The 64816-nt window shown below is 48.1% G+C and overlaps 1 protein-coding gene across 1 annotated transcript; it reads left to right on the top strand.

Moving 5' to 3' along the window:
- Positions 1-4842: 4842 nt before the first annotated feature.
- Positions 4843-33980, top strand: LOC309597899 (uncharacterized protein; the record flags this gene model as incomplete). The annotated part of the gene is made up of 20 exons (XM_082327890.1): positions 4843-4926; positions 14109-14165; positions 14885-14967; positions 16020-16185; positions 16917-16963; positions 16994-17023; positions 18065-18292; positions 19359-19503; positions 20954-21147; positions 23385-23512; positions 23718-23887; positions 24682-24861; positions 25143-25277; positions 25612-25755; positions 26192-26323; positions 27436-29925; positions 30690-30845; positions 31270-31377; positions 31545-31595; positions 33772-33980. 20 exons carry the CDS (start codon positions 4843-4845, stop codon positions 33949-33951), a joined length of 4908 nt encoding a protein of 1635 aa, XP_082184016.1. The 3' UTR covers positions 33952-33980.
- Positions 33981-64816: the final 30836 nt, after the last annotated feature.

The raw sequence follows: 64816 nt of genomic DNA, 5'->3' as shown, positions 1-64816 counted from the left end.
GCACAAATAATATACATCCTCTTCTCCAAGAAATACAAAGAAAGACAGTGACACAAGCCTGCACTGGAAATAAGTGTCTAGTCAATGCCTCTAAGTAACAATCTCTGTGACATCCTGATGGACGGTGAAGGGACGGACACAAAAATTAGCTCAGGGAATGAAGTAAGTAAGAGGCACAGAGAGGCAGAGACCCAAGAGTTCCGGAGGGTATATTTTTATGTACCTTAATGTACCCAATGCTTTCTGAGTTAAGACTTGTCTGATGTTCGGCCTTGCATGTTGCGATGCAGAAGCCCAGACACTTTACGCTGCATCTCTCATGACTTCATCCTATCTCCCGTCAGCTGTGGAGAGATTAAAACAGAACAGACCTCAGCGAAACCCAAATCCAACTGCAAAACCCATCTGAGAAAGGGAGGTGAGATCACCTCCCTTACACAACCATCCCCTGGTCCCAAAGCTTTGAGAAACCCCATCTCTTCTCCTGAACTAGCAGGGAAGGAAGCCCACTCCTTCCTGACAGCTCCTGCCCTATATTTGCACCCCGAACCCCCCCATGTCAGCTGCTCCTCAGGAGCTGCTCTTCCAAGCTGTGCCCTGTGTTCTGTGAGCACCCCTTATCTTTCATCTTCCTGCAGACTCCAGGCTCTGCTACAGACCCACAAACTAAGTGAAGTCCTCATGCTTGTGATCTATGAGGGGCCTGCTGCAATCTGCAAAGTTTCTAGGGGCAACACAGTACCCTGTTGGTGATTGAGAACGCTGATGAATCATTCCACACCCTGAAAGACACTATACCTTATGTCCCTGCTACTTTCTTGAAAAATGCTAAAACTCCATATACAGATGGATACAAGATGCCCACCTTAACCCCTGCTAGATCATCTCACTATGAATCCTATTAAGAGATGGTGTCAACAACTTGCATGGCAAAACTAGTGAAGAAAACAAGGTTTTATCTTCAACAGAACCAGGAATTCCAAAAAAATACAATGCACTTAGAATAAAAAAAAGAAAATCCAAACTCAGACTATTAACCCATCTTACCATCCTGAATGCCCAATACAATATTGAGGACCAGGGGGGAAAAAAAAAAAAAAAAAGAGAAAAAGCTGCACACAAGTGTACTTTTTACTATATATGCTGCTGAACCTTGACTAGTCCCAAAGCCCTTACCTCAAACAAACACTTCTACTTCTCTCAGTATCAAAACACACCTAGCCAAATAGCTGAGGCAGGTCAAAGTCTGCAGTCAACTGAAGGAACAACAGAGCACTGACACCAGAGAAGCCCAGGAGCAGAATGAGCTCCCTGAGGAGAAGCTGCGGCTCATATCCCCCGGGCCCCACCCACTGCCCTTCCCACAATCCCCTGGGAAAGGGGAGGGGCAAACCACCAGAAGGCATAAAGGCTGCCGGAGGAGCAGCAGGGAGTTTTCTCCTATGCCTTAGGTTTGCAACATGCAAAGCACTGAACAGAGAAAGCAACAGTAACTGGAAATGACAAGATCTGCTCTTTTACTACAACTACACTTATTGCATCAGCGACGTGACCAGGTAGGGAATTATACACAATTTTTCTGGGGCGCGGATAGAACAAGATAGACATCATATGAAGCTATGTAGGAAAATAGCTCATTAAATGCAATAGCAATATTATTACCAAAAATTATGTTCTTTACTTTCCTCTAAAAAAACCCCAAAAATACATGGGATTACACTTCATTTCCAGCAAGACCATGCATGCCACCTAACTTCTACCGAAAGTACGTTCCAGATAGGACTGAATGACAAAGCACAATTAGATCCCATAAGAATCCCTTCTCAAGAATATCTCCGGGTGTAAAGTAAATTATTCACTATAAATCACTGATGATTCAGAGTCACCTCAACAGTCTCTCTGACAGACTCCCTTAATAGAACTAGATGACTCCCAAAAGACACAAAACACAAAAAACCCATAGAAATACAAGAAGTGTCTCGGAGACTGTATGAAGCAGCCTAATGAACACCTAAGTAGCTAGAACAAATATAAATGGCAAAACACAACAGAAACCACCACAGGAGATGTGTCGATAAAAATAGATGAAAGCTATCGCCTTCTCTGAAAAACTCAGGAGGAGATCTGAGCCAATGATAGACATCTTTGGGGTACCAGCTACCAAATAGAAATGTAGTATAAGACAAAAAAACCAAACAGACTGCAGTGGAGCACAAAGATGGCTTTGGAAGAGGTTCTGACAGAACAAGAGGCACAGTCACAGGGATTAGAGAGGTTCTGAAAGGGCCAGAGAGACCAAAGAAGTCTCGAGGGTGCAATGAGCTCAAAAGGGAATTGAACAAAGTACGTATGTCCTCGGGGACCAGGGACTGAACGGAGGTGTACCGAATGGGAGAGAGGACAGAAAGACTGACCGGGGTAACAGAGGCAGACTCAGGAAGGGTTCAGAGGGGGAGAGGTGTGCAAAGTGCCCTGCTGAACTAAAACAGGGCTCTAGGGCATAGGGGATGTCTTATGAGAGCTTGACAAAGGGAGTGGAGGAGTCCTGAGGGGGCCTGAGAAACCAAAGAAGCCTCAGAGATAACAATGAAGAACTCTGAGGGGGATTTCAACACAGTAGAGATGTCGTCAGGGGACCAGGGGCTGAATGAAAGCATCCTAAACGGCAAAGAGTAAGATAAGAGCGCTCTGAAGTGCACAAAAAAAAAAAAATTAAATGGAGCTAAAGTGTTACAAGAGTGCTGTGGAGTACAAGAAAGGACTCAGGAGGAATCGTTATAGAGAGTAGGGGAATTATGAGGGGGCAGGGTAGGAAAAAAAGTCAGGGAGACACAGTGAGAGCCTTGGAGTCTCAGGAGAACATCTAGGCAAATTACAGATGACTAAGTGGAAGAGGAACCAAACAAAGACGCCCTCGATGGCAGAGAGACAAAAGAGCGCTGCGTAGCAAAGAAAGATGGGAGGTTCCGACTGAATGAGAGAGATGGAAAAGGGCAATACTGCACTATGAGGTGCCGTAGAGAATGAAGAAGGTCTCGGGAGGTGTCGTGACTGTGAGGAGAGGGGAGTTAAGGGGGGCTGACGGACAAGAGGTGGCTTAGGATGACAAAGAGGAACTCAGGGGATCATCTGAGCAGAGTACAGATGGTCTTGGGTGGCCGGGGACTGAACATGGCAATCCTAGATAGCACAGAGGAACAAATGACTGCTGTACAGCTCAAAGCACTACGAGAATGAGGTGGAGCACAAGGAAAGGTCTCTGGAGGCATTGTGAGCAGGAGAAAAAAATGTCCTGAGGGAGCAGAGAAACAGAAAAAGGATTGGGGACACGACGATTAAATCCAGAGGGGATCTGAACCAACTAAACTCGTCATCGGACAGCCGGGGAACGAATAGAGGCACGGCTAGAGGGAAGAGAGGCCGGGATAACCAGGCTGGTCACAGATATGGACTCGGGAGGTCTTCCAAGGGAACAAGAGGGGTGTGAGGTCCACTACGAAGCTAAAGGCATGCTAAGGGTGACCTCGAAGGCATAGGTAGGCATCATGACACCATTAGAGGGGTCCCGAATGGGCCAGAGAGACCGAAGAAGGCTTGGGACACGAGGAAGACATCTGGAGGGGATGGGAACTTTAGCTAGAAAATCAGGTTAAAAGACTGCTGTGGCAATTAATCACGGACTCCGCATATGAGTTCAGGTGAAGATACGTTATTTTACAATCTATCCCTTTTATAATACGATCTAGTGTCCACGAGCAAGCAAAGCTTATCTCATTGGTTATTGCCTTGTGTCCACGCGCCTCTTCAGCGTTGCTTATTGGTTCTTCAAGTTGCTGCATGCAAATTCTTCTTTCAGGTACGTATCCAATCTCATCCTTATTTTTCTGCCTCTAAGTTTCACAAACCTGTTTGTAACAAGCCTCAAGGGCACAGCTGCATCTCGGCAAAGTAAAACACAATCTCATTTATTCCCACAGATTGGGTTAAAAAAACCCCAGAACCTAAAAACCTAAGCCAAAAATGGGAATATACTTTTTAAAAAACATTGTAGTTTTAAAATAACTTCATGCTGACATCGGTTTGTGCAAACTAAAAAAAACCTCATTCGTTTCTCTCTAACAAAAGACAAATCCCCCGAATATTTTCCTTTTAGCCCATTGTATCTGTAGACAATTTCAAAACTAACAGATGTAAAGGCAAGAGGGAAAAAGTTACAGCATCTGCACAACATTCTTTCTACAAACAGCTGCTGGAGGGAAAGTAAAATGTAAAAGGAATAAAAAAAGGAAGGTTCCATCCGAAATCTCGGATGTCCTTGGGAGGGCGGGGACCAAATGGAAGCACCCTAGATGGCAGACAGGACGATAAGAGCGCTCGGAGGCACAAACAAACCCGATTAAATATGCCATCGGGAAAGGTTCTCGGGGAGCAAGAAGGGCGCAAAGAGCACTACAGAGTGAAAAGAGGGCTGTGGGGCACGAGGACCGCCTCGGTAGGCACGATGATGGCAGAAGGGGGATGTTGAGAGTGAAAGAGAGACAGAAGAAGGCTCTGGGGCACAATGCGAAATGCAAGAAGGCATCCTAACAATGTACTTATGTATGTCCTCAGGGGATGAGCGACTGAACAGAGACATCCTAGATGGCAGTGAATAAGGTAAGAGAGCTCTGGGGCTCAGACAAAGCCTGAGAAAGGGTTCTGTCTGAATGACAGAGACACAGAGGGCTGCAGAGCTCAAAGGGTGCCGTGGGTCTCGGGGCATCGTGACGGGAACAGGATGGCTCCAGGAGATGGGGGAACACGGACATAGAGACAAATGAAGGATCACTGACACGATGAAGTATGCGGGAGAGGATCCGAACAGAGTACAGATGTCCTCGGGGGACCGGGGACCGAATGGAGACATCCGACGTGGCGGAGGGGAAGGTAAGAGCGCTCCGGGGCAAAATGAAAGCCTGAGGAGGAGTTATCTCTGAGTAAAGCAAACCTTTTAAAAGCGACAGCAGTTAAAGAAATAAGGCAAAAAAAAAAAAAAAAATAGAGACAGTGAACTAAACCAGAGAGGTAGAAAAACAATTTTAAAAGTGAGGGCATTCAGGAAAGACAAGAGATAATTAAAACATAAAGCCAACGAAACACAGACAGTGAATGGGATAAAAGACGACAGAAAATTTTAAAGGTGATGGTGATTAAAGAAATAAAACATTTAAAAGTAGCATCGGTAAACTAAAATGAAGATGTAGAAAGAAAATCTAAAAAGCAATGGCAAAGAAGCAAGAAAAAAACTAAAAAAAAGCCAGTGGAGAGAAAAAAAGGAGGCATAGAAAGAACATTTAAAAAGCGAAGTGGATTACAAAAATAAGGGAGGAAAAAAAACAATAGGGACAGGGACCTAAAACGGAGATGTAGAAAGAATATCTAAAAAGCGAGGAAACTAAGGAAAGATAGGAAATAATTGAAAAATAAAGGCAGTGAAATGAGGACAGTGAATGGGCTAAAAGGAGACAGACAAGTTTAAAGCAACATTGATTAAGGAGAAAATTTTGAAAAAGCTACAGCGAACTAAAACGGAGATGTAAGCAGAAAATGTAAAAAGCAAGGGTACTAAGAAAACACAAGATATAACTTAAAAAGAAAAAAGACAGCAAAATAAACACAAGAAACAGGATCAAAGCAGACAAACTGTTAAAAGTACAGCGATTGATGAAATAAGGAAAAAATTAATAAAATAGCGACAGGGAACTCCATCGGAGACAGAGAAAGAAAATTTAGAAAGCGAGGGCACTAAGGGAAGAGATTAAATAATTAAAACCAAATAGATCAAAGGGGGAAAAGTCAACATAGAACACTGAAAAAGCAACAGGGATTAGGGAAATGAGTGGGAAAATTAAAAAACAGGACAGCGAACTAAAGGGACGGAGAAGGAAAATTCAAAAAACGAGGGCCCTAAGTAAAAACAAAAAATAATTAAAACACAAATACAGGGAAATAAAGGCAACAAGAGGACAGAAGGAGACAGAAAAAATTAAAGGAAGTGGTGATTAAGGACATAAGGAAAAAATTAAAAAATAGCATCGGCAAACTAAAACAGAGATGGAGAAGAGAATTTAAAAAGAGACGGCAGTCAGGAAAAATGACAAAGGACAATTAAAACCTAACAGCCACAAACGAGATAAAAGTAGTACATTTTAAAAGCCAAAGGATTAAGAGAAGGAAGAACTGAAAACACACTGATGGTGTACTACAACACAGACATAACCAGCAATTTAAAAAAGGGACCGCACTAAGGGAAGACAAGAAACTATTAAAAAAATAAAGACGGTGAACAGGATAAAAGTAGGCCTAGAAAGCAAACGTTAAAAGTGGGGAGCGTTAGGGAAATCGAGGGGGGGAAACTAAAAAATAGGGACAGCCAACTAGAAGCAGAGAAAGAAAATTTAAAAAGGAAGGGTGCTAAGGAAAGACAAGATACAATTAAAAAATAGACAGCAAAATAAAGATGGGGAACGAGATAAAAGTAAAACACTTAAATAGTGACAGTGATTAGGGCAATAAAGACAAAAAATTTAAAAACAAGGTCAGCGAATTAAAAGAGAGACATAGGAAGAAAATTGAAAAAGCAGCGGTACTAATAGAGACAAGGAATAATTAAAAACTAGAAACGGCTAACGGAATAAAAGTAGACAGAAACTTTTGTTGTGGTTTTAACCCCAGCCAGCAGCTAAGCACCACACAGCCGCTCACTCCCTCCCCCCCGCCCCAGTGGGATGGGGGAGAAAATTGGAATGGTGAAAGTCAGAAAACTTGTGGGCTGACATAAAAACAATTTAACTATTGAAGTAAAATAAAATAGAATAGTAGTAATACTACTAGTAGTAATAATAATATAATAATACAATAATAATATACAAAGCAAGTTATACACTATACAATTGCTCACCACCTCCTGACCGATGCCAGTCATGTCCCTGAGCAGCGATTGCTGACCCCAGCCAGCTCCCCCCAGTTTATATACTGAGCGTAACATCATACGGTATGGAATAGCCCTTTGACCAGTCTGGGTCAGCTGACCTGGCTGTGCCCCCTCCCAGCTTCTTGCGCACCACGCAGAGCATGGGAAGCTAAAAAGTGCCTCACTAGTGTAAGCACTACTTAGCAACAACTAAAACATCAGTGTGTTATCATCAACATTATTCTCATACTAAATCCAAAATGCAGCACTATACCATTTACTAGGAAGAAAATGAACTCTATGCCAGCTGAAACCAGGACACTTTTAACAGCAACGGTGATTGAAGAAATAAGGAAAAAATTAATAAATAGCGAGAAGGAACTCGATCGGAGACAGAGAAAGAAAATTTAGAAAGCGAGTGCAGTAAAGGGAGGAGAAGAAATAATTAAAACCAAATAAATCAAAGGGGGAAAAGTCAACATAGAACACTGAAAAAGAATCGGGGATTAGGGAAATGAGTGGGAAAATTAAAAAACAGGACAGCAAACTAAAGGGACGGAGAAGGAAAATTCAAAAAATTAGGGCCCTAAGGAAAGACAAGAAATAATTAAAATGTAAATACAAGGAAATAAAGACAGCAAAGTGGACATAAGGAGACAGGGAAGTTTAAAGGAGGCAGAGATTAGGGAAATAACAAAATGATTTAAAAACCGCATCAGTGAACTAAAACAGAGACGGAAAAGAGAATGTATAAAGTGACAGCACTCAGGCACAACAAGAAAGGACAATTAAAAACTAACGACAGCAAATGAGATAAAAGTAGAACATTTTAAAAGCCAAAGGATTAAGAGAACAAAACTACTAAAAAAATACCAAAGGTGAACTACAACACAGACATAACCAGCAATTTAAAAAGCGACCGCATTAAGGAAAGACAAGAAATCATTACAAAATAAAGATGGTGAACAGGATAAAAGTAGGCCTAGAAAGAAAACTTTAAAAGCAGGGAGCATTTGGGAACTGAAGGGGGGAAACTAAAAAAATAGGGACAGCACACTAAAAGCAGAGAAAGAAAATTTTAAAAGGAAGGGCCCTAAGGAAAGACAAGATATAATTAAAACAAATATAGCAAAATAAAGACAGCGAATGGGATAAAAGGAGACAGTAAATTTTAAGCAAGAAAGCCCAGCTAGCAAAAATGGATGGGAAGAGAGCAGAGCTGCTCACACAGATGGGAACGACACCACAAAATAGGATGGTCCTGAAACCTCCGAGACGCCAGACCAATCCGCTTTGTAAGCTTGTAACGCCAGAAAAGAAGCACCCGATGGGTGCTATGCTGATGAGCACAGGCATTCGAGACACTAGGGATGGTGCCCGAGGGGTGTTCCGCCCTCCTTGGGCGCAAAGATGACATCGAGACCCGAGGAAGGTCTGACACACAGAAGACAGACCACACAAACTACACAACAACAGATACAACCTAGAACTGCCCTGCCTGGCACACACCGGCATCATGCTGAAGCGTAGCCTGCTCCCTTTACCCACCCAGAGGCAACTGTTCCCAGACAGCCCTCTTTGATGGCGTGCTCCCCCTGCCTGCCCCCCCCACTTGACCTTTTCCCATGGCCTGCTCAAGCAATAATCACCAGTGGCGGTTGTGACGGATGCATCCAGCTCAAAGTGGATTTGGGGGAGACAGATAACAATGCAATAGCCAAAGGCTAATGAATGGCAATGTGTCCACCTAACCGCAGTGCTGGTCAATGTCCGACTCGAGCCAAATTTGGAAGAAACTACCGTACACAGTCGGTATGTAACCGTCGGTATGTGACTCTCAGTTAATGATCTTACCCCCCATAAATAGCAAGCAGCCCAGGAACAGGAAGCCAGACCCGTTGTTAAAATGGAAAGAACTGCGGAACCTCGGGGCGGTTGTCCACGACATACTCTGCGAACCATCCCCCGGGGTCCGTTACAATTGACAAATTTGCGAGAGAGAGATAGCAGAAAACCAGGTGAAACAGAGACTGAATACTTGTGGCGAGTACGCCTAAGCGGTAGCGACCAAATATTGCCAAGTGAGGAGGAAGCAAATGGTTATTGTGTCTGGGAGTTTTCTTAAATTTAGGACCTGACCCAAAAAATACATCCCGTTCTATCACCAGCCGAGTCGCTTATTGGGCTGGAGGAATAGATACCATGGAGTGAGGTGAACCTTCTGTAATCCCAATTAAATCTCTAAGTGAGCTTTCTACAGCTGTCACAAAAGCTGCTCGCATACAAGCCAGGCATGAACGAGGACGACATGATGTCCCACTATCCGCTATGGTAGTTTTCGCAATGTTAAAACTACTGATTGGAGGAGCCCCTGCAATTCTTAAACCCTATCTAGTTGCAAAACGGGATGAGATTCAGAGAGATACTGAATATAATAGACAGGGCAATAATGCTCTAAAGCGACTCCCTACCTGGGCGGAATTAATGCATGGCATCATTAACTCCAGCTGTGAAACAGGCTGGGACAATGCACCAGCCGAAAAACAAAACCCGAAGCCCCGGGGAGGAGATTGCAAAGTAAGACCAGTTAAACAGGGAACAGAAACCAGATTTAAGGGAAACAAATTTAAAAACCCACAAACAGAATCTCAAGAACAAAGGAATGAATTATGGAGGAATGCATTAGCTCTAGGCATTCCCAGAGATGAGATTCAAGGTCAGTCTACTGGCATTATCTTGAGTCTAATTGAAGCGTTCCAGAAATGAGACGACGGTGAAAAAAAGGAGCGTATTTCAACTCCTCCAGCGCCGGTCCTCGGGAAGGGAGACAATGCCTTTGTCTCCCTTAGTGAGGAATCGCAGGACACAAAGTCAAAAAATGAGTAGTGTCCGGAAGGCAATTGGGCCTGCTTGTCCGGAAAGCGGAGGCTTATCAGTGGATAAGTGACCATAGCACATACATTTTAATTCCAGTCAGTCCTCAATGACAGTTCGTGAAGTTTTTAATAGATACGGGAGCACAAATTTCAATAGTAACGCAAGAAGTTGCCGAGAAGCCGGGCATGCGATCTGGACGGCAAAGAGCTAAGACTACCGGCATGAACGGAGGGAGCGTCGAGCGTCAAACTGGCAAGGTCAGTTTATGGCTCCCGGGCAAAAAAATGCATGATGACTACTCGCTTTGTGGTTCGAGATCATCGTGACAGTATTTTAGGTTTCACCGTTTTAAACAGATGAACCCGGTATCCGCCGAATGGCGGCGTGCAGTCATTCAGCTCAGATATTAATCCCAACCCCAGTAGAATTCGGGAGGCTCTGGTGCGGGCGCTTTGCGTGGCCCCTGTGCTCCCCATGTCAAAAATCGCCTACGTACCACAATATCCAATTTCTGCTGCGGCACGAAATGGAATTTCTGAAGTCATACCCGATCTAGAGAAACAACAAATTATCTCCGGAACCCACTCCCCCTATAACTCGCCTGTCTGGCCGGTTCGGAAAGTGGATGGGAGGTGGCATTTAACAGTCGATATGGTCCCACTAACAGCTGCTGTACTGAACATTGAGAACTTAACAGCTGCTTTGCAAGTAGCTGTGTGCCCAAGGACAGCGGCACTAGATGTAAAAGATATGTTCTTTATGGTTCCCTCGAAGGAGGAGGATAAAGAGAAGTTTGCTTTCACTTAGGAGGTAGTACAACAGACCTCTAACGGGCTCCTGCAGGGGTATGAACATTCACCCACGATTGCTCGTGCCGCACTCGTTAAACTTTTACAGATGGTCTCAAAACACAGAATTAGCGCACAATGGACTTTTCCTTCTTTTTACCGGGCTAACCTGTTTGGATTCTTGCCGCTGAAACAAGTCTCTCTTTTCTCTTACTGCACCCTGCAGGATGGCATCGTGAAAGTAATACTATCAAAGCCCGAGACGTTTGTCTTGACACCGAACAAAATGTTTGTCATTTTGAAATACATGCTGATGAATCCCCTGAAATTGTACTTGTATATGTTGGGAATGGATGCATTTGTAGGAGAACCCTTTGTGATTTTATATTCGTAGATACCACTACTGTAGATACACGTAATCACTCAAATATGTGTGTTTGTAACTTTACTAAAAATATGGGATGCGACTTTAATTATTCAGCTCCCGTTACATCTTATCAATTGCTACAATCTAATTATACCTTGAGTCAAGATTTATGGCCTGTTCCCATCGAAATGAATCTTACACTGGTGAAGAAACCGCTATGACACGATGAGCTGCGTCAACCACTAGAACGCATCCGAAACAATGGACACGAAACTCTAATCAATGCACATCGTGATACAGAAGATATGCACCATGTCTCAGAAAGAGTGAAGAAGGATGGAGAACACCATTGCTGAGAAACCCTCCTTGGATGGTCACCGACAGCAACGGCAACGTTTAATCTTATGCTTCACCCAGGTGTGATTTTACTAACTCTAATATGTCTATTACTTATTATTCTATTGTATATAAAGGTTTAGTACACGATAAAATAAATAACCCAACTTCAACCACCCAAAGCATACAAATTAACGTATTACAAATAGTGGTGCTTCACTGTCTGCTTACCACAGATCTACCGGCGCACAAACTATCAGTGTGCTATTTACGGCACAGAGGCAAGAGGTGACCGTACTGCCGCTCTGTGAAGGTAAGATGAATTGACTATAGTCACGGGGCGGAGTGTGGTGGTGTGCTCGCCCTGTCATCCCCCCGACCTCTTGACCTTTCCCCATAACCCTGCTCAAGCAATAATCACCAGTGGCGGTTGTGATGGATGCATCCAGCTCAAAATGAATTCAGGGGAGACAGATAACAATGCAATAGCCAAAGGCTAATGAATGGCAATCTGTCCACCTAACCGCACTGCTGGTCAATGTCCGACTCAAGCCAAATTTGGAGGAAACTAACATACGCAGTTGTTATGTAAATATGCCTATGAGCTAATCATCTTACCCCCATAAATAGCGAGCAGCCCAAGAGCCCTTTGAGCTCTCCTGCATGACAGCGGGCCTCACACCAGGATCTCCCCCTCAGTAGGGACGCCTCTCAAGGTTACTCCTTGAGGTTGAGACGTTCCTTGCTGCGACAGGTCCTCGGTAAGTGACTAATAGCATGCTAAACTTTGAAATCTTAGTGATATAAAAGATCGATTACGCATATATAATCCTTTAGACATAAACTGTTGACCGAGTCTGGGACTAGGGTTGGATCCAGCTGCAACTAGACTCCTCTCTGAGGAGGAGTTTAGAAGGCAAGGGGGTCTTCTCTGAACCTCGTGACTCAACGGGAGAGTCTCCCTGAGAGTCTTGTCTGACCCCATCCCCTATGCAGTAAATAATCAAGCATAGCTTGCTGTCGAATCTCCTTAAACCACTGTCGCATTTACTATCAAACTTTGTTATCAATAAACATATTGCTCTTACAGGTGCACTCTCATGCCATCCACAACACCATCTCCCCTGCACTACCTTTAAAACCCCTTCCTGCAATTGCCAACCTTGCACCCTCCCTCCCCCGACCCCTCTCTGGTGCTGCAAGTCCGAATCCATCCTCAACAAGGAAAACCACACTCAGCCTGCTGGATTCATCCTGCGGTTGAAGGGAATGAGACACGGACTCCGCATATGAGTTCAGGCGAAGACAAGTGAAGACCCTTTATTTTTACAATCTATTCCTTTTATAATATGATTTAGTGTTCACGAGCAAGCAAAGCCCATTTCATTGGCTACTGTCTTTTGTCCACGTGTCTCTTCAGCATTACTTATTGGTTCTTCAAGCTGGTGCATGTGAATTCCTCCTTCAGGGATGTATCCAATCTCATCCTTATTTTTCTGCCTCTGAGTTTCACAGACTTGTTTGTAACAAGCCTCAAGGCCACAGCTGCATTCCTGCGAACCTGTAACAAGCCTCAAGGGCACAGCTGCATCTCGTCAAAGTACAACACAATCTCACTTATTCCTACATGCGGTCACCTGGTTCCTCTCCACCATCTGCAAAACAAAACCAACCAATGCCATCAGTCAGCATCACGTGGGTCAACATGGGTCTTTTGCACAACAATCGCCACCTCAAATGCGCTGTGGCGTGCTGCTCACCCGCTCTGTGCCGATTCCACAGTGGGTTGTTGCTTCCAGCACCTAGGATACCAAGAGACACAATGTTACCTTTGCGCTTGCAAGAAATCACGAGCCCTGCGCTCCCTACTACCCAGCTCACCTCAAACACTCCTCCGCTTCCAAAGGCAGCCCCCACAGAACCTGCAAAACCAAAGAGAAACACTGCAAATCAGTGACCACACAATACAATGCCTCACCTTCCGGGACCGCTCCTCAATAGGTGGCATTGCCCCTCCAAGCCTAAGTGTGGCACCTCCAAAAACACAAGCAAAAAGGCACATGCTGAGGTACTGCTCAAAACCTCAGCCTGTCCACACTGATCCCCGTCTCACTCTCCTTTACCTTGACAGCCCACCCCACCTCCATCAATTTGGGTTGCCAATTTGAGGCTGACGCACCACCTGTAAAACGCGAACAACAGGGGTTGCTTGGAACTGGACCAGCCGCACGCAACACCTGAAAAATAACCACTCCTTCAGCCCACCAATCCCTGCTCACCTTGCCCAAGTCAGCTCTAGGGCCCACATCCCACATGAAAAAAAAAAAAAAAAAGTTAGAAACACCATAATATAGTGGTATAGCCACCAGTCACATCTTCCCCTTCATCCCTCAGCTACTGTGTCCAAGATGATGATACAACCTTTGCCTCAGCAGTCTAGCCATACCAGCACAGTAACCATAGACTCTTATCGCTATTCCACCTACCCCCTGATTCTACACCCCCCAGGCAGGGTGGCTCCAGGCCAAACACACACACCCCCCAACGCTCCACAGAGCACTATGAACAACATGCAAAGTGTTTGCAAAAAAGCAACCCTGTCTCAATTTCTTTAATATTAGATAAAGTGAAGCTTCCCTGTATCATAACAACTTCTTGTTGACTGCATCAGCAGCACTGTGAAATGCACTGTGCTTGGGCTGTGAAGACTTGGAGAAAAGCTAATGCAGGAGGAGCCAAGTCTGTTACAAGCTGCATTTGCTCATCTGCATTCTATGTATCCGTCTAGGTAGTGCAGTACCGGACTTGGTGTCGAGAGTTGGAGCACCACGTGGAAGCAGGAGGGGTGAGTGTGCAGGTTGCTAACTCAAGATAGTGTACGTAGCGTTCGTTAACACAGACAAAAAGCTCCCCAAAGCAATGGCAGAGGAAACCAAGATTTTGCCAGCTGAGGATTTAAAGAAGCACTGTAAGTTTGCCCATCAGTGTTTTGTCCAGTTGCCGTTCTTAGAGCAGCCAGTAGTCCCAGAAATGCCAGTCCAGAAAACCCTATCAAGAAGGATTTTAAGTTTGTGAAAGAGTGCTTTATTACTTGCTGGAGTAACATTTGTCCTAGGTCTCAGGAGAGGGCTATACTGCCTGTTACATTCTATGGCTGTCTCTGAAAAAGAATCAGTTGAAAGAGCGTTTTGGAAGGCAAGAATGCCGACGTTCAACGTACAGCGCTGGCTCTGTGCTTTTCTATCTGCTTCACGGCTAACGTAAACCGAGGAAATGAAGGGTAGGAGAGAAGGAGAGTATTCCCAGGCTTCAAGTCTAAGTGAGCACTCACGGTCATGAGCTGAGGATGCCCAGCTGTGAGAGTGCAACAGTGGGAGACTGAGGAGAGCTACTCACATTGAGTAACACCCTTCCCCTCCCTTCCTCCCCGTAGTCACGACACTGCTATGCCTGGAAGAAGCCACGAGCTCCTGAGATACCAAAGAAACAGAGGGGAAAGCGATTGACGCTAACAGCAGTGAAAGGAACACAAGAATTTGACTAAACATTTCCTTTCTTCTTAAGGGATCCCTTCCAGGCAGGTGGGAAGCCACAGAAGACCGCCGCCTGAAGAAAGCACTGTTTCAGTTGGAAGAGGAGCATCAAAGGTAAAATGGCTCTGTTTTGAGTGGGAGGTTGTTCCGGGTGACCTCCAAAGGTTGCTTTCCAGCTTAAATTATTCTATGATTCTGTAGGTGAGCTCCTCAGCAGAGCCCCATTTTAGGTTGAGAATCAAACCCTGGCAGCCTGAACATTTCATGGCGCAGGAGCTTTCCGGTTTGGTTTTACCTGAATAGCATATCCTGTGCGTGTATCCGAGTCCTCCAGTAGAGCACTTGGCACCACAGGCATCTTCTGCCACATTTCTTTCCCTGCTTTTCTTTCTTCCTCTGCCCAAGAGATAAATTGTGTGTGGTGTAAAAGTCATCTGTGTGGTGTGTTATGCATGTTGCAAGCTAAGGTGGGAGAAGCACAGCTCCCGTTTTGATCCGGAAGCTGAGTTTTGTGCTTGTTCACAGGGCAGCAGTTCTTGAAATTTTGTTCATGAAATGTTGCCTGGGTGGGATATTAGTCTGTGGCCCCAAAGTCATTAGCCTGCAGTGCTTGACTTTTCAGTTTTCGGTTGAAGGTTTCATGTAAAGCTGTTTCTCCTACATATGTGGTGCTGTCTTTGTGGTGGGAGGTTTACTGGATCAATAAGGTGGGGTCTTTGCTAGAAGTCTTACGCAGCGTATAGGACAAGGACAGGGAGAGGCTTAACAAGAAGGTGAGGGCAGCGGTGGGTACAACATTGCAAGGGAAAAGGCCATGGCAACTTGGAGTCCTTTCTGCAGAAGAGAGGTGGTCAGGACAACGATAGAGAAAGATGATGCATCCAGTGATTGGACAGCATGAAGGGGAGGCAAGACGTTAACTGCGGGCACCATCAAAGTTGAAGAGGAAGGGGGAACCGAAATTGTAGATGGAAACTGAAGGCTCAAAGCAAGGAGAAGCAACTGAGTTTGCCCTAACAGAGAGGTCTTACTTAATCCTAGAAAGCACTTTTACTACTTCTCCGTTTGACAACAAAGTCGGTGTTGAAGGAGCTGGAAAATCGGGGGGATGCTGCTTGTGGCTAGCAGTTGTTCAGTGACCTCATTGCTGTTTCTTTCTTTCCAAGATGTGAGAATCTGGCAGAAGTGAACACTCTCCTGTGGGAGCACCTAGATAAAGCAAATGAGGTTAATTCAGCCCTCAAAGAAGATGTTGGAAAACTGACGGCGGATTGGATGAAGGCCCGGGAGGAGCTGGAATTGAAGGAGGTTGAACGGTGCAATGAATGTGAGGTAAGGATAGGCTATGGGAATGTCAGGCGTGATGCCGGAGCGGAAGGTGAATGCATTTTATTTCTGGCATGGAGGACTTGCTGTGTGAAAGTTGTGGCTACACTGGGGCTGTATTGGTGTTGACTAGCAGAAGACGGGGGTGTGAGATGGAGGAGCGTCAGCAAATTGTGGTGATGGAAGATGCCCACCTGCTGTGACCATACTGCTCGGCCTTAAAGGCAAATGCTTGCTGTTGCTGGACACTGTAGGGCAGTCCCACATGAACGCTCGTCTTTTTAATAGTTCCTAAATCTCTGTCCACGTCAGTGGAGACCAGAGAGGTCTGTGTGTTTCCACATGCAGAGCAGCCAACAGAAGAACAAGACAGGCCTCCCCTACCAATAGCCTGTTGTAAGCCAACCTGACACTGGTCTTGGAGGGACTTGTTTTTGTCTTCCGCCACCAAGACTGCTAGACACCTCTGCAAGGCGAGATGATGAGTCATGAGTCATCAGTTTGCTTTGCTGCTATCCACTCCTGCAGGAGAAGTGGTGTGGATGTTCCCTTCTTTGAAGTCAGGTGGCAGGTCTACCGAGGATGCTTATGTGGTGCCTGTTCAATCCTTGATGCCCCTGTCGGAATTGTTATTAAAGGAGACCTGGTGATGGTGGTTGTACTCTCTCCTATCTGAAAGACTTGTACAGTGACGGCGAAGGCTGAATTGGCATTTCTTTTTGTCTTTGCATGTTTAGCGTTATGACAGCTACTTAAGAGGTGAACGTAACCGTCTACTCAGCCTGTAGCATCAGGTGGTAAACTTCCACTGTCATTTCCTGGAAATGAAGGCTGCCACTGACCGGTGAGGAGAAGTTAAGGCTAGATCTCTTGCAGAAGAAATGTAGCTTCCCTTCACACCTGCTTTTTGAGCCTTGATGTTACTTTAGTTGCAGCTAAAGATAGGGTTTCTCCTTTGGTAGTCTGAAGCAATGCCATTAAGCGTGCTTTAGGCTATTTTCAGAATCATTTTGTTTGGTGCTAATTTTCAGATAAAACTGGGGGGCTTGGGCTATAAGCAGTGCAGAGGCCCTGAACAGATCAACTGGACTATGTTGATGTTTGGGCATATTAACACAGACACAGGCATATGTGGACACGTTGGAAGAGACTCACCACAGATACGCGTGCAGCATGGAGAGCCGTCCCTTTTATGGAGCGATTAAAATCTGCCTTAAATCTCACCGGCTTTCTTTTCCCACTGCTCCTGATGGAAAGATCGTTCATGATTTTTTTTTTTTTTTCCTTCTCGGTTCCAGCTTACGTTTATTCTGGTCAGTTTGCATCTGGTTATTCCTGTACCAATGTTGCTGAGAGAAAGAATAGCTTCTCTACCCCATTATTGCATTTATTCAATTCATTTTGCTTAGTTTGATGCCTCCTTTTTGTGATTGTTTTCTTCTTGTTGGGCTCTGAGGTTCCTTTCTCACAGTTGCCTTCTATGCAAACAAAAATAGTGTTGCTGTAATGGTACATTCTTCTGGTGTCAGCATGCAATTTCAAACTCTGGGTTACCGTCAGCCATTTACCTTATTTGACTCTAAGCTTTCCTTAATGTGTGGCGTATGCCTGACCTGCTAGTTAATTCTTGAAGCCTTCTGGCTGTTCCATACATTTCTTCTTATCTCTGAGGAGAAAACAGACTCATTCCTCAGCCATCAAATAGGCCCATTGCTCAACTATCAAGATGTGTCCTGATCCCCAAGTGTGAGATGAATGATTCATCCCCAACGAAGATGTCGTCTTTCCTGCCAGCATTTACTGTTGCGCAATTACGTGCTTCAAAACGGAGTCAGCTGATAAAGATGGCGGTGTGAAGGTTCTCTCTTTCTTTATTCTTCTTCAGAGATTTGTCAGAGCTGAAGGCAGAGCACATGAGGCTTTCTGGATCTATACTTGTAAACTGCTCCCGCCTAAGCTCTGGCATACAGCTCTGGGAGTCCATCCCTCTGGGTAGACCTGTCCTAAAGGATCAGGCACAGCAGCAAGTGGAACAGGAAATAAGCCAGAAGACTTGGGAAGCGATGTGCTTACAAGTCAAGGGGGACATGGAGAAGAAGGAGCTTCAGAACAGGTAAATGTGTTTTAAACTTTGCTGTTACCAACATTATCTTTTGTGGCTGCTTCTTGGGTTCATAGATGGGCTGCGTCCACGTTCAAAACACACTCATTCTGCACAGCCTTGTTTCTGTCCCTAGTCAAACTATTGCCTTCAACAGAATGGATAGGAAAAACTGTCTGACTGACAGAAGCTCTTCTGAGTAAGACAAGACTGGAAAAGGTCTTGCACATTACAGTGTTTTTGCTGTTAAACTGATTCTTGGTGAGAAATTGAGACCAGCATAAAGAGAGGTCTGTCTCCTGTACAGCCCTTTTGCTACCCAGGGCTGTGCTAAAGGAATTGGGAGGAATTTGCACAGGACCGTCATAAGCAACCTAGCACCTCTGTACTGACATCTCCTTGCAAGACTGAGTACAGAAAGCCTTTGGGGCAAGAAGTGCCATTTTGGCAACATGAGTCATATTAACCTGAATCATCCTGTGATCCTATGATCATTGGATTGAAAATTCATACACATCTCCCCGAATAGATTGCAAGCTTTTTCATCAATTCACTGCTGAAGGCAAAAGTAATTGTGTGACTAGTAATCTGGACTTAAACATCTGCCTTACCGAAAGAAGACCTTTGGAAAGTCTTATATACAACGTATGAAAGAGGAGAGAGAGAACTAACAAGCAAGAAGCTGTTAGCTACCTGAAAGGAGGTTGTAGCGGGGTGGGTGTTGGTGTCTTCTCCCAAGGAACAAGTGATAGGATGAGAGGAAATGGTCTACGGTTGTGCCAGGGAAGGTTTAGATTGGATATTAGGAAAAATTTCTTCACCCAAAGCGTTATCAGGCATTGGAACAGGCTGCCCAGGGAAGCGGTTGAGTCACCATGCCTGGAGGTATTTAGAAGACGTGTGGACTGTGGTGCTTAGGGACGTGGTTTAGTGGTGGACGTGGCAGTGTTAGGCTTACGGTTGGCCTCGATGATCTTAAAGGTCTTTTCCGACCTAAATGATTCTGTGATTCTATACTCTTGGTTTTGGAAATAAGAATGTTTTTACATTAAAAACTTAGTCTTTCACCTTCTCATAGAGTGAAGGACTTAGATGCACTGGAAGGAAAACAGTCGCTATTACAGAGGGAGTTGGTAGTCATGAGAGAGACACTAGAGGAATCGCACCTTCAGAGGGATCTGCTGAAGCAAGAGAACCATGAGCTTACAATGGCACTGCAAAAGGTATGGCCACCTTATTCCTAGGCAGCACTTGTGGGAGAGGGAGCTGTGATAGCAAGACCACCACAGATGCTGTTTCTGTGGAAGCAGAAGGGACAGGGACAATGTTGTTGTTCTCCTTGGAAAATGGTGATCAGCCCACACGGGCTGAGGATACTGGCAGAGGAGAAGGCAGAAACCCAAGAGAAACTCAGTCAGGTGAGACCAAAAACCTGGTGCTTTCTGGGGGGGCTTTTGGCTGCTTGGCTCAGTTAAGCTGTATCTGTTGCATTCTGCAGTGCTTTTGTCAAGGGAGATGTTTTCCATTTGTTCGAGCCTAGAGGGCGGGACAAAGCTGCAAGTCAGTGTCTGCTATCTTGTACTGCTAAGAATGGGAATGACATCTTGATATTGTTGAAATTGTATTTTAAGACATACACGCAGCTTTGAATTGCTAGAGCCTCTCTAGGCTTTGAGGAAGAGGAGGAGAAATAGATGATGACACAAGACTGTTGACTCTGGACTAACTGATTTCGGTACAGTGGAAAAAGAGCTTGGGAGAATCGTTATCACTGGAGGAGACTAGGAACTTTGCCATCATTTAAGTGTCCATTTCATACTGTGCAATCTTGGGTATTATGGGATAACTTTGAGAGGAGAATTGTTTTGTTTCTGATGGTCTGTTCTCTGTTAGACAGTCTTAGTTTTGGAGTACGTGGTATGTTTGGCAAATACCCAGCAGAGGTGTTATACTGAAGAAAAAAGCTAAAAAATCACGGTTAATCTTCAAACTTGAATACCAGCAAGGTATATTAGACAACTTCTTTGTGTAAGACACGTAAACAGTATTGTTGACATGAACTGCTGCACAAATAGTGTCTACCATCTCTTTGGCCCCATTGGCCAGACTTCCATAAATCCCTAAAGGACACTGCTCACCACAAGGGCTGTTTCCCTGCCAAGCATCACCTCATTGCATCCAACTGCTTTACACACTAAAGTAGGTGACACTTTGATCTTCCTTTTTGTTTGGTTTTTGTTTTTTTTTTTCCCTAGAAGGAGGAACCATGTGTATTTTCACTTTCTTCAGTGAACAAAGTTGCTTTTGCTCAAACTTCCCTGAAAATTTCCAGCACTGGAATGGATTCTGATAGAATATTAGTTTGCAAGGTGGCAGTTCTGGAAAATGTAGTATTTTTGCATAAGAACGTGTAGTCTGGGGTATGTACGTTTGTTCTGAAGGAGCTCTCTGGTCCCAGGCAACCCAGCAGGGCCTTACACATCCCTTTCAAGTTAACAGTGCCAGTGTCTTTTGGCAGCCCAGGGTATGAGCATGGTATACAGCGGATGCTCTTAAACTTTCAGCCCAAAGTACAGGAGCTCTTTCTCCTCTAGCTGATTCAGAATTGGCACTGGCTGGCTCTGCACAGAACTCCAGAGAAAGGACTCTAACTGTATTTTGTCTCACTTTCAGGTTTGCTGCCAGCAAGAGTCAGCCAACAGTGGTCCGGAGCAGTTGCGCCAGGAGACCTCTTGCCAAGGACACGCACTGGCCAGGGTGTCCAAAGAGAAGGAATTGCTGGTGCATGAGAAGGCTGCCCTAGAGGTGCGACTGGCAGCCACAGAGTGGGACAGACAAGGCCTTTCCGAGCAGCTGGCAGAGGCCAGGTAAAGGCGGGGAGGAGACCCTAGGCAGGACATTACTTCATGTGTGTAATTATAAAGGTGGTAATCATTACACGGGGATTTATTGCATCCTGTACGCTTTTGAGATGTTTTCACCTTCCATGGACAGAAAACGGAAGAATCTCGGGGGGGGTGTGGGGGGGGAAACAACAAAAAACCCCAAAACCAGTATACCATAATTTGAATGTTATTTTTCTGACAGCTAAAGCTAACAAAGCTCTCCTGAGCCTTGGGCTCCTGTTTTTGCCCCCTTGCACATTCCTATGTGAAGTCCAAAGCAAGCCGACACAATTCCTCAGTATCTGGTACCTTGGCTCTGCACTGAGTAATAATTAAACCATGGAGACGTTTGCTGAAACCTGAAGCTTCTCTCTTGTTTTTGTTTCTTGTTCTGTGTATTTGAACATAGATCTTTCTTTGCTCATCAAGTAGTTTGACGTGGGATCTTTGGAATTCAAGGCTGTTATGTACGGACATTGTGAGTAGGACACTGCCATTTAGGGTGAAGCTAGAGGCTCATGCTGAACACCTTGAGGGCCTTCTGTTTCTAAGCTAACTTGTTACCTATGGTGCAGGACCTAGAGTTGGTTACACCAGCAGCAGGGAACTTTTGAATGCTCGCCAGTCTTTGGGACTTCTTGCCCATCATTGATGTCTGCGTCCTGTACTCCTCACCACATGCTGTTTAGAGACAGGTGTCATGGAGAAGTTATACAGGGAAGGAACAAGATTCTGCCCTTCTGCTGCATCAGGTTTCTAAGATCAAATGCGAGAAGTTCTCCTTTTCCAAAAAAAACCCCCAAAACCAACCCAACGTATGGAGATGTTTGTCCTCCTCCTAGGTCTATCTTAGAAGACTCCTGAACTTGCAGAGCTGTACAAATGATATTTTAGAGAGTGTTTTGCTTCTTGACTTTTACGCTTTACCACTCCAGAGTATGGTGTTAGCAAGGCTGATAAACACCATTTTGATGCAGTCTGTTTCTTGAGAGCTGCTGCTGCTTCTGAGCTCCAGCTTCTCTTATTTGATCCAGCTGAATTATGTTTTGTCAATTATTGGGCTGTAGCAACTATTCTTGCCAGATGTTGTTCTCAAGAGCCTTTTGTTGCCACAGTTTTGGACTCTATCATCTTTTCTGTTCTGTTTTAGAGACTGACCTTAAAAGGGAGCATATTTGCTTTGGACTGCCAGAGATTGGCGTAATCAGAGATATGTTCTTGTTCTCCTTCTTGAAGATACATCCTCCATTGTCCATCAAAGTAGCGAAATCCTACTGTTGTGGGTTTTATTGTCGTACCACTCGGGTGCCCCTTCACCCCAAAGGATGTTATCCTGATTGCATGCCTGTACTAGTGAGGCAGTGCTGTGTATTGTAGGAACGTGGCACACAGGACCCTGTGTGAGATCAGGGAGGTGTCTTCAGCTCCTGGTTCCAGAATCCTGTGTGTCAATCGCGGCAGTTGGTTGCAGTCTATGGATGTAACAATTTGCCTCTGCAGTACTATAACTTCCATTAGAAAGAGCGACAAGTCACGTGGGCTGCTGCCTACTTAGCAATGCTTAAAGAAAAGTAGCAAGTTTTTCTTTTGAACTTCCAACAGTTTAAACCGAAGGATACCCGTCTCTCCTTTCAGGTAGTCCTTGTTCAGCTAACATCTAGTTCAGGTTTCTTAAAAATGCTGCTACAAGCATGAGATTTTACTATATCATCTAATGTATTTCTTTAGTCCCTTTTACATACAGGGAGTCTGGAAAATTACCTGCCTATACCTATGCTATGAACAGCATTAAGAAGTCATGAGTCAGACAGGGAACGACTCTTATTCTGTCCCCCTGCAGAGCAACTTGGAAGTGCTGATGATATAAGGGCTGTGAGCCTGGGAAAAAAAGCTGGGCTTTTGCTTGCTGGCACAGAGTTTGTGGGCACAGCTACCCGTGTGTCATAGATTAGACAACAGCAATTTAAGATTCGGCTATTGAGATCAAATTCGGCTGGGCTTTCTGTGTTATGCTCGGTCGTAAGTAAAGCCTGGGCATTCCCTCAGAGGGGCCTGCATTGCTATTTTAAATGGCAGAAATATGCTTTCTGTCTCCAAGTTTCCATGCAACCCATTTTGTGTACTCAGGGGTAGGGATCTTGAACCACTTCTTACTGGAATAACTCCCTGTGGGTGTCAGGAGCCAGAAATTCATTTCTCTCCGTATTTGCAACTTGTAGGTCAGTGAAGGAGACCCTGGAATCCAGCCGGTTGGAGGCTCAGCAGCACTTAGCTGAGCTGGAGATCGCCAGGAGTCAGCTTGAAATCCGCCTTCACACAGTCACACAGGCCAAGGAGGTGATACAAGGTGAGAGCCTCACGTGCATTGTTTCTGGCGATCCCCCTGCCTCGGGAGGATGTTATAAAAATAGCTCTCTGTCTGCAGTGCTTCTGGGGAGTGAAGGAGCTGGAGACAGATCCCTCCTACACTGAAATTCAAATGCCTTAAGGTTAGTAAAGTCAGAACCACTGTTTGTGTAGGCACTGAATCTTGCCATTTGTCGTGTTTGCAGGGGAAGTGAAGTGCCTTCAACGGGAGCTGGAAGCAGAGAGATCTCTGATGAGGCAGGAACGGGAAAGCATGGCGCAACAGCTCTTGCGGACAGAACAGCAGTATGACAAAACCCTCAGGCGTCGGCAAACCGATCATGAAGTGGAAATAAGGAAGCTCCTGCAAGACATGGTAGGAAACAATATGCTTTTGAATTCTTCAAGCAAGCTTTGTGGGCTGGCTTTAGAAGAGCGTGTGAAACGGCAGCAATCACCTGTCATAGGCCACACATTGCTAGGCCAGGCAGCAGAGCCAATGGCTTGTACTTGAGGGCACGTGAAGATCCACAGGACTATGCTGGGACAGTAAATGCAGCCACAGATTCAGTGTGGGCCTAAGACGAGTTCAACAGAAGGTTGGGTGGTCCCCACCCAAAGCGTGGCAGCAAAGGGGGAGGATCTTACCAGATTCCTATCTACCATGAGGTCGACTCCTAGCATTCCTGCCAACTGCAGTCGCGGGAACTTTGTTCCTTTCTTTCTGTCCTTTCATGCTTGACAGAGGTAGTATCTTTGGGCTTAAAGCATATAGAACAGGCCCCTTGTTCCTGGTAGTTCAGTTCGTGGCCTGCCTTGTGACTAGGGCATCGGGGTACTGGCCTCTTTCTCACCCTGCAGTCCATCTGCATCTTTTCATTGATGAGAATGGAGTTGAGCTTTGAAAATAGAGACTCGGAGACTGGAGAGAAATGCAGAGGTGAGAGGTGCTAGCAAACAGGCAGCCATCCGAGAAGGGGAGGTAACATCTGCTTTTCTTCCACCTGCTGACCCTCCTTTTAAGTTCCTTGATAGGACGTGATTTATGGAGGGCCCAAAGCCACTACTGTGCCCTGTTGAGGTGGGGGTTTGTGGGAGGCAGGAAGCTTCACCTTTTTTTGAGGAGCTTGGCTGAGACTCCATCTTGAAGTCTTTTTCTCCTCTCATCAGGCAAGCGAGTGGGAATGGCACCATTCAGAGCTACAGGAGATGCTGGAGCAATGGGAAAAGGAGAAGGCAGAGACAGAAAGGGAGCACGAGAAGAAGCTGTTTGATATGAAGCAGAAAGTTGCTACCATGCAAGCTCAACAAGAAGAGGAACGAACTAGAGTTGAAAATGCCAAGCAAGAGGTAAAGACTGTGAAAGGAGAATGGGTGTGGTTTTTTTTACTCTTCTGGGCTCCTTATCGATCCTTCGATGACTAAGAGGTTGTTGAAGATTCAGTCACGGATGGACCATGTTTATACTGCCAATCTCACTTAGGAACCTGTGCCTCCAAGTGGGCAGATAATGACCTAGGAGGCCAGCAGCATAGTGCTTTGAGAATGGGTGAGCCCATCCGTCTTTGAGTCTTACCACACAAATTTTTTTATGGGAAGTTTAAACCCGTCTTCTCTTTATTTCTGTGCAGGTCCTGCTGGAAAAGGAGCGTGAGAAGAATGCTTTATTAGAGACACTGCTCCAAACTCAGGGAGAACTAACAGAAGCCTGCCAGCAGCTGGAGCAGCTCAGGCAGGAGGTGGAAGAGCAGCGAGAGACTGGGCAGGTAAGTCTGACTTGTAGGGTAGGTTGAAGGAACGGGCCGTTGGCAATTGGACGTAAGCCGAGAGAGCCGGGTAACGGAGTGAAGGGCAGTAACAAGGAAATAAAACATAAGTCCTGCAGCTGAGGAGGCAAGGACTACTGCAGGCACTGAAAGCACCGAGCCTGGTAAGCTCCAGAGATCAGCAACAGGAAGGAAGGGTTACAACGGCAGCAGAGCTGGGTAGAAAAGCAGAAAGAAGTGGCTGAATGAATGTGATTTTGGGACAGAAAGAGAAAAAAGCTGGGCCTGATGGCACGGCAGGTCTCAGTAGCTTGCTCTCCATTTGTGTTTACAGAACATCACAGAAAAACTGCAAGCAGAGCTGCAGGAAACTCAGAGTAAGATCAAAGCAGCGGAGAAGAGGCAGAGGGAGGAAAGCCAAACCATCAAAGAGGAAATGAATATCCTTCTTCAGCAGAGGGATGGTCTACAAAAACAGGTGACTGCAACAGCAGTAGCTCCTCCAGTCATCAAAGAGGTGGTCTCTCACTTGCCTTTCCATTGCAGAGCAGCAGGCTGATGGGATAATCCCTCTGACTGCCATCATACTGTGGTCTCCATCTCAGCTGGTCTGAAGGAGACTTACTGGCCAGCTGAATCTCACCTGCTGCCCTGGACAGATGGGCTAGTCCTTTTGCCTGTTTGCCAGTAATCATCAGAATGGATTTCTGCTGGTCTTGCTTTCTACGGTGGTTTTTCAGCTGAACGTGGTGACCCACTTAGATTTTTAAACAAGTCAGCTGTATCCATTGTGAATCTGGTACTCTTGTGACAGGGTGAAATGTAAAGTTGTTCTTTCCCTTTCCTCACAGTACGTGATACGGCTGACAGTGACAAGCTGTAGTCTTTGACCGCTTTGTTATGTTTTACTTGAGGTGGAAGAGTTGACATCGCAGCTAGCAGCCTCCGAGGAGTCTCTAAAGAAGGAGGCTATGACGCTGCGTCAAGAGGTGGTGTCTTTGGAAAGGAAACTCGAGAGCACTGAGAAGCAAAGAAAGGATGTCCTGGTGAGGCTGGCAGATGCCACAGAGGGCCATTTCTTACCTATTTTTTGGCCTTCTGTTAATACTTCTAAGGAGCAACTTTTTCCAGTGGAGAGCTGATTTTGGTTGGTCTTGTACAGGTTCAGTCCAAATCTGAGAAGATACAGAGTACGCAAATGCTGACCAAGTTTCCCTCATTTTCCCCTTCCTTCCGCTCATCGTTCCTTGTTTCCCAGACTTTTGCTTTCCTGCCACTTTTCACTTTTCCAATTGCATTCTTCTGAATAAACAGGAAAAGATGCTGTAGTCATAGAGAACTTGGTTATGATTCAGGGTGTTTGTTTTCCTCAATGCTGAAGGTTTCTGCCCTTGAAGCTTTAGTCAAAGTAATTTTCAAACTTGTCTCTATTTACATTGCATGGTTTGGGCAATTATTTTTGTTCAAATCCGTATTTAGATTTCCAAATGTCTGGCTCTGGAGAAAGGGGTGAGAAGATAAAGTTTGCTAATAATAGAAAGCCGTTCAACATTGCCCACCTGAGAGCAGACAGTGGGGAAAAAAAATAGAGGAATTTGAGAAACAAAAGTGCTGATCCAGATAAATATGTACGCCTGCAAGGGGAAAACTCGTCCTTATTTCAACCACAGAATGACAGACTGTGGTCTGACCATTACTCCTTCAAGAGGGGACAGTGGGGTTCTAGAGGATGGTACCATGAAAACTCTACAGAGTAGAGGTCCAAAAAAAGCCCCAACCAAACCCCAAAGTGGGAAATCAAATGTTGGGGTTGTTCTCTCTTCCCTTCCTCCCTAATAGAGAGAATATCATCATGCCACTGCCTAAATCATGCTTAGTCTGGACTTCAAATCCTGACTGCAGTTCTGGTGGCTCCTGCCCAAAAGAACACACTAGAGCCAGAAGAGGTTCAGAGAAGGGCCAAAAGGAAGATGGGACTGGCTGAGTAAGCTGGGAAAGATGCAACCTACAGGGTGGCACAGGAAAGGCTTCCAACATCCTGAGAGGCAGGGAGAGAGGGGGCAGCCCTTGACTGCCGCTGAAGCGGGAGTTCAAATCTAGTATGACAAGCAAACATATATCGACGGAACTATTGAATCTTTTTCTCACTGTTTTGCAGCATGAATGGGAGAGACTGCAAGCAGTTAAAGAAGAACTGGTGTGGGAGATAAACCTTCTTCAGGACTCAGTCACAGCCTCTGAAACGCGAGCAAATACAGCAACAGATATGAATCACTGCCTTGAACAAGAACTTCAAACTACATTGTCTATCTTAAAAACGAAAAATGAGGAAGTGGAAGCGCAGCGGGAGAAAATCCAGATGCTCCAGAAAGAGGCAGCCCAGGGAAAAGCTTTGCAGGAGACTGTCACTCATATGACTGCCCTCCTGTCAGAGAGGGAGGGAGAAATGAAGTTGTACCAGGAGCAGATGAGAATGCTGGAAAAGCAGAAAGAAATGCATAAAACTACTCTCGATGGGGTTATTAAGGACATAACAGAGAAAAAAGAGAAGATGGAATCCCAGCAAGAACAGATACGGGACCTGGAGAAGCAGCAGGAGAAACAAAGGATTGCTGTAAGCAAAATGAGCAAAGACTTGGAAGAGAGAGATCGGGAGATCAGATCCCAGCAAGAACAGATACGGGACCTGGAGAAGCAGCGAGAAATGCAGAGGACTGCTGTCAGCAAGATGAGCAAAGAGCTGGAGGAGAGAGACCAGGCGATCAAGTTCCAGGAGGGGAAAATAATGATTCTAGAACAACAGGGTGCATCACAAGTGAGAAACCTGCAGGCGGATCTTGATCATATGAAAGGAAACTTGAAGGAGAAAAACATAGAGCTTATGTCTCTGACTCGGCAGATCCAAGAACTGGAAATGGAGAGAGCACAGGTGAAACCTCTGCATGCAAGCCTTGAACACCTGAGGGCAGTTCTTAAGGACAGAGAGAGTGAGTGTGATTCTCAAAGGGATCAGTTAAGACTCTTGCAGCAGTACAAGGAAGAGCAAGAGGGGTACCTGCAAGAGCTTCGTGGTAAAGTAGAAAAGATGATGCTTTCTTTATCTAAAAAAGATCAAGAGCTTGAGTCACAACAAAAGCAAATCCAGGAAGCTGAAGGAGTCATGGAGATGCAGTTGAGGACTGTCCGTGACCAACTGGAGCAGACCTCAAAAGAAAAGGACAGACTCATAGACATCCAAAAGGAACAAGCAAGGAGCTGTGAGGAAAAAACAGAACAGATGAATGTCTTGCACCGAGACTTAGAACACACTAGGGCAATACTGAAAGAAAAGGATTTAATGATTGACTCTCAGAAGGAACTGATTGAGACCTTCCAAAAACAACAACAACAAGACTCTGAATGGCAGAAGGAAATTCTGCAGCACCTTCAAGTGGCACTAAAGGAAAAAGAGCAAGAAATTTTGTCCCTTAGAAAGCAACATGAGGCATGCAAGGAAAAGGAGGAAAAGCATGAAGCTGAGCAAACGAATCTTCAAGCAACAAAACTGACTGTGAAAGAAAGAGAAAAAAAGATAGAGGTTCTGGAGGAGGCTATCTCTAAGCTTCAACAGGAAAAGGAGGAGGCAGCAATGCAGACTAAAGGTATGCTGCAAAAACTAGAATATGCTGAATCTTCTCTAAAAGCTAGAGATCAAGAGATAGTGTCTTTGCAAGAGCATGTGCAGGAGCTTCGAGAGCAGAAGGAGTTAGAAGGCAAGCAGGCCAAGAGTCTAGAGCAGGACCTAGACAAAATGAGCCAAATATTGAAGGAGAACCACTTGGAGTTCCTCAAGCAGACAGAGCAAATTAACATGTTCCGGCTTCGTGGCGAAAGCATGGAAGTAGCACTAGCATCGTGCCAGAAGCAGGTGAATCTGCTTGAGGAAGTGGTGAGGAAGAGAGATGAAGACAATGAAACTCTTCTGCAAAAACTCCAGCACCAAGAAGAAGAACTGAAGACCTTGCAGAATTTGCAGCTTAGGCTAACCGAGCAGCATGAAGAGGTTAGACATCACCGAGAGCGAGAGAAGCTCCTGGAAGATGCCTTGCGTGAGAGGGAACGAGAGACCAAGGCTCAAGGTGAGGAAATAAGAGCTCTTCAGGAAGATCTCCAGCATGTTCAGCAGGCTCTGACAAAGAAGGATGAAGAGATCAAGTACCAGAGAGACAGAGTCAGGTATTTAGAGAAGACTCTGACAAGGAGAGAACAAGAGCTTAGGAGGCAGAGTGAACTGAAACAATTAACGTCAGCTTTGCGATGGAAAGATGGAGAGGACAGCCTGCAGAAACAAATCCAGAAACTCCAAAAATGGGAGGAAGAGGAAGCAGAGAAGAGGAGAGTTCTCCAGGAGAGAGAGCATGCCTTGCAAAGACAGAAGGAGCTAACCCAGCAACTGGAAGATGAGCAGAAAGCAAAGGGGGAAGAATTGAAGCGGGTGACCGCTCTTTTGAAGCAGACTGAAAGTGAAGAAGCCAAATGGAAAGAGAAGGCACAAGCACTGACTCTTGCCCTTACCAAGAGTGAAAAGGCCAATGGGACTTTGAGGGAAGAAATAGCCATCCTGCAGAGTAAGGTTACAGAGAGGGACACGGACCGGTTTCATCATCAGGTAGGCAGCGTGATTGATCATCAGTCAACTAAAATGTCTCTAAAGGATTCTAATGATGTTTCCCATAAAGATATGGGAATATATATTCCCATAAATATATGACCTGCTTGGCCAAAGAAACTAGGATTGCAGCCAGCAGGCTTGCCTGTCTGTGTAGCTCTGGCCAGAGACCATTCACCTGCTGGAATGTTTTCTGCCAAGCCCAGAACTACTGAAAGAACTATGGAGCTTGCTGCTAAAATTAACTCAAGTCCAAAAGTGGGGGATGGGTAATCGGTTCTCTCCTATCTAGGCAAGCTTAGCCAACGTGTTGTGGTTAGGATTTGGCGTGGAAAGGAAAGGGCACAGTTGACCAGACTAATATACTAAACTTAGCGGAACGATGGCTGAACAGCAGCTATGCTGATGGTGCTTAGAAGATGCTTTCAGAGATTTAGATTTCTGAGGTCCATCTTTTCCAGTCTATTGAAAATAATGGAATTGGTACCATTGCCTGATCAGGTTAAAGGCTTCATTGCGCATTCAGGATGTACTTGTGCCGCAGTCCAAAAAAACACGACGGCAAATTTGCCTCGGATTTCACCAACGTGATCTGGAGGAGGGCCCCTAGGAAGAGGGCATGTTGTTTTGGTCTGTGGACCAGGAGAAGAAGGGACTTAGCACTGTGCATTCCTGCGTCCGGTCACTCTCCCCGCCTTGTTGATTCTGGCTCTTCTAACCTTTATGTGGCACCAGCGCACATAATCTCCTCTCTGAATACCCAGCAGGCTGTTGCAGAAGGGGAGCAGCTATCATGGCTCTCAGAGAAGAGACTCCTGTTGCAGCGGCTGGAACGTCTGCAGCAAGCAGTTGCAAGGCTGGAGCTTGAGAAGACTGAGCTGAAGCAACTCAGTGCTGAGCTCAAGAGGACTCTTGAGCAGGTAAAACAGGCTTTCACTGCCTCTGCAAAGCCTCACGGTCCTCTGGAACACAACACATTGCCACAGACAGCACTTTGGGGTCCTCTGCTTGTTTCCTTCCCTCTCCCGATTCCCCCTGTGGACACACGCTTTTGTATTTTCTCTCTCTTCTGGCACCCCATTGCCTTCACAAATGCACATTCACTCTGGTACCACCCTTCTTGCCCCAGCGTCCCCATACACACACATTTGACCCTCTTGTGTCAGGAACTGTTTCCTCTTGGTCTTTCTCTTCCATAGTCTACTTTGAGTGCCTTTTGCCCCCAACACACTCTGGTGCAATGAACAGTCTGAGCAGAAACCTCCTTGCCGTGATGTCCAGAGGCCCTTTTGCTCCTTGTTTGGTGGCAGGTTTCTGTGACCCTTTCTCCTATCCAATGTGCAGGTGGAACGGGAACGGAGGAGACTGAAGAGAGATTGTCGAGGTCGGTCGTTGCGAGATGCAGGCGGATTTTCTCTCTCTGACCAGCTCCAGGTGCCTGCTCCTAGACAGGTGAGAACAGAATCTTACTTGGTGGGAGGAGGGTCTGGCCATACAGAGGAACGACGGCAAATCCCAGAGGCAGCAGCCCCCCGGTATAGACCTAATAGAAGTCAAGTATAGACCATGGCCCTGGCCAAACTGGAGACCAAAAAGAAATCCTTGTGTTTTCTTCACAGGAGGAGTCTCACAGGTGCTGCAGTTGTCGATTAGCTGAGTTGTGGAACCAGGTGAGGGGTAGGAAAGCTCTCCTCAAAAGCTGCTGTGGCTGTACTGATGGGCACAACTTTGCCCGATGCTACAGCCCGAGTATTGCTTAGCTGTCAGGAAGGGAGTACACCAGGCAGTGGAAATGCCCAGTCAAACACATCTGTTGGCCGTGGCCAAACAACATCATTCACCCATTCAAACCCATTGCTTCTGCAAATGGAGGCACTGTTGCTCCTCTTGCCTCTCCTCTTGCCTCGCCTCCAGGGACGTGAGGCAGTGCCAGAGCTTCTAGCCTTCAGGCAATCGTTAGTCTCGTATTGCTGTTCTGTGCTAATCATGATCCCAATATCGGACTGAGTCAGAGACCTAAGCGCTGCATGGACATCTGTTTGGTCAGTGTAAGAATGTACATTCCAGCTGCTGAACCCTACTGCGTCCTTTGACAGTGGTATCAGCAGTAGCAGCAGTCACCAGACTTCTCTTCCATGTACTTTTATGGGTCTGGTACACCCTGGTCTCCCTGAGGATGTGAATCTTCACCGGTGTTCAGGGCAAAATGCATGTAAGATTTATGCGAGTAAAGTATATGATGCTTAGCTCTGGCAAGTGAGCCAAGAATGCTGCTGAAGCCATCGGGTTACAGCCTAAGGATGTTTTTACCTGGAAGTCTCGGTATCTGAAGTTCTGTTGCTACGGATAACTAACTGAACCGCCTTCCCCTTGTGACTGTTGTGTCTGCCTGCCCCGTGGACCTACTTCAGCAGTTCAGCAGGAAAACGAAGGCGCTCTGCTCAAAGAATAGTCCTCAGCTGGCTAGTTAGGGCACTCCTCTGGGTCTGGGAAACAGCGGAACTGGAACTTGATCTCACGCTTCCTGGGAGATGCTCTTAGCAGCAGATGGCCGCTTCTCCCACTCATACCTCTGGGTTACCTACCAAATCGTGGGAGGGTTTTTCAGGCTTCCAAGCCAGCCTTCCCAAAGGTGCCCTTGTTATTTCAGAGAGAAGGTCAGACCTGACCCTCTCTTCAGTGGTGGCGTTCCCTAGCCTACGCATATTGTTTGCTGTGAAGTCCCTTTGCCGTCTTACTTTCCGTGCACACAACTGGCTTCTAATTCAGCACCACGCATTCCCCTTCCGGAGCTGGCTGCCTGAGTTTCACATCTAGTCTGCTCTAGATGCTTAGCAGGTTAGGGTCCCACTTTTTATCGCCTTTGGCTTTATGTTGACAGACCTTGGTATCGTAATTCAAACGTAGCAGGTTCCATAAGCCATAAAACTCCTTTGGGAATTGCTTCTGTTATTCGAGTTCACTCGCCAAGAAAGAATATTCTCATATTCCTAGCTTGAGGTTGGGGATTGCATTGCCATGTGGAACACAGCCCTTGGCAAAGCGCACGTCACTTTGAAAACAGAGGAAAACCTCTGACCTGAGCCGTTTTCCCCAAAACAGCAAAGCACTGAGCACTGCTCCCAGTGCTGGCATCTCCTCCACTCCAAAGCAGGCAGAGGGGAACGTGCCAGAGCTGCTGTGGCTGAGCTGCACTGCAAACCTAACAGGAGGTGAGAGCAGCTGGGTCTCTCCCGCCAAAAAGCCCAGCAGGCACAACCCTGCGTTGCCAGGAAATTATAATAGAGTTTGAGGACTTTCAAGGCCTCAGCAGTCCTTTAAGGCTCATTTTCCCCCCTGGGCTTTGTTCATCAAATTATGCTCTGCTCATTTGTGAAATGCTCTAACGTTAGGAAAAATGAGCGTTTGTTCCCTTTTCACGTGCTAGCTGTCAAGTTTTCAAACTAGGTCATAACAGAATGGTTCCTCGCTACCTTGTGTAACCAGTAGTCCTCCTGCTGAGGAAAAAGCATGTGGAACTCGGGTGTCAGTAGCCCAAATCTCTTTTTTGGAAAAAAGAGTTGGGTTACTAAATCCTGTAGGGAACCTCTGTCTTTAGTATACGTGTAATGTGTCAGTGCTGTAGGTGTGAGTTGCCGTTGCCAGAAAGAAACTTGAATTGTTGATGATAATCTGAAGTTCAGTTCGGGGTGACTCTGGGAACCTGTTACTTCCCATTCCACAAGGACCAAGTGTTTGTCAGGGCTGGAGTTAGAGGGCGTGTCTTCCCTGACAGCCGGTACTGTGGAGCTACGGATGGTCCTAACAGCATGGGCCTGTCTGAGCTCGGCCTTTTGCCTCTTTCAGGTGTCCCTTCTGCAGACGCAGCTGGCACAAGACTGCTGTGCAAAGACCAGCCGGAAGCTGCCAGAGATTTGCCAAGAGCTGGATTCCTCCTCAGCAGCTGTGGCCAGGGAGCCCAAAGCTGCTGTTCTGGAAGCAGAGACTCGGAAGCTGGGTCAGTCTCTGAACCGTCCTGTGCCCTAGAGGACCAGCTGCAGCATCGTGGGGTTCCGGTCTTGTGCCCTTCCCAGAAATGTATTATATTTTGCTGTGGGAAATGGGGGTGCATTTGTTCTGCTTGCGTTTGGAAGCATCTCCGAGTGAAAGTGATTTTTTTAATTTTTTTTTTTAAATAAAAGAAACTTTGCAGGACTGTCCTTTCTCAGTAGCAAAAAGCAAGTGGTCGGTAAATACGTGGCTTAGGAAAAGACTATACTAGTTTTTGACCTGCACGAGTAAGCTATTACAAGCTGTTGTCTGGTTTAACCTCTTGAGTTCACAGCGGTTCCCTGTGAGGAGAGAGGGAAAGGGAGGTGTTATCAAAATGAAGGGGTGGAGAGTACACGCCAGGGATTGAAGGTGGGGCAGGAGAGTGGGGTTTCTCCCTTCCTTTCATGCTTCAGCACAAAAAGCGCTGGCACGCTCCCGAGATGATCTACTTTCCGCTTTGTGGCTGCGACAGCCAGCCCGAGGGACAGCTGTGACGTGCGGAAACAGGTTGTAAAGTAGGTATGTTTATTCAGCGCTGGGAAGCACGGGGGGTGTGTGTGTGTGTGTGTGTGTCATCCCGCCAAAGTTGTGCGCGCCCACATGGTGGCTTGTCCTGGATTTATACGACAAAGTATTACATATACATAATGTTTCCCAATACGCCTATACATATGCATTACCTGTCCCCGCTTTGTATTAGAATTAGCCCCCAGAGGTCATTTCCATAAACCCCTCCCAACTGCGCTTGCGGAGTGCCTCCTGGTGGTGGTCGCGGGGGGTCGTGGGGATGAAGGCTGATGACTCTTCTTCGTCACTGCTAGCAACCCCTTGTTCTTGCGCAGACTCAGTTGCTTCTTGACTCTTGTCCCAGCTGCAGGGTCGGTTTCAGCTGGTTTTCAAGACAAGTTGCTGTTCTTATCAAGGAACTGTCCTTCGCTGAGAGATTACGACTCCTTACTTCAATCCTTTTGTACAATAGTTAAACTTTTAAACTTTTATAGTTACACTCTAAAGCCCCTTTTCAGTCCCCCCTTTTCTATACAGTTAGTAAATTCTTTTACTATATCTTAAGATAATATTTCTTTATCTAACATCTTCTCAAAATATTTGTTAGATTCAAGTTTTCATCGAAGTTGGTTAAGCCCCTTTTCAGTCCCCCCTTTTCTATACAGTTAGTAAATTCTTTTACTATATCTTATTTTAAGATAATGTTTCTTTATCTAACATCTTCTCAAAATATTTGTTAGATTCAAGTTTTCGTCAAAGTTGGTTCTTCTTCCATTCGCTGTAGGAGTCCCCTGTGCTCTGGAAATGCCACCAAGCACACCGAATTATTACACACAGAGCCATAGACAGAATTACAACTATAATTGTCATAATAAACAATTGTTTTAACCATGCCAAGTTTGGTAACCAAGATGTTAATTTTTCTATTAAGTCACTAAATCCCCAAGATGTGTTATCTTGGGCCACTTCATGCAAGATTTCGGTTTTTTCCCAAATTTGAGATAAATCTTTTTCAATCCTCTTGTCTTGGTTAACATAGGTACAGCAATGTTCACCAATAACCGTACACAAACCTCCTTCTTTAGCAAAAAGCAAATCCAGCCCTAGCCTGTTTTGAAGTGTTACTTGTTTTAAGGAAGAAATTTCTTTCTGTAGAGCTGTGAGTGCATCAGCTGTAGCATTATTAATAATTTCCATTGTAGCTGAAATGTTAACTAAGGCTGTTTCTAATTCACTAACTCCTAACCATGGAAGAAACCACCTCGCAAAGCTATGAAACCTGGTTGGCCTCGTTATGAAAGGGTTTAGTTTTCTCTTGATTGGATGGGTTACAGGTTTCATATAGGTTTGTAATAGGCCAAGCATGCGTAAACTGGTTAAGTCTTGTGCAATAGTAATGTTAGGAACTATAGTCCCTACAGCACATTGGCCCTTCCACCCTAAAGGCAATACCTTATATCCCCACTTTCCACAGATCCAGTACCATCCCTGACCTACAGGAGTTGGCCAGCCTTTGGGGATATTGCTGGCGTTTTTCCGAATCTGCTTGCTGTTCCACATATTTGCACCTCCATACTTGATGTAACTAGTGCAACTGGAGTAGGCCCCAATAAAACTCGAAATTCCACAATGTCTGTCTGTGCTCTTCCTTCCCGTATTCTGTGTGGTGTTTTCTAGGTAGCACCTCTGGACACAAGGTACTCCTTCAGTCTCGTTCCAGAGTAGGCTTAAATCTATCTGCCATTCGAAATTCCTTTTTGGTATCTCTGCTTGCTCGGGGAGGGATATATTGTTAAAGGCATTAGCTACCTCCGAAAAATTGGGGAAAATGGTAGCGACCACGGGGTGGCCATGTCTTGCGTTTGTGGGCAAGTGTGAGCAAATCCAGCAGTCAGACCAATTTATGGCGCTAGCAATTTTGTCATGTAGCTCCAAAAAGGTATTACTCTCCCATGCCCCCAGTCTTCCTATTAGGCTTACAATCAGCGTCGTGACAAGGTAAGCTTTCTTTGCTGTACTTGCGCGAGGTAAGGAGCACCTGGAAAGATCCTTCCCACTGTGGCTCCAAGGTTCTTTCTGCAAAAGACCTTACATAGACATAATCTCCAGGTTGGATGTTATGTACAGGTCCATCTAAACATCTACTTCGAGTTCCGGCCACATGTTTCTCAATTTTGTTGAGTTGTTTGCTTAATACTACCATGTAAGAGGTTATAATTTCATCCCCAGCCTGTGTGGACATCCCTTTCTGTATTCCATAGGGTCGTCCATCTAAGATTTCAAAAGGGCTCAGTCCTTCTTTTGCTCTTGGCCTAGTTCCTATGCGCAAGAGAGCCAAAGGGAAAGACTGAGGCCAAGCTAAGTTATTCTCCTGTCCCAATTTCACAATCTGCTGTTTGATTAAGTGGTTCATTTTCTTCTGCTTGGCCACTCGACTGAGGGCGATATGGGGTGTGAAGCTGCCAATCTATACCCAAATGGCGGCTAATTTGTTGTACTACCTTTGAGATAAAATGTCGTCCTCTGTCAGAGGATACGGTTGCTGGAACCCCAAAATGTGGTATTATCTCTTGCATTAATATTCTAGTTACCTCCCAAGCCTTGGCTGTCCTGGTAGGGAATGCTTCTGGCCAACCTGAAAAAGTTTCAGTTAATACTAGCAAATACCTATATCCCCCTTATCTGGGGAGTTTCGAGAAATCTATCTGACAATTTTAACCTGGAACATTTCCTTTGCTGATATTTCCAAATGTCACATGGTTAGCTACTTTTGGGTTGTTCTTTAAGCATGCTTCACATCTATTAACTACAGTCTTTAGAGTCCGATATAAATTTCTAGCTACAATTTGAGACTTGTATAAGGCTTCAGTTCCCCAGTGAGTTTTGTTGTGCTCTGTTTTTATACGTTACCATAATATGCTAAAGAGAACTATTATTCTGTTCTCTTTCAACAGTGCCCATCCTGATGGGCTGATTTCAGCTCCTAAGTTAGTGATCGGCTTTTGATCCTTTTCATCATATTCAATTGTTTCAGGTAGTGGCAAAGATTTTTCAGGATTTATCCTTAATACCTCACCTTGTTCCGCAGCTCGCCTTGCCTCGTAATCAGCCAATTTATTTCCCACTTCCCTGTCAGTGTTACCTTTCTGATGTCCTTTGCAGTGCATAATTGCCACTGCTGATGGAAGCTGTACAGCATAAATTATATCAGCATGTTTTATACTTTTCCCTTGAGCAGTCAAGAGTCCTCATTCCTTCCAAATTGCTCCATGGGCGTGGACTACACCAAAGGCATATTTTGAATCCGTCCATTTACTCGCAGCCCTTCGGCCAGCTCCAACGCTCTCGCTAGGGCAATTATTTCAGCTCGTTGTGCAGATGTGCCCTTAGGGAGTGACTTTGCTTCCACCAGTTGGTCTGCGGTGGTTACAGCATATCCTGCCATTCGAACTCCATTCTTTACGAAACTGCTCCCATCGGTCCGGTCGGCTTCCTCCAGTGGCTCCTCCTTCAAGTCTGCTCTGCTTGCATATACAGTCTCAATAGTTTCTATACAATCATGCACGATAGTCTCCATTTGCTGTTTATTGCTTAAAAAGGAAGCAGGGTTGATAACTGTAGCTGTGTCTGTATCATCCTGTTCCATCAAAACTGCTTGATATTTCAAGAATCTTGATAGTGAAAGCCAGTGTCCCCCTTTTTGTTCTAAAACGGAGGTTACACAATCATCTTTTGTCCCAAAGTAAATTTTTTAGTTTCTTGGATAATCAAAACAACAGCGGCCACTGCCCGAAGGCACCCCGGCCATCTTTTGCTTACTTCAACCAACTGTTTAAAGAAGTATGCTACAGCATACATAGCCAGCAGAGTATATGGGTTTGCCACTACTGGATACAAATCTTCAGCTATTTGATTTATTGCCCGCAAATCTTGCGCCAATCGATAAGTTTTGCCGTCAGGCTTTTTGACAGGCAGAATGGGAGTGTTATATTCTGAAGAGCATTCAATTAATAGTCCAAATTTTATAAACTCTTCTATAATACTTTTTACCCCTCGCCTATCTTCCAATTTCACGGGGTATTGCTTTAACCAAACTTAAAATTTCAATGTGATTTTCATCTGGTATTTTAAATTCAGTTTCCCCATTTCTAAGTTTTATTTTGGCATTTAGTTGTTCTAATAGGTCCCTCCCCAGTAATGGTCTAGGAGCCTCAGGCAGGTAGAGAAATTTGTGAATCCCCACACTCTTCCCAATTCTAAATTTTAATGGTCTCAAGAAAAAGCCTTTTCAACCTGTCCGGTTGCTCTCACATCATTAACATTTGGTTTAACAAGGTGTGATTCAATACAGAGAATGTGACACCTGTGTCTGTTAAAAATTCTACAGGTTTCTCTTCTTTCCCTAGCTGAACTTTTACCAAGGGTTTCGCGAGGGAGGATTCCCCTGGTCCCCGTCAATCATTCTCTTGTACTTCTGCCACAGTCTTCAAATTACGTGTCTGCTGGGGGCATTCTTTTTCCAGTGTCTGAACCCTTTACAATAAGCACATTGATTATATCTCAGACTACCCCTTCCTCTACTGTTCATTCCTCTCCCTATTTGCCCAGTTCCTCCTGTTTGCATTCTTTCCAAATTTTGCTGAGCTAATGCAGCCACTATCTCCTTTCCCAGTTTCCTTCTGTCCTCCCCCTCCCCATTCTGATATACTCTCCACGCTTCCTCTAGCAACTTTCTACATTCCTTATATCTGGTTCCTTAAGTTTCTGAAGTTTCTTTCTGATATCATTAGTGGATTGTCCCAAAAACAGAGATACCAACTGCTGTGTGGCAGCTTCTGACTCCGGTTCCATAGTAATAAATCTTCTCACAGCAGCCCGTAAGCGATCTAAAAGCTCCGTGGGCGTTTCAGTCTGCCCCTGCTTGATAGCATACAGAGCAGACCAGTTAACTGCCTTTGGGCTACATGAGCTCGGGCTGCCTTTAATACAAGCTGCTTCTCAGTTTCAGTCATAGCATCTAATATAAGATCCACATCTTTCCAATCCGGGTCCAAATTCTTAGTAATCCACTCAAACCTTTTCACAATCTCACTTGGGTCCTCCCTGTACCTCTTAACTGCATCCTTCCACTTATCCACATCATCCATCTGGAAAGGCACTTTTCTTCCGCCTCTCTGGGTTTCTCTTTCACCTTCAAACACCTCTGTCCAATACTACATGCTGAACAACATTGCTTCAACTTCCCTAACTCTTTCTGATTTCCTTTTCCAAAGCCAACACCATGGGATCTTGGGGAGCAAAATTAAAACCACAATCTTTCTGCCACTCAGGGTGATTTTGGAGGGTGAAAAACATATCTGCATACATAGCTTTGTCCCATTTTCCCTCCCTCCTTAAAAATAACAGGAGTTGCAGCAAGACATTATACTTCATCATCTGATTTATACAGTGGCCATCACTGATTACAGTACTTAATTAGAGGAGTTTTCTTATTCACATTTCCTCCAGGAGGACCCCCTATGTCCTTCCAGTGATATAAAATACAACCTAATGGAGATTTCTTTGGTATCTTTTTACTTTGCTGGGACCCTCCCATTTTATTGGTCCCAGTTCTCTCCTGTATTCCCGCAGTATCTTAACAGTTAGTTCCATAGTCCACACTTTACCACTTAGAGGGTTACAGAATTACTGTTTTACATCCTTACAACCTTTTTCTTTTGCTTCGTCCGTCTCTGGCCGTTTCCCTTGCGGGACAACAAAACCACGGATCAGGACTCCGCACTCACTTCAAAGCGATGCTGTGTCTCAAACACACATACACACAAATTTTCAACATACAATACATACAATACATACATACAATACATACAATACGAACATGCAATACCCGGGTAAATGAAACAGATAATTATTGCTCCAGTTGATATCCCTTCAGCAGCTGCAAAGATTTAAATACTTTTTGTGAGAGGTCCGCTTACCCTTCCCCTGCTTCTTATACAGTCATTAGCAGGTCCGTCCTGGCTCCCGATACCGGGATGCAGCGGTGACCTCAGATTTGCTCGATCTACCCCCAAGATCGCTAGCAGCCGCTCTATCGGTCAGCAAATCTCCTTGGCCCTCTATCGGCCAGGGTACCTTCCTCCCCTACAGGGACTATGCTGCACGCCAGATGTCTCTGCGTGGTTTACCAGCAGCCCCGGCCAAGCGTACGACTTACTGGCCCTTCTTGTCAAACATCCTTCGGCTGGGGCTGCACGGCTAGAAGGCGCGTCCCCTGGGTGGTGGATAAGGGATCCCTCTCTGGAGGGTGCACCGGATAAAATTGAAGAAGGTGCCGCGAACCAACGCAGCCTAAGGGAAGGCCACCCTGACAGAAAAACCACTGGCCCTTCAAGTCATGGGGGTTGGGCAGGAGGCCAACTACCTCCTCCCGGGAAAAAAAAAAAAAAAAAAAGTTGCAGAAACGACAAGCATCAACTCGGAGATGGAGAAAATCAGTAATGAAGTGAGGAGGAGGAGATGGAACTGGATCGGTCATGTCTTGAGGAAAAAACCAACAGAAGACTGCGCTGTGGCCCTTGGGACTCCAGAGCACGCAGCCGCAGACCGATCGAAGTGGAAGAACGATGTTCGCGCCTTGTGTGCCTCCTGGCACTGAGAGAATTCAGATTCAGATTCTTGTAAAACATACCGTTTAATCCGTGGCTTCAGGAGGTTGTTGTCTGCTCACACGGTGAGCGGCTGGCAGCGGAGGCTCCTCCGAGGAAGGTGCTCGGGGCGCGCCTAGGAGCGTCCGCTCCGCAGTCGATCCCGCAGTCGAGCAGAGACTCTCCTGGCTGGCTCGCCAAACTGACGTGCGGAAACAGACTCCACAACCCGTAAGGTTGTAAAGCAGGTACGTTTATTCAGCGCTGGGCAGCACGGGGGGTCATCCCGCCAAAGTCGTGTGTGCCCACATGGTGGCTTGTCCTGGATTTATACGACAATGTATTACATATACATAATGTTTCCCAATACGCCTATACATATGCATTACCTGTCCCTGCTTTGTATTAGAATTAGCCCCCAGAGGTCATTTCCATAAACCCCTCCCAACTGCGCTTGCGGAGTGCCTCCTGGTGGTGGTCACGGGGGGTCGTGGGGATGAAGGCTGATGACTCTTCTTCGTCACTGCTAGCAACCCCTTGTTCTTGCGCAGACTCAGTTGCTTCTTGACTCTTGTCCCAACTGCAGGGTCGGTTTCAGCTGGTTTTCAAGACAAGTTGCTGTTCTTATCAAGGAACTGTCCTTCACTGAGAGATTACAAGACTCCTTACTTCAATCCTTTTGTACAATAGTTAAACTTTTATAGTTACACTCTAAAGCCCCTATTCAGTAAGGGCTGCCGGCCCTCGTGCAGGAGCCTCCTCATCTGCAACTCCCCTCCTGCCAGCAAGTGAGGATCCCACAGGGACACTTCCCAGCAGCCTGCCACAGCCAGAGCCAGAGCCCAGACAGGGTCTGCGGCGCCTTCAGTGCTCCTCTGCCGTCCTCGCCGTTGCCAGGGAAGGGCTCAGCACTTGTCACTTCGCCTCGCCCACCCCTTCCATCTTCCCCCCAGGTCCTTCTACTGGGAGCACCGCCCAGAGCAAGCAGTGCAGGCCAGTCCACAGCTGAACAGCACCTGCATCATCTGCCTGGACCTCGTGGAGGACAAAAAGTCCTACCGCACCATGGTATGCCCAGCATGCCAACACGCCTGGTTCCACCGGAGCTGCATCCAGAAACAGGCTGTCCATGCTGGCGTCTGCTTCTGCTGCTTGCGTTGCCAAAACAAAGATCAGTTTGTGATGGAACTGCTCACCATGGGGATTCGAATCTCCAAGAGGTTGTTTTTTCTCTTCCCAACTCACAAGACGGCAGGTGTGAGGGCGGTGCCAGGCCAGGGACTGCCCCGGCAGGCCTGGCCTTCTGCTGTCCCCTGACTCTTGTCCTCTGCTTCATGGAGGAGCTGAAAGCGGGGTGGGGGCAGAAGAGCAGGGACAGCCTGGATCTGCCCGATGCTGGGGTAGCAGGGGCTCAACAGTTTCTCTTCCCTCTCCAGCAGACAACCATCACGGGAGAGTGACCAGGCCTTTGGACTGGTGTACCAGAGGCGTGTCGGCTGCAATGCCAGCAAGTGCCTTTGTCCGGGAGGCAGGGAGCAGGCAGAGGAAGAGGGGTAAGTTGCCAAAGCAGAAGTCTAGGGCTCTGCATGGGATCTCTGTCTCCCCATGTGCTTGGGGAGGATGGACTAAGAACAAGGGTTCTGCCAGGCAATCCCTTGCTTGTGTCACTTTGTCCTCCCAACCAGCAACCCGTTTGCCTCCCCAGGTCCTGGCAACTGCTCCTGTGCAGCTCCTGCGCTGCCAAAGGCATCCAACAACGCTGCTCCTACTTGGGGAACAGCGCAACCACTTGGGAGTGCGACTGCTGTGCTGGCCTGGCCACTGGTAAGAGGCAAAGCACCCGGGTGCCCCTGCGCTGGGGCCAGAGGCCAGGCTAGGCCTGGTAGCAGGGGCTTCGGGTGGGCTTGGCTCCAGCAGGGCTGTGGGCACCACAATGGCCTCTTCTGCCCAGGGGCTGGGTGGCCATGCTGCTGACCTTCCTGCCTCCCCTCACAGCCTCCAGTGACAATTCAGAGCTGGCAAGCCCCGGCACTGCCATTCAGGTGGCATCGGGGCTGTCCCATGGCTCCCTGGTGCCTGAGAGCAGCAGGCCCAGCACCATCACCCAGGCACCACTGAGGCCATCCCGCAGCTCCCCAGTGCCTGAAAGAAGCAGTTACTACAGCAAGCGTGGGCCAGACCAGATGAGACACCGCGCATGATTACAACAGTGGGTGCAAAAACCATACAGCAGGCCTGGAAGAAGCTGCGGGACCAGCCGTGTGCCAGCCCCAAGTGCTGAAAGCAGCACCTTGGGCACTGCCAGCCAGCTGGCATTGGGACCACCCTGCGGCTCGCCAGCACTTGAAAGCAGCAGCCCCAGCCCTGCCAGCCAGGTGGCACTGGGCCTGTTCCAAGGGTCTCCAGCACCTGCAAGAAGCAGCTCCAGTCCCAGCATCCAGGCACCGCTGGGGCCATCCCACAGCTCCCCAGTGCCTGAAAGAAGCGGCCACTCCAGCCAGCCACGGTTACAATGTCGGGTGCAAAAGCCATACAGCTGTCCTGGAAGACGCTGCTGACCAGTCATGCACCAGCCCCAAGTGCTGGCTCCCATCCCCCAGCACAATAAAGCTGGCTGCTCATCTCATCTGCACTGGGAGATCCCACACTCATTTGTCGGTCATCCTCCTCTGTCTTTCTCGAAGGGCAGCATTAGGGGACAAGACTGGGGGGTTGTCCTCTCCCCCAGGGTTGGCAGTGCCTTCCCCAGACCTTCCTCCCTAGGGGCTGACTTTGGCCAGACAGCCAGCACCTTGGCCATGTGCTCCAGGCCTTGCTGGCCTCGGGAAGCTGCTGTTCAGTGTCACTCCAGAGCAGTGTTTTCCAGGGATTCCTCCCCCACCAAAGGTGCCAGGACCAAAAGCTGTTGCTGGCCCTAAAGTGTCCAGGGAACCCCATTCACAGCCCCACAAACGCTGGTGGTCAGTGTTTGTGTAGCCTCCCAAACTTAGAATATCCTGAGTTTGAAGAGACCCACAAGGATTACCGAGTCCAACTCCTGTCCCTGCACAGGACAACCCCAAAATTCACACCATATCTCTGAGGGTGTTGTCTAATTGCTTCTTGAATGTTGTCAGGCTTGGTGCCAAGACTGCCTCCCGGGGGTGCTCGTTCCAATGCTCCACCACCCTTTGGCTGAAGAACCTTTTCCTAATGTCCAACCTAAACCTCCCCTGGCAGATCTTCCTGCCATTCCCTCAGGTCCTATCATTGGTTGTCAGGGAGAAGAGATCAGTGCCTGCCCCTCCTCTTCCCTCGTGAGGAAGCTGTAGACTGCAACGAGGTCTCCCCTCAGTCTCCTCTTCTCCAGATTGAACAGACCAAGTGACTTCAGCCACTCCTCCTGTGGCTTCCCCTCTGAACCCTTCACCATCTTTGTGGCTCTCCTCTGGACACTCTTTAGTAGCTTTGTATCCTTTTTGTACTGTGGTGCCCAAAACTGCACACAGTACTCGAGATGAGGCCGCACCAGTGCAGAGTAGAGCGGGACGATCACCTCCCTCGACCGGCTGGCCATAGAGTGCTTGATGCACCCCAGGGCACAGTTGGCCCTCTTGGCTGCCAGGGCACACTGTTGGCTCATGTTCAACTTGCCATCGACCAGAACCCCCAGACCCCTCTCTGCGGGGCTGCTTTCCATCCTCTCGTTCCCCAGTCTGGAGGTACTTCCAGGGTTGCCATGTCCCAGGTGCAAAATCCGGCACTTGCCCTTGTTAAACTTCACATGGTTGGTGATTGCCCAGCTCTCTAATTTGTCCAGATCTCTCTGCAGGGCCTCTCTGCCCCCAAGAGTATCAATGGCTCCTCCCAGTTTTTTGTCATCGGCAAACTTCGATAACAAACCTTCCAGTCCTGCATCCAAGTAATTTATGAAGATATTGAAGAGCACTGGCCCCAAGATGGATCCCTACAGAACCCCGCTAGTGACTGGTTGCCAGCCCGATGTAACCCCATTTACTGTAACTCTTTGAGCCTGACCCATCAGCCAATTGCCCACCCATTGCATTATGTGTTTATCCAGCTGGATGCTGGACATTTTGTCCAGGAGGATACTGTGAGAGACAGTATCGAAGGCTTTACTGAAGTCCAAAAAGATTACATTGACTGGCTTCCCTTGGTCAGCTGGGTGGGTAATTTTGTCATAGAAGGAAATCAAGTTAGTCAAGCAGGACTTTCCCCTTGTGAAGCCGTGCTGGCTGGGACCAATGACTGCGTTGTCTTTCAGGTGTTTTCAACAACACCCAGAATAATCTTCTCCATAATTTTGCCAGGCACAGAGGTGAGACTGACAGGCCTGTAGTTACCAGGGTCATCCCTGTTGCCCTTCTTGAAGTTTGGGACAATGTTTGCCAGCTTCCCGTCAACTGGGACCTCCCCAGATTCCCAAGAGCACTGAAAAATCATTGAGGGAGGTCTCGCTATGACATCAGCCAGCTCTTTAAGTACCCTCGGATGAATCCCATCAGGCCCCATTGACTTCTAAGGATCCAGCTGGAGCAGCAAATCCCGCACAAGTTCGGGGTTGGTTGGGAGTTTGTCCTTCTAGCAGTCATGGTTCTCTAGCCCAGGGCTCTGAGGGTCCCAGAGCCCATCATTGGTGTTGAAGACCAAGGTGAAGAAAACATTAAGCATTGCTGCTTTGTCTATATCCCTGTTTGTGAGGTGACCATGCTCATCCAGTAATGGGCCAATGTTATTTCTCGCCTGCCTTTTGCTATTTACATATTAAAAAAGCCCTTTTTATTGTCCTTCACAGTACTGGCCAGCTTCAGCTCTAGTTGAGCTTTGGCCACGCGTGTTTCCTCCGTACAGTGGCGAACAGCATCCCTGTAGTTCTCCCATGTCGCCTGACCTTGCTTCCACTGCTCATACATTTTCTTTTTTCGTCTTAGTTCTAGCATAAGATCCCTAAACAGCCAAGCCGGCCTTCTACCTTGCCTGCTTGACTTCCAACATTTTGGAATTGCCTTTTCCTGTGCTCTTAGGAGGTGGTACTTAAAAAGTGACCAGCACTGATGGACCCCAGCACCTTCAAAAGCTTTTTCCCACGGGGCCTTACAGAGTAGTTCTCTGAGCAGCCTGAAGTCAGCTCTCCTCATATCCAGAGTTGAGGTCTTGCTGGCAGTTTTCCTCCAGTTCTGCCCATGACACCAGCCTCAGAGGCACGTGATGTGTTTCTGTTTGTAGTTTAATTGCCTTATTCCTGCTTTTGAATGTCTGATGCAGATCACTCAGGGCCGTTGCTCGAGGCTGATTTTTGCATTGTGCCTGCTGTTTTGCTTGGCTGTGCTGCAGGAGGGGAGCCGGGCAGCGCTGCTCCACTGTTGCTTGCTGGGGTAGCCGTGGAGGAGGGAGGCTTTAGGAAATCCCTTCCCAAGTCCAGCGGAAGCTGAAGAGGTTTTCTGCCAGTGGAGTTGCTGTGGCACTGACATCACTTGGCAAGGACTGTGGTGATCAATAAATTGGGAAGAATGAAAACCAAGGCTAGGGGTAACAGTATGGCAGTGTAAAGAGAAAGAGGTTAAGCTTTGCAGGCTGTCAACAAAGGGGAGGAACGCTTTTGGAAAATATCTAAACTCATTCTGGCTGAATCCAATGGATCCCATTAAGGCTGACCTGGAGTCTGACTCAGGAGGATCTTCTCAGAGCACGTCAGATGACACAAAGGACAGAGCACAAAGCCAGTCTTCTCACGACTCTGCTCTGCAGCTGCGACTGAAGGGTACGGGAGCCAGGCAGAAAAGCCTTTCCCTATCATCACAGCTGCCTTGCTGGTCTTTACAAGCACCTTCTCCCAGCACTCCTCCTCCTGTGCCGAGCACCCCGTATCACCCAGGCTGCCCAGCAGCTGCCCTGAGCACCTGTGCACTCCCATACGCAGTGCTGCCTCCAAAAAGAGGTCCACCCTTCTCCACCTCTGCTCCCTCCACAAGGGTGTAGAAGGAGGAAGTGCAACAGTTTGCAGACCCAGGAATTCATTGGCAACGGCTGTATGTGGCAGAGAGGAGGCTTTCACATATATTTTGCTCTGCACAAGAGGGAACCAGTGGACGCAGGCAAAAGGCTTCCATGCTGAGTAAAGCTGGGTGTTTTTTTTTAAAAAGTTTTCTGTCTTGTGACCCATTTGACAAAACAGACCCACAACTTGCAAAGAGATGCAGCAAGTCTGCTTGTTGGGGGAGTGTTTAGGCCAGATCCCTTGGAAGCCAAAAAGCAGTGTTTTACACTGAACTGCCTCAGGATTAGCCTGGGTTGATGAGTTTTGCTGTGCTCTGACTCGGCAGGTGTCACAGCTGTGCCTCACACCCCGTGTGTCAGTCCCTGGGGCAGCGGGCCACCGCGGCACTCCCATGCCAGGGCAGCTCCCAAGAGAAGCCCCATGGTGCGCAACCAGCGTTCCCCATGCTGGCACCGTTTGGCCTCAGCGCGGCCCCTCAGCACCTGCCTGCACCAGGAAACATAGAACCAGCATTGGAGAGGGCTGCTCCTGGCTGTGCTGGCTGCCCCAGCGCTGTGGAGAGCCGACCGTGATGCCCAGACAGGACCATGACGTGAGGGGCCTGCGCTGCACAGGATCCCAGCAGGGGTCCATGATGGGGCAGTCTCAGTCTCCCTCCCCTCTGGGAGCCCCGCCATCCCGAGGGGAACGTGTCAGGGCATGGTGTGCTGGGGGCGGTGCTTGGGGGAGGGGCGGTGCCCTGGGATGCAGCCGTGGTGCAGAGGCCAGGCTGTGAGGTCACAGAGCCCCGCCGCGCCATGCTGTGATGTGCAGTGCTGTGCCACAGGCACTGCTCCAGCAGTGCTGGCAGCAGCAGCAGCAGCGGCAGCAGCAGCAGCAGCAGCAATAGCGGCAGCAGCAGCAGCGGCATGGTGCAGGCGCAGGGGGCCGTGGCCCCTGCCCACCTCCTCTTCCTCCTCCTGCTGGTCCTGCGAGCCTGGGACGTCAGGGCTGCTCCATGGCGAGCGCGGGGATTAGGTAGGCAGGCAGGCGAGGGCCAGCACTCAGGCCTGGACGCGTGGCACAGCACCCACCCCACCTCGGGGTGACAGCAGGGCTGGGGTCATGGTGGGGCAGGGCTGGGAGAGCCATGGGGCCCGGCTTGGGCGGGTGAGCTGTAGCCAGCTCCGTGGGCAGTGGGAGGCAGATGCCTTGTGGGGAGGCGCAGGGGGCTGTGGCCACTCCAGGCGCATTTTCCAGGTGAACGATGGGGCCAGGAGCAGTGTTGCAGGGTGAGAAACTGCCCCTAGAGCCGGCCCTGTGCTACCCTGCCCCGGGGCAGTCTTCCCCCGGCCTGCGCATCCCACGGGAGTGCTTCTCCTCCAGGCTGCTCACAGCTGTGCCCGGCGCCGTGGCTCTGCCACTCACTGGTTGGGTCCTGGCTTTCAGCCTCAGGGACGTCCATCCTTGGGAGATGTCCACTCAGGAAAAGAGGGGCATTCCTGCTCTAGCCCTGCAGTGCTCTTCTTGGGTGAACCCAGGTCCCCCTGGGACACACAGCCCCAGCCCACAGCCCGGGGAACAGATGGGGCAGCGTTGGTGCAGCCTCTCCCTGGCCAGCAGGCTCTTCTCCATGAGACGTGTGAATGATCAATTTTTTCCTCCAGTGCTTTGGTGTGGGCCCCCTTTGTGCACCATAGAGATCTCCCAGTAAGAAATCCCCGAGGGGCCATGTGTTTGTCCTTCAGGTCTTTGAGGGGTGTTGCACATGGCCTGGAAACGGTATTTGGAGAGCTGCCAGGTGCCAGCCAACAGGCCACCCAGGCCCCTCTGCAGCTTTGGACATCTCCACCCACGTCTGGGTCCCACGTCATTCCCTGACCCCCTGCAGTCACTGCAGGTCACTGAGAAAGCAGCAGATCACAACATCTAATGGAAATGTGCTTGGTTATAGCTGTGCCCGTAGGTGATGGCCACCCGAGTCCTCATCTGGATTTTGTCTGGGAGCCTCAGCGTGATCCCACAGGTATGGCACTTGGCTGAACGAGCAGGTAGGTTTTAATGGTCTGTTCATGCGAAATTTTACTTACTATGTTCTTGGCCGATGCTCAGACAGGCAGAAGAGCAGAGGGGGAATGGGTCGGGCTCAGCGACGGTCTGACGGGGCACTCTGCCTTGCAAAGCGTTCTTTCCCAGCCTCTCCAACCCTGTGCTGCTTCCAGCGCCTGCTGCAAAGCCAGCGGGCTTGTTGGGCTTGAGTTTAGAGCTGGTGTGAGCTCCCGGGAGTCCTTTCTCCCAACAGCTCGGTGCATGCTTTGTTTTAGACTGGCATGGTCCAGGCACCCAGTAACTGCCTGCTTGATGCTCCTGAGTGGAAGGGCAAGTGGCATGGAGCAATCCCGCGTTTGAACTGCGTTCCCTGCCGTTCAGATCTGAAGAAGTATATTGAAATAGTTCATGGGAGCTTCTCTGTTCTGTTTGTTTACAGATGCGGCTGGAGATGATGGATATCCAGCTTCCCGGCCGGATTCCAGGGCTGACGCACAGGGAGATCGCATGGGTACGTCGTGGCTTTTTAATTCCTTTGAGAGCTGCCAGCTCAAAGCCCAAATGTGAGCGAGGCATCGCTTGCGGGTGTGAGAACAGAGAGCTGCATCTGTGTGCCATGTCATTCTGGGATCCCCTTCTGTGTTCTGCTATTCAGTAATGGCGGTGAATATCCCGATGTATGATGGAAACTTCTTGTGGGTGTTTGGTTGCAGGTGTGGGCACAGGGAGGGCTTTTGCAGCTTCTCGGCTGGATCCTGTGCTGGAGCTCACCTGGCATGCCAGGGGTGAGTAGTGAGTCTTGAGTGACTTCACAGACTAAGCACTCGTTTTCTGTCTTTTATTTGTGAGAAATTTAACTTGATGCTTTCTGTTAAGGTCCTCAAAGAGCAAAGTATAAAGCTGACCGAGGAAAATCTTCCCAGCGGTCATCAGAAGTGCTAAAGGACATCCTGAAGGACTTGGACAAAGCAGCCCATGGTGGGTATATATCACTCTGAAGCAGAAGACTTGGGCAGCTGAGGTTTGAGATGTGGGTCTGGACAAGCCGTAGCCTACGCAGAAGGAAGGGATTGATCAGAGCCTCACGGCGGTGCCACTCAGTTTCAGGCCTTGCAGGTGCTGGCGAGCTGCAGAGATGGTCCAGAGTCTCTGCTGCCAGTTGTGGTTCAAGCTGAGTCCCAGGGACAGCTGTTGCCCCAGTTCTCCCATTCCTAGTCAGCTCTTCTGGGCAGCCATTGGCATCCAGCTGGCAGGAACTGGCTGTGCTCCCACCTGGAGTGCGTGAGGGAGTGGCCGAGGAGCTGATTGCTGGGACGCCGTGAGAGGGCCAGCACCCCACCAGTCACCAGAGGGGAGAGTGCCCTTGGGCAGCGGAGGGGCTGCGCAGGCAGCTTGGGGTCCCTGAGACCGGCAGACTTTGCCTGGGCTGCAGGCATCCCCTGGCCAGGATGGGAGCACCCCGGCTTCACAGCCTGGTCCAGCCCCGTTGTTCTCCTTCATGGCTGAGGACTCTCGGTGACACCTTGGGGTCAGGGACAGGTGAAAGCTGGACACCCAGCTTGAGGCTGGACACCCAACGTGAAGGCAGCTAAAATGAAGGGCTGGCAATTCGGTCGCGGGTGGTTGAGCTCTTTGTTTCTAGTTTTGCTTTAGATAACTCGAGTGTGGTTTTCCTCTTGTTTTGGGGAACTGTGGGCTCTTCACCGCCACTTGTGAAAGCACCCAGAATACGGTTGCAAGAGCTTGCGGCTCAGTCCACCGTGTGCGTCTATTACCCTTCCGGTGTAATGGAGTTGGCATGAGGGGAAGTGCTTCTCAGAAGGGCTCGTTCCCCAGCTGAACTGGCTACAGCGTCTTCCTGTCCTCTCTGAAGGAAGTCATTTACCCTCCCCTTGCAGTTTGCCAAAAATGCACTAAATGGAACGTGAACAAGATCACGTGCAATCTCCTAGTCTCTCAGCGGGTCAGGATTTGCTGTCTGCTGGTAAACTGGAAAGTGTCTAGCGCTTATATTTTTCTCCAGGAACGGCATGGTGTTTGCACTAGTGACTAGGTGCACCCCAAAGGCCCAGGTTTTGTTTCTAAGCATTACTAATGTATTTTGAGAAGGAGGGCCTCCCGTAGATAGCATGTTCGTGATGAGGAGTGGCTACTTCTGATTAAACTGACCCACTTTCTTTCTCAAGAGATGGGTGGTGAGACTGTGGCACAGGAGGTGCTTCAGGAAGGAGGGAGTCACGCAGTGCCAGTCTCTGATGAAAAACCGGGGGCAATTCAATCAAGAGGCGTGCCAGGTAATTGCTGTCCTTTGGTCATCCCGTGTCCAAAATCAAAATCAGTGTGTGCCTGCAGGCTCTCCCCCTGGTGCCCAGCACTGCCCATGGTGTCAGCAGCCAAACTATTAGTACTGAGCAAGAATTGTAAAAGAAGCCAGGAACGGCTCTCTGAGGATGACTGTCATCCTTGGGGTGTGGAGGTTATTGCTATCCGCGTGCCAGAGAGACACCCCCTTGTAACCCTCTGTGGATGCAGGGAGGTGCTCACCGCCCACCACACCCAGCTCACAGGAATTTCAGAACTTTGCCACTTTGGGAACGAGGCCATGTGAACCCCGCTCAGCAGGTGGTGGGAAATATGACTCCCAATCGAATGGACCTCCCGCAATCCCTGCATCCCAGAGCTTGCCGTGAGTCCCGCTAGGCACAAGAGAGGGGGATCCCTCCTGTGAACTGAGGTCCAAAGGGATGCACTGACAGATCGGGCACGGCTTAGAGGGAACCTGCACCATCCTTCTGCACCCTCTGTGCCTGAGCCATGCTGAGGCTTTCCCTTTCTCGGATTCTTGGCAGTGCTGTCCAGCCCCGGGGAAGCCCACCATGCCGGCAGAGAGGAAGTTTTTCAAAAGGATCAAGGTACTGAGCAGTCCTGCAGGGGTCCCTAAGTGGGAGACAAGTCCTGAGAAGTGGGGGCATGCAAGCGGTGCCCATGCTGGAGAAAAGGCAAAGAGGGAGAGCGAGGTTCAGGTGTCTCCCAAGAGGGCCTGACTCTGTCCCCTCGGGGAGTGGGTCCTTCCTCCTGGGGAGGGAGAGCTGGGGGTGGCACTCCCTGATGCAGGGATGGTTTTGGTCCGTCTCACTCAAAGGGGCAATTGGCCAAACAGCTGCGCTCGCCCACGTGCTCTCCATCTGCCCTCGTGAGTTCTGTTCAGTGGGACAACTTGTCCCAAGGGGTCGCAGAGAGCCTGCAGGCAGCAGCACTAGCAAGCCTCGGAAAGTGAAGGTGGGCGAGTGCAAAAGAAATTGTGCGCAAATGTGAAAGCTCACCAAGAAGGGGGAGCAAACCCATGGCCCTGGGAAAACTGGATTATGGCCATCGCAGAGTGTAAGCAAAGCTGAGAGGAGAAAGAGAGGCTTTGGAGTGCATGGATTTGCCAGGGCTTTGGGAGTTTCCTTTGCTTCTCCTAGAAAGCAAGGAAACGTTGCAGCCCCAGGATGTTCAGTGGTTCAGAGATGCTAACCAAGTGTGAAAGGACATTTCCTGGCAATGTCAGACCTCCTGTGAGGTTACCGATAGCGTGCAGGAGACACTAACATATGGAATTGTTCCTCCAGGGGTGGCTGGCAAGAGAAGCACAAATGCTACAGATGCTAAAGATTTCCAGAAGTACTGCATAGAAGGGGCCATGGCAATCTTGGGCTCTGTGCTGTTTGGGATGGTGTTGTGTTGTGTGATCTGTCTGTGGAGGAAGAGAAAACAGTGAGTTGTTGAGGGTGGGGCGGGGGATGCAAACTTCTGTATCAGATGGCTGCTCTTAGCCATGAAGCATTTAGAGGTGGGGTATTCTGGAGTGCCGAGTTAGTTACTGGCCAAGCTCTACTGAGGTTTCTGCTGTAAGATGTTTTATCTGGCCTCTCGATTCACAGGCACTCTTTTCTGAAACCTGTTCTTAGTGTTGCAAGTATTAGTTAAAAGTGACCCTGCCTTGACAAGACGTAGTCAGAGCAAGGTCAGGAAGAAAAACAAGGAGGGATGACGTTGCCATAGAAAGTGCACAGCACAATAGTGACATCTCCCTACCAGCAGAAATCACCCTGTTAGGTGATGCCGTAAATCCCCTATGTTCACCTCGGCCAAGGTGTCCCAGCACCTCAGACCGTGATGACGAACCTTCCCAGCTCTCGGCCTTGCTTTGGAGAAAGAGAGTCAGTCTCTCCCATCTGCACCCGAACACTGCCAGCGTGCATGTTCTCAGCACAAGCAGGGGTTTTGTCCGTGCAGGGCTACGTATCTCTTTGGATACGTACTGTGAAGAGAGGATGGAGAGCACCTCAGCAAAGAAAGTGCCAAGGCTGTCACCTTGTCTGGTCAGGGATGGGCAGGGGAGCCAAGTGCTGGTCTCTGCCAGGCACGCTGAGAAAGGAGAAGAGGAGGCTCTCCTGGCCCTGCAGTGCCGTGCCCAGCTTTGGCCCCCTCGATCTGTCGGGGTCAGGTCTCCTTCCCGGTGTGTGCAGAGCAGGCAGGTCAGGATGGTCAGGGCCGAGAGGAGACGAGTCATGGTCAGGTGAGCAGAGCCCCAGCCGAGTGGTGCGGGGCGCCCCGTTTTCTGCACAGAGCTCTCTGTGCCCACCACTCCCACGTGCAGCCAGGCACCCACACCCCACAGTGCGCCCAGCGCTGCCCCACACCCTTGCACACGCCTGGCAATGCAGCCGTGGTGGGGCCTCATCAGCCTCCTCTCTCCACAGGCGCCTCTCCGCAGCTTCAGGAGCCCGGCCCGACACCATCAGCTGCCCCTCGCGCTCGCAAAGCCAGACCACCCGCCCCAGCACCTCTGAGGACTGGACCCGACACCAGCAGCCATCGCCTGTGCCTGGAAAACCGTCCCGCCTGCCACAGAGCACCGGGGGGAGACGGGCTCGCCCGCCTGCACCCCAGCCTTCATGGCTGTCTCACTCAGCCAGCCGGCTGTCGCGGGACCAGCCCAGCACCCTCCAGCCCCCAGAGGAACGGAAGCCACCCCCCCGCCCACCAAGCCCATTGCCCCAGCCCTCCTCCGAGGGCCTGAGGCAGCCCCGCCAGGATATGGGGTTTGGGTGGGATGACAGACTCCCGACCGACAGCTTCAGGGGTCGACGATTATTTTCAGAATAATAGCAATAAATACAGATCAGTAGCACAATTGTTTGGGTCATAACGACAGCAAACCCAGGAATTGACCAATTCTGGGCCGATCTTCCTATTGGGGCACGCAGGGACGTGGATGCCCCTGGTGTCAGCAGGCAGGGAGCTGGGCATGGATCCCGCTGATGGCCTGGGGGAATCCAGCTTCCCTAGTGGGACTGGCCTGCTAAATTGTGAGCCACAGAGGCACCGATGGGGCTCGTTAACAGGCCATCACCCCCACCTCTGCTCCCTGGGCCAGCTCTGTCCTGGGACAGGGATTTCTCCACAGCAAAGCTGGCAGGACTGAAAGCTGTTGCTGGTCCTCAAGTATCCTTGGAACCCCATTCACAGCCCCACAAACATGGTGGCTCTGTGCTTGCCTAGACCCCTAAAGGTCCCAACCCTCTCTTTCTCCCTGTACTGTCCCACTCGGTGAGACAAGGGGAGGTTGTTTCGAAATCTCTGCACAGCAGCAAGGAGTAACGACAATTACCCAAATGTTCACTCAGGCAAGGCGAGTGGTTAAGACATTTTGCAGCATCTCTGTGGCCGTATGCTGCACCAAGGCACGGACACGGGGCAGCCACCACCTCAGGTATTGCACTCTGCCAGCCAGCAGAACAGAGATCTGCAAGACCTGCTGAGCTGGTGGTGGGGCCGGGGGCAGAGTGAAGGGTAAAGGAGGTGCGGGCCCATGGCTGTAGGTGGTGAGAGCAGTAGTCCCACAGACAGCAGGGCAGGAGGGAGCCAGCAGCACCTCCCAGGGGCATCCCCCAGTAGGACGCTTGGCTCCCCAGCCAGGGCTGCCCCAGCTCCTTTACGCTGAGGCTCTGGGTGGGCAGAGCTTGGATCCGGGGATGCATGACCAGTATTCCTCCGACTGCATCTCCCTTCCCACTGCTCTCCCCACCCTGGGCTGGGGAACAAGCTGGCTCTCCACCCCTTGCAGGTGCTGCACCCCTCTGCACAGACCAAGCTCACTGGCCTGATGGAGGGAGAGCTCTGTGAGCAGGGCTTCGATCCTGCTCTTAGGGAGCTGCCCAAAACATCTGGGGGTCTCTTGGGCACAACCCTTGGGGCACATGGATTTGGGCTCATCAAAGCCCTGGCCTCCAACAGCTGCAGGGACAGCTGGGAAGCTGTTAAGTCCCGGTCTGATTGTCAGGCTCGGGGAAGGTTTGTAATGATCCCAAGGGTGAAATTAAGACACAAACCAGGTCATATGCCGCCAATCAGATGTTTTATTGGGTAAATATAAAAGAGTAAAGCGATAGGAAAGGCAGGAAATATTAGGAGGAAATTAAGCAAGCATCCAGAGAGAGAGAAGCAAAGGATAGTCACCACCATGGATCCAGCGGCGTCCCGTTGGTCCTGTCTTCAGTTTTTCGGTGGTGGATGGCCACACTCAGGTTTCGTTGTGCCGTCTTTTACCTGGTGTTGGAGAGGGAGTTTGCCCTCTCGTTTCCGTTTGGTTACCCAGGGCAACATCACGTACCCAACACATGCACATCTACTGGTGGGGCAAGCAGCCTGACCAGATACCAGTTGGTGTCCTATTCTTGGTGCTACCTGATAAGCCAAAGAATGGCCTGCTGCTTCAGCAAGTTTGCAAAAGTTTCCTTGCCAGATGGTGGTACTTGATAAGCCAAAGAGTGGTCTGCCCTCGGGTCTTGTCAGACAAAAGAGTGGTCTACTGTCCAGTCTTATCAGATAAACACAAACAAGCAAGCTTTGAGACAATTGTTCTTAACCCTTCAGTCTCTTACAAGGTGATAATGATAGAAGCATGCCCCTGATTTATTCAGGTTCCTGGAAGGCCGCTCTTGGCTGAGTAGCCAAGAGGTGCGGGGCAGGACCCTGGATGTGCAGGTGCTTGTGATGTCACTGATGGCTGAGTAGGTGCTAGGGCAGAGCAGGCCCCTGTGTTGTGCAGCTGCTTGTGTGGTCATAGGCACCTGAGTAGATGATAGGGTGGGAGCAGGACTTGTACAGCCACTTGTGATGTCACTGGGGGCTAAGTAGCTGATGGGCTATGAATGGACACCTGGCTTCCGCAGGTACTTCTGATGTCACTGGGGGCTCTGTAGCTCTTATGGCAGGAGCATGCAGCTGGGCTGTGCAGGGTTTATGTCATAGGTGGCTGAGGACGTGATAGGGCTGGAGCAGGAACCTTCTAGGTGCAGGTGCATGTGATGTCACTGATGACTGATCAGGTGGTGGAGCAGAAGCAGGCCCCTGGCTTGCCAAGGTCCTTGTGAGGCAACTGTTGCCTGAGTATGGGATTGGGAATGAAAGGACACCTGGCTTGTGCAGGTGCTTGTGCTGTCAATGGGGAGAGTTGCAGGAAAGCGCTACAGGACCCAGCTGAGTTGGGCAATGTGCCACAGTGCGGCGGTGAGGACCCAGCTCTTGAGTAAGGACTCCGCTAGCTCCTCCTTTCTTGTCACGCACAAATGGTTCAAAGAACTTGCAGTCATCCCGCAATCCGAATGCCCCAGCAGAAGCTAAAGCTCCTTTTCCAGCTTGGAAAGCCTTTTCTTGCTCTGGACCCTACTCCCTCTGCCTTGGTAGCTTCTGTCACGGCTTACTTAACTCCCCCAGCCGCAGTAGGCAGGCTCTGCAGTAGCCTACTGCACCTGAAAATCCTCACGGTTGTTTCTTTGGTATTTCTACAATAGCCTGGACCCGTTCTGGGTCTACTAATCTTTGTCCCTCTTTAATATGAATCCTAAATATTTTTCTTCCGGCTGACACAGCTGAAGCTTAGAAAGAGACGCACAGTGACCTTTTTCTGCTAAAGCCGTGTAGAGACAAATAGTATCTTTTCAGCAATCTTCATGTCTCTCACTAGAACGCAACAATTCATCTGCATAGTGTACAAGTATAGAACCTCCGGGTAACAGAATATCTTTTAAATCATCCTTAAGGAAATCTTTAAGGCGACTTTTTGGCAGTGAGACAGACCCCTGCTACTGTAAGTTCTGCCCCTTCTGGGGACAGACAGATCTGGGCCTTTAGGGATTGTAACAGGTCTCCTCCCAACAACCACAGAGGTGATTCTTCTGCGGTCACAAATCTTCCCCACACCCCCTGGCCACCCATCCCTAGCAGCACTGGCTGGCCAAGTGATTATTCCTTTTCTCCCATCACTCCTTGAACCAATACAGTATCAGTTGAGGGTTGCCCCTTAGGCTTGAAATTCAAAAGTGACATAGTGGCTCCTGTGCCCACTAGGAATGGCATTTCCTTGTCTTCTATTTTCTCACAATTTGACCCTTAGGATTCAGTTTAGTACTCCAAGACCCATCTATACCTCAAGATTCATCTGAATCTCCCTCCTCCCGTCATTTCTCTTTGGCGATATTCATCTGATTCCTCCCAGTTCTGGCTCCCCGGGGCCCTCTTGGGGCCTTTAATTATCCTGGAATTTCTTTAAGCCTAGGAGCCTCTTTTCATACCCATCTATGTGTATTTTCACAAAGGCACCTGTATGCTTACTAGTCTGGTATCTTAGTATTCATTCCTAGAAAGTTAAACGGTGTTTCTTACCATATATATAAATGATTTCACTTAAGAATCCTGTTGAAAAAAGGAGGGCAGAAATACTAATGCATGCAACACTTTAATCTTTCCTTTCTCCCAGAGGATTTTAGCTCTGTATCATGTAGCTCACCTAATAGCAGTGTGCTAGAAATAACGCCCGTTCTCTCTTAGTGCTGTATCATCAATGTCAACATTTTTTCCTCATATATTCTGCAGTCTGTGGAGTTCACATTCCTGTCAGCCCTCAAGAAAAATGACATTGAAATAGTTACTTAGATTTCTCATCGGAAAATGCACTTTAATACAGACTTTATCGACGTTTTTATTCTATACAGTTCTGTGTAATAAAATGTCACCAAACTGTTGGGATATTGACACCTTAGGAGAAGAGAATGTAGCATGGCGAGTGGACATGGCACCTATAACTTCAAGATCATTAATTTTTTAGGTTTTTCTGTAGCAATGTCTACTTGACTAGACTGGGATGCTTTCCTCTTTCACTCTTCAGGTCCTGAAGAAGGCTTCTGTATGATGTGCATGATGGAAACTCACATTAATTTTATTTTTTTCAATTTTTAATTTTTCAAAGAATTATTTGATGCATAGAAGTTATTTTGCTACTTTGAAGAAGAGAGATTTTAGAAATATGAGGTTTCTTTCATTTTATTTGAGATAAATATAACCTTCCTATTTATTAGGAACAGGAAAACATTTCAATTTTGGCAGCCAGGAGGATGCCCATGAATTCTTATGCTTCACTTTGCAGAAAGCTTGCTTGAATGGAAGCATCAAGTAAGCATGCACAAATTAACTTTTAAATGTTCTCTAGTCCCTCTTACTCCTTTATTTACTATCATAAATTAACAACTATGCCTTTGGTTTTCATAAAAAGAAAAACTCTTTGAAGAGTTAACTCTGTGCCTTAAATCTTCTGAGGGCTGATGATCATTTATGTCCAGATTAGACAGACCTTCTCAAGCCACAACACTTATTCATCAACTATTTGGAGGATATCTAAGATCCCGAGGCACTTTTTAAAAATCTTACTCTCCTTTGAACTGGCCTGTGTCTTTTGTCTGTCTGTAGTAAAGGAGTTTGTAGTTTGATTAAAGTAAGAGGTATTCAGAATTGAAATTTGCACGGTTAGTCTCCTTCACATATTGTTAAGCATTTGTATTTTGATTCCAGCAAAGTGCTTGAACTGGAAAGCCATTTCCGATACATATGGGCCATTCCTGGATATTACTTTGGATCTAAAGGGAAGATGTTTTGTGAATACGGGTTGCGATGCGTAAAGACTTGTACAGCTTTCTAAAATAAACTAATTTTACTTAAACCCATATACTGTTAAAAGAAAAGAACTCGGTGGTGGATGGGAGTGGATTGGACTTTGTTCTTCTGTGGAAGCCATGTAAATGGTCTCCATGTTTTCCATTCAAAGCTTGGAAAAGAATACATTTGTTTCTAAGAAAGTAATCTTAGTGTTTCTCTTTGAGTCTCTGGAAATATATTCTACAAATTGTGGCCGGCAGCTCACAGTAGACTTTTATTCCTAGTATTGTCTACACTGGGACTCGACAGCCTTTGTCAGCGTGAAGTTGCATCCTGAAATTTTCATATGACCAGAAGTCTCTCTTGAGAATGTAAAATATCTTGAAGATTTGGATCACCAGCAGAGATAAAGAAGTCATTATCTCACTCTACTCAGCGCTTGTCAGGCCACACCTGGAATACTGTGCACAGTTCTGGTCCCCGTTATACAAAAAAGATGTGGACAGGCTGGAGGGGGTCCAGAGAAGGGCCACCAAGATGATGCAGGGTCTGGGCAGCCTGCCGTAGGAGGACAGGCTGAGAAAGCTGGGCTTGTTCAGCCTTGAGAAAAGGAGGCTTCGAGGTGATCTCATCACCATGTACCACTACTTAAAGGGGAGCTACAAAGAAGATGGAGACTCCCTTTTTACAAGGAGTCACTTGCTGAGGACAAGGGGTATGGCAACTGTAGTGAGGGCAGCACTGTTTGCCTATAAAGAATCCAGAAAGGTTCCTTCCAACTGTCGTTGCAAGGTTCAGTCAGATTCTGAAACCACTTCTACCAAAGAAGAAGTTGCTGAAAGTACTATAACAAAAGCTAATAACACGCATCCCAATATCAATGGTCAGCACAAAGTCAGGAAAAAATCCTTGGACACTGAAGATGAATTCCTTGGGCAGTGTGAGTCTGAAGACCGTAGAGACAAAGACGAAGCAAGATCAAAAGAACTTGAACTAATTTCAAAAGGAAATCCTTTGTACCTCAACGGGTCTCTTGAGAGCAAAGAGAAATTAGGGCAAACTTCCTCGATAAAGTCTGACATGGAATGTGCTTCTAAAAAACTTGCACCTCTAGCTATTACAGACAAATGCCAAGATACAAAGGACATTTCTAATAACTATGTAGAGATACCACCTGTTAATGACTCTTGTATGACAGAGCTGGATGAGTTTTGGAGAGTCAATTTTCTCAGACACTGAAGAGAGGGAGAAGGAGAAGCAAACCAGAAGCAAACCAGATGATCATTCCCACAAGAGGAGGTGCTCTCGCAATGTGGAAACAAATAAGCAAAATCATCCTAAGCAGGAGTATTGCAATGAAAGCAAGTGTAGACTTTCCCATCATGAAAGAAACAGTCCAAATAATGTCAGAAGCTCAGGAAAATATTCTCGTTCTAGATCCCAAAGCAGAGAAAGAACAGCACCAGACAGGAATGGCTACTATTGTTCCAAAGGAGAGAGAACATGGAGCAGAGAAAGAGACTATAAAGATGAAGCACAGAGATGGGAAAAAGGCAGATACTGCAATGATTCTTACTCCTCTGATGGAACAAGGGACGGCAGAGAGAGAAAGTCCTCTCATTGTGATAAAGACTTTGACAAATCGAGTCAAGCTTACAACAATAGGTCCCATAAGGATTATCATTGCAAAAGTGGATGGCCTCACAACGCACTCTCTGGAGAGGAAGATGTACATCACTTTAGCAGCCACCGAGCAAACTTCCATCATTGTTCAATACCTCAGCAGCCATGTGAAAAATATCCTCGTGAAAGGCATGCACTTCCACCTGTGTCAGCTCATACCAATTTTGAGGACACATCCTGGGAAAATGAAAAAGACAAACTAAGACATGGCAAAAGAAAACATACCCACACAGAAGGAAGCGGAAGTGAAACCGAGAAGAAATGCCGAAAGACAAGTGACCAAAGAATGAAAAAATGTAGAGAAAGTCAAGGAGAAAAAGAAGTCCAAAGATCAACACCGAGAGAAGGACTACAAGCAAGCAAGGACTCCAGCATGATCAGCAATTTTTTCCTAATTCTTTTCTGGGTGTTTCTCACATCTGCCTGTTCTTCATCGTTTCTAAGCTACTTAGAAGGCATAATCTGGCTGGGATGTCTTTGCCCCCCAATAAACATTGTCAAACGATCATGGCTCTGCTGCAGTCACGCCGTCCCTGCCACTGCTTCACAGCCCTCTGCCGGAGGCCACATCCTTTTTCACCCCCCCATCCCTCCCACCCTCCTGCTCTGCACCCTTTATTTGCATACAGGGGGACACACACAGACACAACAATTTGAGGGGAGGGACCAGGGTGGGTCTCAGGGAGAGACCGTGTCCCAGCCCCACTGGGGCACCCCAAATGCGCCTTTACACAGGGTTCTTATAGCCTTCAATCGTTCAGGTACCAGACAACTTGACTCATCACTCCCACCCACACGACCAATTACTAATCATAGTCAAACTTTGCAAAGCAACTCTAGTCTTGCAGCATTCTTGCTGCTTGTCTATTGATCCAGACGTCCCTGGAGTCAGCCTTGCCTGCGTTGCTGTTCTATGACGCCCGACGACGCTGGGAGGGTTTCAAAGACATGTCAGAAGGGTTAGGATGCTGGTGTTGTCTTGGTTAAGCCGGGGTGTCCTTTATCCTTCCTGGACAGCTCTAAGCTTCCCAGAAGCAAAGGCCTTCTTTCCAGGGCTGGGCTGTCCTTTCCTTTGTTTTACTTCAGCATGAACAATACCAAAATCTCCAGTAAACCTCCACTACCTCAACACATGACAGTGTATCACATGAATGCATCATATATATCTCTCTACAAAGAAAGTTAATACACTTTCATACTCTAAAGACTGGTTGATCTAATAGTTAAGGAAGGGAATTTTCATACCGTGCCCCATGGGTCCCACCAGCCAGGGCCCCAAAAAGCCAGTGACAGGGTGATGGAGAGCCAGCAAAGCTGCCACCCAGGGAGGATCAGTGTCCTTTAGTGATTAGATTTGCCGCTGCAAATCAGAAATCCCCCTGCAGCACTCAGGACATTTCAGAGTGCCCAGCAGAGCCGTCCCACGGCATTTCATCTCACTTGATAACTGCTGTTCCCAAGACCGACATGGCTGACCAGCAGCCCCATGCCCCAGGACTACAGCTCCCGGCATGCCCTGGCAACCAACACGGCCACCTGGCAGCCCCGTGTCCCAGGACTACGGCTCCCTTCGTGCCGCGGGGCGCTCCTGCCCTGCTGTCTGACCCTGTGGGGACACCGTTCCCCACCCCACCTGGGCCCCATCCCCCCACAGGCCCCATGGTCACCCCCCCGGGGCTGCCCTGGCCCCAGAGCCCTGGTGGAGCAGGGAGGAGGAGGAGAGAGGGACAGAGCAGCAGAGACGGGTGGGAGCAGGACAGAGGGATGGCAGGAACAAGGGGGAGCTGGGCAGGGAGCAGAGAAAGGAAACCCCTGGTGAGGAGCAGGCACAGGCACAGGGAGAAGGGGACGGAGGGGAAGGGGGCAGGGGGCGGCCAGGAACATGGTGATGAGCAGCAGGACAGAGGGACAGAGAGAGCAGAGGAGGGCAGGAGGAAGGTCAGAAGGAAGGACAGAGGGATGGACCGACAGAGGCAGGGCGAGGGAGCCGGACAGAGGCAAAAGGATGAGAGGCAAAAGGAAGGGGAGGGGGAAAGGGAGAGGCAGGGACAGAGAGCAGGACACAGAGAAGAGAAGCAAAAGATCTGCAAGACAGTCAGTACCATACACTAGCACCTAGCTGCCTCTTCTCCAAAAAGATGTGAAAACGGCAGTTAACGACGACATAAGCAGCTGGACAAGCCAGAGGCCTGCTCCTGCCCTATCACCTACTCAGCAAGCAGTGACGTCAGAAGAAGTGTCACAAGCGAAGTGACTTCTCACACCCAATCAGCTACTCAGGAACATGTGACACCACAAGCACCTCCACAAGCCCGGGGCCTGCTCTGACGCTAACAGCTACTCAGAGACCAGGGACCTCACAACCACCCGCACAGCAGGAGCGTCCTCACTTCCAGCACCCTGGATTTTGCCCCTCCATCTCCATCCCTGTCTCCCATCTCCCCGTGCTCTCCTCTCTCCCAGGTGCCTTTCTCCCCCACTCCACCACCTCCCAATGTCTGTCTGTGTCTGTGCAGCAGATCTTACCTCAACAGCATTGTCCCAGACAGGTCACCTGCATCTCCTTCTCTTCCTCCTCTGCTGTCATCACAACTGCGCCAGGTGCCTGATGCACTTTTTGACCTCAAAGGGCATTTCGTCCTGCCTCCCTTCCGCTGTTAAATCCTGTTCCTGCAAGACAAGTGACAACCGCTTGCTAGCCCCTCTGTGGCATCTTACCTGCATCCTCCTGAGCTGGACAGCTGCTGGGAGCTGTCACCATCAGCCCTGGCTCTGCTTCAAGTCTTCTCCCGGCACAGGCGCAGCTCTGGCTGTGCTTGGTGCGGGCCATGCTTCCGGAGGGAGAACAGCAACCGTCAAAGTTACTCCTGGGCAGTGTCCAGCTGGGAAGAGCTGAATTGAAGGCAGGTTTGCTGCAGATACTGACCCTGGTCCAGGGGTGCTCCCTGTCTCCCAGCTCGGCCACAGGTCCCATGCCTGGCTCCTTCCAGCAGGAGTTTGGAAAGCCCCTTCCCGGCTGTGAGCGCCAGGCCAAGGGCACGGGGCACAAACAGCCCCCTCCCCCGAGGGCCCCAGCGTCCATCTGGCCTCTGCCCCCAAACTCCTAAAGCTTCCAAACAGGCTTGCCCTCTAACTAAACCATCTTCAGTTTCAAGAAAACAAGCTGCATGCTGCCAGATTCACTTGTCCCAATAAGACTAAGGGCAATTTGGGCTTCAGCTGCCCAACAAGAGAATTTCCATTACAGAATCCCAGCCACCATCTCCATGACTGTCGTCACTGACCCACAAAAGCTGCGTTTTAAAAAATCTTACAGCTAATTAAAATTTTCCTCTCCTCCCCAAAACTTTGCTCTTCTCCCACCCTCAGACTGCCGCAGTAATAATCATGTCATTCTTCTGTAATTACCACCGATCTGAAACCCCTCCAGTGACAGCACTGTTGATAAGGGAGAACCATCACTCACCACGCACCCACCTGTGAGGCCTTTTGCCTCTGCGACTGAGCACAGCTACACGGACATCTCTGCCCGACAGGAGAACACTGGCCCGAAAATATCTCTTACACTGTCTTGGCTCTACAGGAAGCAAGAATAGTGATCATGATAGTGATAGGAACAAGCTTAAGACAAAGCAGGATAGTGGAAGAAGCAGAAAATGTGATATGTCTCACCCCCTTCTAACATCAGAGGAAGTTTCAGGGGTGGGTTTTTGTGTTTGGCTTTTTTCTTCTTTTAAATCACTGCACAGCACAAGTGAAAACCACACACCTGCGTTTGAAGGAGAACTCTCAACTACAAGAGCAAAACTCTCCAGTCTATGTCATTACACTTCTTTCTAGGATACATTGGTCATTTTTTTTTTTTTTTCACATTTCAGTGTAGAGCTTTATGGTCAAACCACTGAATTCGGATACCGAAATAGGAAAACATCATCTGTAAATCTTTAAAAGAACACTACACTGAAGGAAAACTGTTCATATAAACTGCGAATGCCATGTTTCTTCTCTCAGAGGTTAT

Source organism: Platalea leucorodia, assembly GCF_965183815.1.
Source record: "Platalea leucorodia genome assembly, chromosome: 15".
NCBI classification, from domain to species: domain Eukaryota; kingdom Metazoa; phylum Chordata; class Aves; order Pelecaniformes; family Threskiornithidae; genus Platalea; species Platalea leucorodia.
The sequence above is the reverse complement of the archived record's forward strand: the minus strand, read 5'-3'. Positions and strand labels throughout refer to the sequence as shown.